Here is a 70,198-nt window from a genome sequence, read left to right as displayed (position 1 = left end):
CGTTCCCTTGGCATCCCAAACCAGCCCAGATGCAGGGTTACTGGGCTTCTGCCTGTCAATCCCTGGCCCCCAGGAGAGCGGCCAGCCTGAGCGACTTGGGGGGTGGGGGAGGGGCTCTGCCCGTCTGCAATGGGGCAAGTGTTCTGGCCTAGCAGGAAGGCTGGAAGGCTGTGCTGACGGTGGAGGAAAGCTGGTCCTGGCTAAGAGCCTCCCAACCCAAAGGGGAGCTGATCCCAGAATCAGAACCCTGGAAAATCTCTGACCCTCTGCTCTTGCCAGCCAAGAGCCTCCTAGCCTGCTCCATATCCTTCACCCAAGATACTCAATGAGCTTTACATCCTGAAAAACAAAGCCTAAAAAGGAGAAGGTGGTGAGGAGGTGGGCTCAGTGACAGGTGGAACCAAAATCAAGAATAAGAGACTTTTTGGTGCCACCTGGGAAACAGGAGGCAAGCCTGGCACCCGGGGAGACAAACACAGCTTGCTCCCCAATGCTGCTGAACCCCCTGGCTGACCCAACGTGCCAGGCCATCCGGCAAGGGCAGGGCGCCCCCAGCACCAGAGCCTGCCTTCCCCACACTTTCCTCCAGTTTGGAGAAGAGGGGAGAGGCGCAGGGCCTGCTTCCCCAGTCCGAGAAAGATGCGCAGCAGAAAGCTGTCCGCACAGGAGCGGAGGGCGTGGGGATCCGGCTGGCTTCTGCTGGGCAACTGCACCCTCTGGTGGTAGCACAGGAAAATGCAAGGGCATGCAGACAAAGGGCGAGCCAGATCTGTTTCTCCCTTTCCCAGAATCCCTCTATGCAGCCTCTGTAAAGCACTTACTGGCGGATGGCACTGGGCCCTGTGCAAAGACAAGTGGACAGACACCGCCCTCTTCTCGAGGGCTTCTAAACGAGACCCACGCAGGAGAGAGGCAAGCCGTCCTTGCACAGCTCTGGCCTAACAGGCCTTCCCTTCTGTGATGAAACCTACAGAGGCAAACCTGCTCTGCCCCCAGGTGAGATTCCTCGGCCATCATCTGGGCCACAGCACGCTTCTCTCCTCCTTCAAAACCCAGCTCCCAGTTCTCCTTGTCTGGGAAACCAACTCTGCCTAAGGGCCCTCAGCCTCCCCCACCCCACACTGAGGCTCCAAGGCAGCAGCTCTCAGAAGAGTCACTGTTTGATCGTTTCTGTCGACGTGCCAGTCTCTAGTGTCCTATCTCCGACTGCACCAGGAGCTTCCCAGCGACAGGAGACAACGGATAAAAGGCAACATTTCCTGGGAACGCATGTCACGGGGGCATCTTCTCATTGGAGCCTCCCGGCAGACCTGAGCTGGCAGAACCCAAAACAGTCCCTATTATAGACAGGAAACTCAGGCTCAGAGGGTCACAAGGCTTCCCCAGGAGCTACCATTTGTGAAACAACAGCCACTTCCCAAGGCTGGCGCCATGCTAGCTGTGTTATGTGGCTCATTCCGTACGCACACCAGCCCCACGAACTCCATGAAGTGCCCCCCATTCCGCAGACGAAGGCATTGAAAAGTATGCGCACTTTACACAAAGTCACGTAACTAAAACGTGGCAGAAGGACAAGAATCCTTATTCTTATCCTTTTCTGGACAGCCAGGCTTCCTCCTCCTTCCTGCCCCTCCAAGCCTCTCACACAGAGCTCCACAACCACCCCGGACACTGCCCAGCACAGACGGCTTCCTTTCCAAGACCCCGGAGGAGCCCTTTTATCCAGCTCCAGCAGATCCCAGACTCGACACATAGATGCGGCCTCCTGCTTCTCTTCATTCCCTCCCCGTCTCTTGAAACAAAAACCCTGTTTGACATTTCTCAGTATTATTACAGTAAAGGGACTGGATTCCAGCCAGCTAACGCCTGGGACGTCGTTATTTCTTCTTTCCAGTCTGAGTGGCACGGGCAAGGTGAGCTTCAGTTTATACCTACCTGAGAACTAGGAAGACCAGGAAACATGCCCTAGCATTGGATTACCAGCAGAGAAAAGATGCCAACGTGCAGGCTGTAGCCTAGTTGCCTGGAGGTGGCGGGGTGATGTCTGTCTTCGGTTCTCCCTCAGGCTGACCCAGGGGGACCTCTGAGACCACAGTCAGCTTTGCAAGTGATCTCCACATGGACAGCTAATAAAATCAAGGCCTACTGGGGGCCCCTTAAGTCACTGCACATGATTGGCCATGCGAGCATCAGGATGTGTCTGACTGCTGTCCCACGGGTGGGACTGGGAACCCCTGGAGAAGCAAACAGCCCAACTTTTGTCTTTCTCCCAAAACTACGATGCACTGTGTCACGCAAAGGGGAGCACAGCAGCTGAAATTGGCCCAGATTCCTCAGAAGGCGCCAGGATCTTGTGTGGAGTCCTAATCCTGTCCACCCTGGATGAATGACTGGAGTTTAAATGTGGTGTTTCAACATCACTATTGGCGGCATGGGAATGCAAAATAATCTCAACTTGACACGGAAGCAGAATGCTCTAGAGTTTCCTAACAGAAACGACAGTCTATTTTTATCTCAGGCCCCTCCAGCCATGAAGGGGGGCCCTGTGATCTGGCAGGATGGTGGAGGGCTGGGGAACCGACAGTCGGCCTCCTGGGTCCCTGCCCCGGGGACAAGTCTGCTGGTCTGAGCTTTTGCCACTGCAGAGACCTCAACAGAACTAAGTCTGTTTCTATAGGGGAAGATTAATGATCTTCTAGGGCTCTTCAAGGAGATGGCACTTGAGAACCTAACATGTTTTCAACGAAGGGGATGGGAGGACGACAGTGCTCTCTGCTGGCCAAGAGGGGGCAATTCTCCAGAAAGCGGGCCCCAGAGACCGGCCTAGAGTCTCCACAAGAGTGGGTAAGGGCAGCTCCTCACACCCGTGCTGGAAGCTGGGGCTAGAGAAAGGCTGGGTCTGGGAGGGCAGAGGTGAGGAGCGGGACATTTCTGACCCCCTGCCTTCAATGCCTTTGCAACCCGATGGCACTCGCGTCTCTGCCTTTCCTGCCCCCTCCAACAGTTAACATTCCCTCTTCTGACCTCCCACAGCCCTGAGCTGTCTCTGGTGCAATCATTGGCTTGCTTCCAGACCCGCTTTTATAAAGGAGCCTTCTGCTGCTTGTCTGAGCCCCTAGCTCAGCCCCAAACTCAGGCAAATGCTCAGTGAATGAATGAACCAACCGGTGAATGAATGAATGTGGCATTTCCAATCCTCCTCTCAACCTAAATTGAGAAATCCCAAGTCTCCCAGTCCCAATCCCTCCTGGGCCACTAAAGCCCCCACGGACCCCCCATTAACGGCACGGTGGTGCCCTTCCTCCAGCGCCCGGGAACCCATGGGGCTCCAGGATCCCCACCTGCCCTCTCCCTTCCCTGCACTCTCTTTCCGGAAACACCTTTTTCCTGCCTCCTCTGGCTGCTGTGTTTCCTGCATAGGAAGACAGGATTGGAGAATGCTATTTATAGCAGGCCCGCCTCCCAGGCCTGGCTGAGGTGAGGGTTGGCCTGGCCGGGTGTGGCGGCGGAGGTGGGGTTTGTTGCAGAGAGAAGATGCTCAGGACTTTCCAGTCCAAGCCACCAGGGCAAGGAAGCTGGGTACCCCAAAGATGGGCAGGCCCTAGTGGAAGCCTCTGCTGATACTCAGGCTGGTTCCCCCTCCTGACTTCCCCATAGTTGTTAATGACCTCACGGCTCCCCCGGATCCCAGACTTGAAAGCTCAGAACCTCAGAGGCAAAGACTTGCAGGATTTGGATGTGGACACCTTAAGAGACCAAATGTGATAAGGAAACCAAGACTCAGAAGGGCAAGAGACTTGACCTAGGGCACACAGGAAGTGAAAAGCAGGTCCCCTGGCTAAAATCACCCTGTTACATGCCTTGTGCCTCCCAGTGACAAAGGACTTCACATGCTTTGCCTCCTCGTTCAATGTCATCAGGCAGGTGGTATGTTACGGACTGAACTGTCACCAAAAAAGATGGCTGAAGTACTGACCATCAGCATCTCAGAATGTGACCTTATTTGGAGATGGGGCTGCTACAGATGTAACTGGTTACGATGAGGTCATTTCAGAGTAGGGCTGGCTTTCTAAGAGGGGATTTGGATGCAGACGCACACAACGGGCAGATGGTGGGAAGACCACAGGGGAGGAGATGGCCACATCACCACGAAGGCAGAGATGCAGGGTGACACGTCTCGGCCACGGAATGCCCAGGATTGCTGGCGGACACCAGAGGCTAGAGGAGGCAAGGAGGGGCACTCCGGAACAGGTTTCAGAGGGAGCATGGCCTGCCAATACCTTGGTTTTAGACTTCCAGCTTCCAGAACTGCGACAATATATTTCTGCTGTCTAAAACCACCCAGCTTGTGGGAACTCTGTTATAACAGTTTTGCCAAATGGCTACCTGGCATTAGACCTATTTGACAGATGAGCCACAGGGACCCAAAGTCAGGCCCTCTGGCTCTCAGTCCAGAGCTCTTCCAAAAAGACTGCATTTGTCTTTGATTCTCCTTTCTCTTGTGTCCTTTGGGTTTTCCTTTGTGAAAAATCCCACTCTCCCGCTCTTTCCCCAGCAGGGCTGCCCTCACTCAGGCCCTCCACGTCAGGGATGGGACAGTGGATTTGCTGGCCCAACGGCCCCTCTTGCAAACCACCAGGCCATTCCACACCTCCTTCTCAAAAGCCCCACTGTGTGCTAGTCTGTGCCAGGTGCTGAGGTCCTCTCATCGAACAAAGTGGATGTAGACCGTACACCTGTTAAAACACTGCTTCATCATGTCACCTCCCTGCTCTGGGCCTTGGATATCTTCCCACCACCTGTAGGCTAAAGTCCCCCATCCCCTGCCTCTCAGGACGCGCCAGCTTGATCCAGGTCGGAGAACCACCTTCTGCCTTATGGGGAGACCAGTGATCTGAACTTCAAGCTCTAGGGGGTAAGGATGGCTTCCAGATCACGAGGGAAAGAAAAGGTCCTGGGGCCTTTTCCAGGAAGCCAACAAAATGGGAAGTATTCTGGAGAAACAAAGGACACAGCAGACTTCAAAGACTTCCAGTTCATCTTCACTTTCAGAAACCTGGCTGATACCCCGCGGGTGCTCAGTAGATGGGGCTCCTTGGGCAACGGAAGCAATGGAAGCGCTCGGGCTCGCCCATAAACAAACTGTGGTGGTTCCTGCATCAGAAACTGAAAGGAAAAGACATCACTCAACACGGGTGAATCTCAAAAGTATTATGTTGAGCGGAAGATGCCAGACACAAAATAGATCATACCCCATGATTCCATTTACATGAAGTTCAAGAACAGGCACCAGTCATCTGTGATTAACAGAAATCAGCACAGTGACACGGTGGGCAGTGGGGGAGGGGAGGGGAGGGGTACTGACAGGAACAGACAGAAGATGGAAATGCTGTGTGTCTGGACTGGGATGTGGGTTATGAAGGTGTGTTCATCTGTCAAAAGAGCATCGGGGGCGGGGGGCGGGGGGGCTGGGTGGCTCAGTGGGTTAAAGCCTCTGCCTTCAGCTCAGGTCATGATCCCAGGGTCCTGGGATTGAGCCCCACATCGGGCTCTCTGCTCAGCAGGAGCCTGCTTCCCTTCCTCTCTCTCTGCCTGCCTTTCTGTCTACTTGTGATCTCTGTCTGTCAAATAAATAAATAATATTAAGAAGAAAAAAAAAAAAGGCATCAGGGGTGCCTGTGTGGCTCAGTGGGTTAAAGCCTCTGCCTTCGGCTCAGGTCTTGATCCTGGGGTCCCGGGGTCCTGGGATCAAGCCCCACATCGGGCTCCCTGCTCAGCACGGAGCCTGCTTGAGATTCTCTCTCCTTCTGTCGCTGCCTCTCCCTTCTGCTCATGCTCTCTCTCAAGTAAATAAAAATCTTTAAAAATTAAAAAAAAATTTTTTTTTTAAAAGCATCAAACTGGACCCTTAAAGATGTCTGCATTTCACGGTTTGTAAAGTGTATCTCAGTTCACAAGAGAATAGAATGAAATAAAAGAATCAGGGGTTCTCTCTTCTCTCTCTCTCGGCTGGGAGGAAAGGAGCCCCCAGTGCACACATGAGGGGACGGGGGTGTCGCTGAAGGTGAGGAAGCATTTGCTTTTATTTATCTCTGTAGACCTGGAATCCGGCTCAGGCTCTCACTCAATCCCCTGCCCGGGTTCAGGAAGTAGCGTGGGTCTCGCTACAAAGAGGCACATGGAAGCAAATAGAGTGGGCACCTTGGCCCATGGGCCACTGAGCACAGGCTTTTCTGGCTCCTAAGTCAGGCCTTCTGCCTCAAAGGCACCCAGGCTGAGCCCTCCCTGGTGTCCTACTGCCATGGAGATGGCCCCAGCCTGCATCCTGGCCCACAAAGGCTTGAGTTGATCATTTCCAATCTCCCACCTTCCCGTACCCTTCCCTCAAGCCACATCTGCGACCTCTCCTCCCTAAGCCTGTGCTATTTATAATGCCCTGGAAACACAGCCTGGGCCAGATAATAGGCGGGCTTTGCCAAACAAAACCCCAGGCCACTCCACTCCCCCACACCTCCCAGAGGCCTGCAGTCTGGAGCCCACTGGGGCCCGGAGGGACCATACATCTTAGAGCTGGGCTCTTAGAGCCGGCACCACTCCCACTCCGTCTGTCTGACCCTCAGACAGGGAAACATTTCCCCCTGTCTGGTATACAAACACCCCCTTGGGGGATAAATCCACCCAGAAAGAGAGTCTGTGGAGCTAGGGGGCTGAATGTTTGCGGCGTCCTTGGTGTTGGTCAGTCATGTTGTCTAGCCTGCGTTTACCCTCCCAGGACCAAGTGCAGGGAGCCACGGGGCAGCCAGATCTACGGCAATGACAAAGACTGACATTAGCTTTATGCTGGATGGTTTGTAACACCCTCGAGGAGGACCCTCACAACTCTGTGGGGTAGGCGTGATTGTCCCCACTGCACAGAGGAAGAAACTGAAGCTCGGGGAGGCTGCAAGTCAGGCTGACCCCAAAGACTGCATTTCCTCCCACGTTGTCCATGCAGAGGCCCCATGTCAGGAAGCAAGGACGTGGCCTCTAAACCAGCCAGGGAAATCCAGGACCAAGAGCACTTACATTCGTTCCTGCCTGTCCCTTAGCTTAAGAGCAAATGTGTCCCTTATCCTGGAAGTAATCAATGAGCAAATATTGCCTCTACTATGTGCCAGGACCCAAGTAAGCTACTGCCAGTTCTCAGTCCAGCTGAGCATGACTTTATGGGCCTGCCTCTGCCCTGGGTAGCCTCTCCCAGACTCTATCATCCCACCAACCCCCGCCGCCCCCATCCCCCGCCCTGACATCTGCCCCAGCCCTGCCATCCCAAACACAGAGGCCTTTGTCTGGGCCTGGATGTGGGTATGAGAGTGTCATGGTCTCTGCGACCAGCTCACAACGGCCCTTCCCACCTACTTCCCACAGCCACCCCAGCCCTGCGGTCACTTTCTGAATCTCCCTAGTGGCCTCTCATTTCTTTCTGGCCATGGCCAGCAAGAGGAAGTGGGGAGATGACTCAGAGGTGTGATGTGGCCTTAACAGATGTGTCTTTGTGATGACATTCTCTAAGGAGGTGGGCAGTGAGTGACAGAGACCTGGATATCACGGGAGGTGTGTAAACAGGGAAAGGCCAGGTTATTAGGGCCAGACCAGCTAAAAAGGAAAAGTCTTAATGGACTGCCAGCTTAAGGCAGCCCTAAATTCATGCACAATAGTTATTTTCAACTCTGAGGAGAAAATGAGAAACAGAACTCAAAATATAACACTTTTACATTATTCCTTTGGGTAAAATTAGCGAGAATGATAAAATTGGTGATGTACTGAAAGACAAATCTTAAGGACTTGTCAAAATAAATACAGTAACAAAATCAATTAAAAAAAAATGTGGGGTGCCTGGGTGGCTCAGTCATTAAGCGTCTGCCTTTGGCTCAGGTCATGATCTCAGGGTCCTGGGATCGAGCCCCTCATCGGGCTCCCTGCTCAGTGGGGGAACCTGCTTCTCCCTCTCCCTCTGGCGCTCCCCCCGCTCATGCTCTCTCTTTCTCCCTTTCAAATCTTTAAAACAAACAAAAAACCTCAATGTGACTTCTGCATTTGTGTAACAGATATATCGATTAAGGGCCGTTAAAGACGCTGCCCATTCTGCCTTATACCATGGGAGTATTGGCAAGGACAATGGTCAGGAATCAGAGTTCCCCACTTGACTCCCTAAAGCGATGTGGCCTTGAACAAGCTACCTAGCTTTTCTGAGTCCTGTTTTCCCCATGTGTATAAAGAGGAATGTTTATCTTACCATCTCATAGGATTGTCATGAAAAGGAAATGAGATGTTGGCTGTGACATCAGTCAAGGAAGTTGTCCCCTAAGCTCAAGGAACCTGTGCAGTGAAGGCCCCCAGTGGGAGGATCGGATTTGGGTCTTGTGACTTCCTGAGAGCTCACTACATGCTCAGGCTCGGGCCATGCATGTCCCCGAGTGGCGTGGGTCTCAAATACCCACAGATCCTTCAGGGCCCAGATACCCACACTCACCGCCCACCCCACCTGTGCCTAAGACAGAAGGTCTGTGACTGAGGAGCGTTTCAGAGTTCTGTGGAAAAAAATGTCATGGGTTCCAAAATACAAAAAATAAAACTGCAAAACTGAAATTAATAATGGTTTAATGAAACATCTATAAAATGAAACATGTCAGCTACATCGATATTTAAATGTACTTTTCGTAAAAATTCATATTTGAAAATAATTCATAGGTGACATTTTTCTCACTTCACAGTCATTTCTGCATCTGTTCAGGGTGACCCAGAAGTCGCCCATTTTAAATTATTAAGAAATGAGTCACCAGTGTCCAAATACCTTGAAAAGCAAAATTATAAATATCTTTGAATTGTGTTTAGAACAGAAGTATTAATACTTCCTGTGGGTTGGGGCGCCTGGGTGGCTCAGTGGGTTAAAGCCTCTGCCTTCGGCTCAGGTCATGATCCCGGGGTCCTAGGATCGAGCCCCACATCGGGCTCTCTGCTCAGCAGGGAGCCTGCTTCCTCCTCTCTCTCTGCCTGCCTCTCTGCCTACTTGTGATCTGTCAAATAAATAAAATCTTTAAAAAAAAAAAAAGAGAAAAAAAATTAAAAGAGGAAAAAAAATTTAAAAATAAAAAAAAATACTTCCTGTGGGTTGTGGGGTGTGGGTGCACCCTCTTGGGGATGCGGTATCCTGCCGGGGCTCTCTCCAGGTAAGGATGCCCAGAGTGATGGGGGTTTGGGGGCGCCTTCGTGGCTCATTCGGTTAAGCGTCTGCCTTCCGCTCAGGTTGTGATCCTGGAGTACCAGGATCGAGTCCCACATCGGGCTCCCTGCTCTGCCAGGAGTCTGCTCCCTCTGATCCTCCCCACTCTTGTGCTCTTTCTCTCAAATAAATAAATAAATAAAATCGCTTAAAGAAAGAAAAAAGGGGGGAACCTGGGTGGCTCAGTGGGTTAAAGCCTCTGCCTTCAGCTCAGGTCATGATCCCAGGGTCCTGGGATCGAGCCCCACATCGGGCTTTCTGCTCGGCGGGGAGCCTGCTTCCTCCTCTCTCTCTGCCTGCCTCTCTGCCTGCTTGTGATCTCTGTCTGTCAAATAAATAAATAAATAATCTTAAAAAAAAAAAAAAGAGAAGAAAGAAGGAAAAAAGAAAAACATGTTCAGTGGTCACCAAGGTCTTTGGAAGGCCCTCTTGGTTTTGGCTTAGCATTTCAGAGAAGCTTCTGCAGGAACAAGCCTGTCATCCTGTTCCTACTCTGAGCCAGGACGTCTGAATCCAAAGCCTGCCTTTCTCCATACTAATAGGGGTGATCACTGTCAAACTGGACAAAAGACCTTATGATAACAAGCTACAGCTTCCTGTTCCACCTCTTCCCAGCCCCACCCTGCTGCCCAAATAGTTTTCTGTTATTGGTTCTTGTGGTGGTTACACTCTAGATAATATACTAATAACCTGATTCCCTGTTTTGCCACTTTAGATAATATCAACCACTACCTAAAACAACCGTTGAAAACGATGGATAACATACACTAAACCCATCTCTCTCTCTCTCTCTTCTTCCTTCCAATATTTGATTTTAGCTCCTTTTTTGATTATTTTGCACATTTATTCGCAAAACTGGTTTCTTGTGGGTTTTGTTTTGTTTTGTTTTTAAGATTTTATTTATTTATTTGTCAGAGAGAGAGAGAACACAAGGAGGGGGAGCAACAGGCAGAGGGAGTAGCAAGCCGCCTGCTGAGCAAGGAGCCTGATGCGGGACTCGATCCCAGAAACTTGGGATCATGACCTGAGCCAAAGGCAGACATTAAACTGACCGAGCCACCCAGGCGTCCCTCTTATTGGTTTTTTTTAAATTATTTTTTTAAGTTTAATTTGTTTTGAGTTTTTTAAAGATTTTATTTATTTATTTGAGAGGGAGCGGGAGCAAGAACCGGGGAGAGGAGTGAGGGAGAGGGAGAAGTGGGCTCCCTGCTGAGCAGAGGGGCTTGATCCTAGGACCCCGGGGTCATGACCTGAGTCTGAGACAGATGCTTAACCACTTAACCCACCAAGCCTCCCAGAAGCCCCTAAGTTTTATTTTTTTAAGTAATCTCTACACCCAACGTGGGTCTTGAACTCCCGACCCCAAGATCAAGAGTGCGCTCTACTGACTGAGCCTGCCAGGCGCTCCTGGTTTCTTGCTTTCTAACTCTGACAGGCTCTCTCCAGTCCCCTCGGCATGAGACAGGAGCACCAGAGGAACTCCCCCTCTGCACCGCCCACCTTCAGTCAGACATGCTTTTATTCTGAATTACCACTTACAGTCTGTCCAGCAACTACACCCAACCACATGGAGCCTCCTCCAAGATTACCAACAAATGTCATTTATGTTACCTCGACGGTATAAATATAGCATACAGCCAGCCTCCGAGCGCTCGTTTTCACTCTCCTCATCTGTAAAATGGGGGCGGCAGAGCACATCCGAACACCTCCTAGCACTAGGTGAAGAGGGCAAGAAATGCGAAGGGCAAAAGACTTTCAGTAAATAAAAGATCTTCTTTTTCTGTAATTATTCCCTGGCACAGCATGGAGAGGTAATAACGGCTCATACTCTTTGGGCCACTGAGAAGACCTTCTGAACCTCAATTTCTTCACCAGTAAGATGGGGAGGATATTAGTACCTAGTTCACTCAGTGGTTGTAAAGTTTAACTGAGGGACACCTGGGTGGCTCAGTCGGTTAAGTGTCTGCTTTTGGCTCAGGTGATGGTCCCAGGGTCCTGGGATCAAGTCCCACGTCTGGCTCTCTACTCAGTGGGGAGCCTGCTTCTCCCTCTCCCTCTGCCTGCCGCTCCCCTTGCTTGTGCTCTCCCTCTGTCAAATAAATAAATAAAATCCTAAAAAAAAAAAAAAGATTGATTGAAATTGAAGTGCTTTGTCTTCAGCGCCTCACTATCCCGATTTAAGGGATCATGACTTCATTTCCGTCTTTCTGGGAGAGAAAACTGTAGTTCAGGCCCCCACACAGCAGGCTGTGGTTGGGAAAAATGCACAGCGCTCTGTAAAGGACATTTGGGGAACTGGAAAATATGAATACGGCCCACAGATTAAATAGTTCTGCTAAATCCAGTATCATTGGCTGTGATTATGGTACTTACTGTGGTTATGTAGGAGAAGGCCGTTGACCTTAGGAAATACATGCTGAAGTATTTAGGGCTTAAGTGTCACGATGTCAGTAAATTATATTCAAATAGCTCAGGAGAAAGAGAGAAGGAGACACAAAGAGCATAGCGTACCAAAATGTTAAGTCAGGGGTGCCTGGGTGGCTCAGTCGGTTAAGCCTCTGCCTTCAGCTCAGGTTATGATCCCAGGGTCCTGGGATCGAGCCCTGCATAGGGCTCTCTGCTTGGCAGGGAGCCTGCTTCCCCCTCTCTCTCTGCCTGCCTCTCTGCCTACTTGTGATCTCTGTCTGTCAAATAAATAAATAAAATCTTTAAAAAAAAAAAAAAAGTTAAGTCAGGGGCACCTGGGTGGCTCAGTCGGTTAAGCATTGACTTTGGCTCAAGGTCATGATCTTGGGGTCCTGGGATCCAGTCTTGCATTTGCACTGGGCTCCCCACTGAGCAGGAGTCTGCTTCTCCTTCTCCCTCTGCCCCTCCCCCCAGTTGTGCTCTCTGCCTAATAAATAAATAAATTTTTGTTAATTTAAAAATTTTTTTTAAAGTTTATTTAATAGACAGAGAGAGACAGCGAGAGCAAGAACACAAGCAGGGTGAGTGGGAGAGGGAGAAGCAGGCTTCCCGCTGCGCAGGGAGACTGATGAGGGCCTCGATCACAGGACCCTGGGATCACGACCTGAGTCGAAGGCAGATGCTTAACCACTGAGCCACCCAGGCACCCCGAATAAGGAAATTTTTTTTAAGATTTTATTTATTTATTTGACAGATAGACATCCCAAGTAGGCAGAGAGGCAGGCAGAGAGAGAGAGAGAGGAGGAAGCAGGCTCCCCGCTAAGCAGAGAGCCCAATGTGGGGCTCAATCCCAGAACCCCGAGATCATGACCTGAGCCAAAGGCAGACGCTTTAACCCACTGAGCCACCCAGGTGCCCCATAAAGAAATTCTTTTTTTTTTTTTTTAAGATTTTATTTATTTATTTGACAGACAGAGATCACAAGTAGGCAGAGAGGCAGGCAGAGAGAGAAAGGGAAGCAGGCTCCCTGCTGAGCAGAGAGCCCGATGTGGGACTCGATCCCAGGATCCTGAGATCATGACCTGAGCCGAAGGCAGAGGCTTAACCACTGAGCCACCCAGGTGCCCCCATAAAGAAATTCTTAAAAAAAAAAAACGTTAACGGGGTGCCTGGGTGACTCAGTTGGTTAAGCATCTGACTTCGACTCAGGTCTCCATCCTGGGGTTCTGGGATCAAGCTCCGCATGAGGCTCCCTGCTCAGCAGGGATTTGCTTCTCCCTCTCCCTCTGCCTGCTGCTCCACTTGCTTATGCTCTCTCTCCTTCTCTGTGTCAAATACGTAAATAAAATCTTAAAAAAAAAAACAAAAAACCTGTTAACAATCAGTGAATCCTGATATTAGTGGTCCTAACCTTTCACTTTCTCTACTGGTCTGACATTTTTCAGAGTAAAACCTCGTGCGTGGCGGGCAGGGCACTTTCGGCGTTGGAAAGCACCCTACAGGTCACGTAGCCCTTTTGCCTACTCTGGGGATTAGGTGTAGGCTCCGACACTGCAGCTCCCACGGTCACCTCCCGGTGAGGCGGGGGCAGCTTTGCTGACACCGGAAAGCCCTTGGGAAGCGGACCGTGCCCAGGACGTGATGGAGAGCTCCCAGCTTAGGGGGGCCAACGGTCAGCAGTCTGTGGTGCAGGGATGCCCCAGGGAACAGAGCCCTGCTCCTGAAGCTCTGGGGAGGGCTGGCTGAGGGACAGAATGGCCCCAGATGAGAGACCAGGCAGACAGCTGCCCCGCCTGTGTCCTGGCTGAGGCTCCTTCACCGGGTGTCTCATCAGCTGTCTCTCTTTTGTTAAAAGGAAAGCAGGAAGAGAACAGTTGGTGTCTTAGCACTACCCAGAACCCGGTTACTCCTTCCAGTCAACTCAATTATCTGCACCAATGAACTGGGAAAAGAGGCTCTGGGAATTGACTTTGTATTCTATGCTACCCTTGCCATCTACAAAAAAAAAAAAAAAAAAGGTAATACCAAAACAAAACGGATCAGTTCAACAACAAACAATATAAAGCAAAAGATGCAGTTGGACTCTCTCATTCCTTTATGCTGTCATGTTCCTGTCTTTTCCCTGACAGGCCAGCTCCCAGGTTTGCAGGGACAATCTACAAATTGGGGGGGGGGGGGGGTGCTTTGCCTAACTGATCATTGGGCGATCGGCCTGTGGGTAGTGTGTGCCACTAAGTATGTAACTAGAGGGCTGCATTTCACTCTGGGCACAACATACTCAAATGGCGGCAAACTGTCGCTGTTTTAAGGATGATTTAGTGGGGGGCCGGGGGAGCAATCTGGCATGAACTGAGCTCACACACTGCATGGCCCAGGGCCTGGGTCAGGGCTCAGTGGTGTCACTTAAACCACACAATCACCACCCCCCACCGCGCCTGTATCTCCCAAACTTGCCAGATCATAGGGATCACACTGTCTTCGGAGTAAGGCATTTTCTTTCAGTTTTTCTTGGGGAAGAAACTGAGGTCTCTAAGAGCTTCCCTGGCCAGCCTGAGGTCACACAGAGAGAGATGATGATGTCACTGCGGGTAATATGACCTCACTTGCTCATGTTTGCTGAGTACTCATCATGGGTTAAGGACCTCACACGCAAAGTCAAGATTTGAAGCCTGACTCCCAGTCCGGCTCATTTCATAATCTAAATTCTTGCTATTACCTCATACGTCTTCCCAGAAAATACTTGAGAACACATCCGGTGAAGAAGATCTGCAAAAAACAGGGCAGCCGAGGGCAGAGGGGAAAGGATGGGGCAGGCACATGGTAGCTGTTTCCAAATATTGAAAAGGTTGTCATTCTGCAGGTCAATTACACTTAGACCACATGTTTCATTTTGCATATGCCCTAATTTGGGGATACATTTTGGTGAAGCCCATTCACCTCTTGCTATCTTTCCCCAGTGGCTAGAAGTCCCCACCCATGACAGATTACTACAAGAAGAAACTCTGAGAGACCAAGCTGTCCAAATAGGGAATAAGATGTCTGCAACGCCCCACCACCACCTCTACCCCCCCCCACCCCGTGGCTGGGAGTTGCCCAGCAACAGAGGTGTCCAAGCTGGAGGACCCCCGGTGGGGAGATTTTAGGGGGGACCTGAGGTATCTGCAAAAGCAAAAAAAAGGGGGGGCTACATGACAGTTACGGTTCTTTGTAAGTTTGCAAGTTTAATTCTACAGAAGTTCACATTTATTCTATTTACACACCGGTTTTAAAATCAGGAGAGGGATGTAAAGTGGGTCAGTATTATTGTCCAGATGGGGAGGGAATTGTGTCACTGGAAGCTGTGAGCAGCCAAGGGTTCCAGGGAGTAAATCAGCTCAACCACTGAGTAGCTGAAACTGTGTGCACCATCAGTCACTGAGGGGGCTTTAGAAAATGACAGACACCAGGGTTTGCAATCCAGACGGAATGAAGCCGCATCCCCTGGGGGTGCCCAGGAATCAGTAATTTTTAAAGCAACCCAAGGTGATTCTAAGGTGCAGCGAAAAGGGAGAACCACTGAACTGGAGAAAATGAGGTTCACGCAGAGGCTGTTCTGGGCGCCCTCTAAGCCTCGTGATGACCAGGAATCCATTCGTCTCTCCATCTGGAACGACCATCTCTGACACGGGGGCGGTTGTTGAGGGACTGTTTGTAAGTCAAGAAGATCCAAATCAAAATCCCTCTAGCATGTTCCCTTGGAAGTCAGGTGAGGTCCTTTGATCCCTCAATTAAAGCCATGAAGTTCCTGACTTTTCAGGCTATTCATGGAGATTCATGGAGATAAAAGTCCTCACAGATTCATGGAGATGAAAAGTAGAACAGTGGTTGCCAGAAGCTGGGGGGCTAAGGGGGGCAGTAGAGAATGTGGAGTTAACTGTAACAGGCAGGGAGTTTCAGCTGGGGAGGATGAGAAAGTTCTGGGAATGGATGATGGTGACGGTTACATAACAAGGGGAATGCATTTAATGCTACTGAACTGTACACGTAAAAGTAGTTAAAATGGTCAATTTTATGTTATGTATATTTTACCACAATAAAAATATTATTTAACATTTCAAGTACAGTGACTGTACGAAAAATATAATGAATGTGCATTGACCGACCCAACTGCACAGTTAGCACCATGTCAAATTTTCTTCAGTCTTTTTAAGACTTAATTAATTAGGGGTGCCTGGGTGGCTCAGTGGGTTAAAGCCTCTGCCTTCAGCTCAGGTCAAGATCCCAAGGTCCTGGGATCGAGCCCCGCATCGGGCTCTCTGCTCAGCAGGGAGCCTGCTTCCTCCTCTCTCTCTACCTGCCTCTCTGCCTACTTGTGATCTCTGTATGTCAAATAAATAAATAAAATCTTAAAAAAAAAAAAAAAGACTTAATTAATTAATTTAGAGAGTCAGCAGGAGGGGGAGGGAGAGAGAATCTGAAGCAGACTCCGTGCTGAGCGCAGAGCCGCACACGGGGTTGGATCCCACAACCACGAGACCATGACCTGAGCTGAAACCGAGAGTCAGAGGCTTAACTGACTGAGCCCCCCAGACTCCCCATCTTCAGTCTTTTCAGATAAAACTTCACAAATTAAAAAACAAAAAAGCATTCAGAGGGGTTTATCCCGGCAATGGAAGGGTAATTCAACACAAGAAAAACGATCAATGTCATGTACCAAAACACATGATTATCTCATTTGGTGCAGAAAAAAGAATCTGACAAAATCCAACACCCTTTCATGATGAAAACACTTAGAAAACTGGGAAGAGAAAGGAATTTCCTCAACATGATACAGGACATTTATGAAAAACCCACAGCAAGCATCACACTCAATGGTGAGACTGAGAGCTTTTTTCTCTAAGATCAGCAGCAAGACAAGGATGTCCACCCTCCCCACTCCTACTCACCACAGTACTGGAAATTCTAGCCAGAGCGATTAGGAAAGATAAATAAATAAATAAATAAATGGTATCCACATTGGAAATGAAGTAGTACAACTATATTTACAGTTGATGTGATTCTACATATAGAAAATCCCAAAGAATTCACACACACTAAGGCTACGAAAGCAAATACACAAATACACAAACCCACAAATTTGGCCAAGTTTCAAGGGCACAAGATCAACACACAAAAATCAGCTGTGTTTCCAGATACCACCCTCCAGGAACAATCTGAAAAAGAAATAAGCAAACCATGCACAAAAGCTTCCAGAGCATCTAAGGTTTGGACATGGTAAGAGTCTCAGCGTCCTTTGAAGTGGAAACACGTTGTTATTAATGGTGTCCATAGGCACGTGCTTCGGCACCTTTAACTTTTTAAGCACATTAGCGCATCTCATATTAAAATGAAGCAGAGGGGCGCCTGGGTGGCTCAGTGGGTTAAAGCCTCTGCCTTCAGCTCAGGTCATGATCCCAACGTCCTGGGATCGAGCCCCACATCCCCACATCCCACATCCCCACATCGGGCTCTCTGCTCAGCAGGGAGCCTTCCCCCCCCACCCCCGCCTGCCTGTCTGCCTACTTGTGATCTCCATTTGTCGTCTGTCAAGTAAATAAAATCTCTAAATAAAATAAAATAAAATAAAATAAAATGAAGCAGAGCAGACAGATTTGATGGGGATGGCAGTACAGATTTGACGGGGATGGTAGTGTGGACTGCACAGGCCATGTAGGGGAAGCGGAGTCACATCCACAGGCACTTCCAAGAGGCCTGGGTCTTGGCCATCCTGCCTCCCCTCACGTCTCTCAAGACTCACAGGAAACTGGGAAGCAAAGTTCCAGGCCCCTCGGAGGAAATCAGGCCTGAGTCAGCCTTCCTGGGAGGTTGAGGGAACAGATTAGGCCCAGCAAACTGTTTACTGAGGAGGGTGTTTTTTACTTGAAAAGTTGGTTGGGGTTTTTTTTTTTTTTTTTTTTTTAAGTTGAAGAAGGAACTAAAAGTGTTTTTAATTATTGTTTTGTGACAAGGGGCCAGAAAGATGAAGGGTTTGCCAAGTATTGCCACATTCTTAGTTCTCCATGTTCCAGAGACTCTAAGGGCTGGTGGTTGGTTCCATCACCCAGACAGCTCTCCTTACCCCTTGTTTCTGTTCCTCTCTCACTGACAGCTAATGGGCATCTGCCAAGATCTATGGATGGAAACACTGGGCAGAGAAAAAGTCTGAGTGCAAGAAGGTGATCTGCTGAAAGGGATTAAGCCCTGGACGGGTGGCCAGAAGATCTGGGTTCTAGGCTGGCCTCTCTCGGCCCCCAGCTGTGTAGCTTTGAGTCCATCCCCCACCTTGATTCTTGTCCCTAAAGGGAAGAGGGGCAGGGCAGGGGTTGGGAGGGGCAGAGATCCTTTTGACTTTGACATTCAAGTTTTTCTAAAGGCCAAACCCTTTAAGAATTCAAAAGAACTTTAAAAGAAAGAGGAAGTGACATTGACTGACAAGAAAGATGGAAAGAGAGGCAAATTTTAAAGAATGGACAAGAGACGTTTCTACTCCAAGCCAGTCTCTTCTACTTGACCAAAGCTGAGCCAATGCCAGAGGCTTGGGTAGACTCCGGAGGGGAGCAGAGCTGGCAAGGGAAGCAAAAACAGCAATCCTGTTTTCAGTTGCCCCAGGCCAGGGCTCCCCAAGTAGATCTCACAAAAGGCCCAAATGGTCCTATGGGCAAATCAACCCCATTGTAGACCTGGTTTTTGTTGTTGTTGTTTTATTGTGTTTTTTTTTTAAGATTTTATTTATTTATTTGACAGACAGAAATCACAAGTAGGCGGAGAGGCAGGCAGAGAGAGAGAGGAGGAAGCAGGCTCCCCACTGAGCAAAGAGTCCGATGCGGGGCTTGATCCCAGGACCCTGGGATCATGACCTGAGCTGAAGGCAGAGGCCTTAACCCACTGAGCCACCCAGGCGCCCCTGTAGACCTGTTTTGAGAGGGAAAGATTTTTTCCAGTTGTACTATTCAGCAAACATCTAGAAAGTGCCTACTATGTGCTGGGTGTTGTGGGAAGTCAGCAGGGGTACCTGGCTAGCTGACATGCAGAGGGAGATGAGGCATGTGCACAAATCCCCAACGTCTAAAACACAAAGAAGAATGTGAAACCTGCCCTAAGGGAGTTTAGGGAAATCTCTGGAGTTCAGAGTGGGGGCTGTTCCCCCTTAACCTGGGAAGTTCCAGAAACAGGCTGTAAGGGATGAAGCACAGATCGGGGGAAAGCCTTGTCCTTCCAGGAGCAGCAACATGCCCCAGCTCCATTCTAAAGAAGTGAAAACCAAAACAGAAAGGCAAGTTCTTTGCTCTCTGATCATCCAGGTAGTCAGCAACCCAGGCTGATTAGGGAACTACAAACCGGTAACTTCCCCCAGGAATTAGCCATGGAAGATGAGATAAAGCTCATTTTCAGGGAGGAAATCCAGAGTCACAGCCTTCTTTCCCAGTTTAATCCCAAAGACGCACCGACCAAAATTCAAGACAGGATGAAAAAAATTCATAAGCAGGCTGAAGTCACATGTATTTTGGGTCTGAAGGGAGCCAAGGTCTCAGAAGCGGCAGCTCTGCCTCCTTGAGATGGGGTTCTTTGTGCCAAGTACAGCTGCCCCATTATAAGTGCGTTGCAGGGGACACCATGCATCCGGAACAAGACAGACAAAAAGACGAAAACCCAGGCAAGCCCTCTGCTTTTGCAGAGCGAACGTGGCCGCAGGCTTTTCAGCATTGAATTTGAACAAGCCAATGGCATCCCAATCATTGAAACAGGAAGCCAGATAAACAGCATGTTATCAAGGGGGGATGCGGGCGCTTCCCTTAAGCCGGCGCCAGCTGCGCCCCGTGGCCGTCCTAACAAAGTCCCATTGACTCACCAGCTGATTTTCCAGTGTTGGGCTCCGCGGGACAAGGAACCCTCTCTGCTGGGTGGATTTCACCCCTGCACACCGCCCCCTACCACTCACCACTCACGTCCTCCCCCGATCCTCCCTCCGCAGACTGGGCTGATTCTTTATGCTTTGACCAGGTTCTATCGGCTCTGAGAGTAGAAGGGACAAGAGCCCAAGCACCGAGCGCCCTCAGGTGAGCTCCTGGTGTTCACCCAACCTCCCCTTTCTCCTCCCTCCCGTGTCCCTCAGGAGGGCTTCCTCTAGGCTGGCGCCGAAGAGGGCAGCCTCAGGGAGTCTGGCGGGCGGACGCTTCGCCCCGCAACCTGGGAACCCAATGAACATTTTCCGAAACAGCCCAGCAAGGTCACCTGCGCCAGCTGCTCCCCTCGCTCCTCTGGGATAGGAGAAAATGTGGGTACAGTATGTGCGTGTGTGTGTAATACGCGGTACTTGGTGCTTCTGGTTATAGGATCTCAACACACTTTACGTTGCAGGTATTTCACAGAAAGGTAAACTGAGGCTCCGAAATGCTGGGGCTGGGTAGCCCCTAGTGAGTCGACTCCTGGAGCAGACGCGCAGTCCCCCAAGGACGTTTCGGCACACACCCTCCCGGCGCCTCCGCTGTTACTCCAGCGCCTCTCCCGAGCCCAGCCCGCAGCCTCCCCGGGGCACCAGGCTCACCTCCCCTCGGGGCTCGATCCCGGCCCCGCCGAGTGGGAAGCGGCGGCCCATCTCCGCCGCCGAGCGCAGCCCGGTCCCCGCCCCCGCGACCACCCCGCGCAGGCCACTCACCCGCGCGCCTGCCCGTTCCGGCTCTGGCTCCGGCTCCCGGTCCGCGCCGCCGCCGCGCACAGACGCGCATCCCCCGCGCGGCGCCGGGCCGGGCGCGCTCTCCTCGCGATAAGAAAGTTTCTCCGGGGTCCTCGGCCGGGTCCGCCCCTCGCACTGGGATCGCCGTCCGCCGCGCGCTCCGGTCGCGCGCTCGCACTAGGGCCGCCGGCGGCCCCGGCCCCACAATGAGCCGGGAGGCGGCATCCTGAACAAAGTGCGTCCCCCGGGGTCGGGCGGCCGGGGGCGGAGCCTCGTGACCCGCTGCCCCAGGCACACGCCTGCTGCCTCCGACGACGCGGGCCCCGGGAGGGGGTGCCCGGCGACAGGGGGGTACAGGGGGGGCGAAAGGGAGGGGAGTCTCTGCTTCTGGTCCCCCTCGCCTTCCTCCCCCCGCACTGTGCCAGTTTAATCCGCAGAGGGGCGGAGGCATGGGTCCCTTCCAGACTTTGTCATTGGAAAGCTATTCCCGTAACCCTTTCCTGCCTTCGCCTTCCCGTCCCGCCTCCCCGGCCGCAGAAAGGCGGCTGCTTGGTGGCTGGGCTGGGGCCGAGAGCTGGCAGGGCAGGAAACCTTTGCACAATTGAGCCTTTCCTTTGCCCGGGGACCCGTCACCCCCACCCACGTCCCGGGGCTGCTGCTGGTTCGGGCATTCTTTGGAAAGGGGCAGACGGATCCGCCAGCCTTTTCGCCCCGCTTCTGACTCCGCCCACCCTTCCTTCTTCCCTACCCGGGTCTGAGCTGGGACTCCGGGGAGCAGAGGAGGGGGAGGCCCCAGAAGTGCCCGGCAAATAGTAGGTGCTCAGTAAAGTAACGTGACTTCTTCCCGCTTTCCCGACTCTACCACTGCCTTTCCTCCTTCTAGGGCCGTGGGAGTGGGAGGAGGGGGCAGAAGACGGGCGAGGAAAGCACAAGAGCTGAAGACCGAGAATGGGAAGGAGGTTGTCAGCCAGAACCTCGTGCAAACTCTCAGCAGTGCAAGGATTCCACGCCCCCCATCCCTCCTACCCCCACGCCCGCCTCCTAGCCTGAGGGCTTCCAGACTGTGCAGGAAGAGTCCAGAAGGAAATCAGGTGGCCAGTGCCCCTGGAGCAAGCTCTGAGCTCTGTAAGTGAAAGGGAGTAGCTGTGGCCAAGGACCCAGCAGACTGGGACCAGAGATCTCACCAGCTTAAGAACTCATTTAAGGGGCGCCTGGGTGGCTCAGTGGGTTAAGCCGCTGCCTTCGGCTCAGGTCATGATCTCAGGGTCCTGGGATCGAGTCCCGCATCGGGCTCTCTGCTTGACGGGGAGCCTGCTTCCTCCTCTCTCTCTCTCTCTGCCTGCCTCTCTGTCTACTTGTGATCTCTCTCTGTCAAATAAATAAATAAAATCTTAAAAAAAAAAAAACTCATTTAATTCCCAGGTCTTGAGGGGTTGAGATAGAAAGAAAAAAAAAGAAAAAAAAAATGCCAACTCCCTGGGAGGTCTCCGAATGCTTCACCAGCAGTATCAACCAGTGGGGAGCAGAGTCACGGTGAGAGCCCCTGAGCCTTGCCTGAGCCCCTATCCAGCCAATCAGGTCACAGTACTCGTGGACATAAAGGGAGGGTCAAGGACCCCTAGACCGGACTAGCAGTGGCATTGAAGATGTTCCCATCTGATCAGGGGAGAAGATTTTTACATGGCATTTGTCCATGAAAGGAATGAATTGTCTTTTGAGGTGGGGAGGGGGGATGTCTCTGGGACGCCTGAGATGAGTCCGTGCCCTGCGTGTGTGTAATGGGTGAATGCATGGGCCCTTAAGGCAGATTGCCTGGATTCAAATTCCTGGATCTCCCACTTACTAGCCATAGGAATTTCCATGAATTCTTTCATCTCTGACCACCTCCATTTCTTCATCTGTATGTAAATGGGATAATAATTGCCGCTGTGTCCTAAGATTGTTGGGAGGATTAAGGGCAATGAACACAGGTGACACGCTTAGAAGAGTGCCTGGGAGCATTCTGTATGCATCATTGAGTCTGAGTCCTACAGCCCTGCTTCCATTTGGTATTTGGTGATGTGCTAACTGGAATTCTGTCCTGCTGTTCACAGTCCCCTCTGCCTGCAAAGGGGAGGCGTGGTCGTTTAAGAAGAAGCACGGTGTCTTCTTGAGGGCTCATAGAGTGGATTGTCTGAGCTCTTTGGCTCTCCCAGAGCCAGAGACCAGGATGACATAACAGTTATACAAACCAGTATCAGAAACTGAACCGCCCCAGATCCATCTTGAGGCTAGATAGGGAACTCTCACCCACATGGGTAGTGTTGGAATGATGCTGTTCCTTGGGTGCTACCAGAAAGGAAGAGAGGGCCAAAGCTATAATTTTGTAAGGGTTAAATTTCTTCCATCAGTGCATACAATTAATATTTCTCTCCCATTTATGAATGGCTGATCATACAAGTCCCCTCTGACCCTGCTCCAAACGTCCCCATCGTAAGCCTCCAACAGATGAACAATAGCATGGGGATGGCGGGGGGGGGGGGGGGGGGGGGGCGTAGAGAACAAACAGGCCTGCCTGGCCGGGGTCACAGGCAGCGGATGTGAAGCCCCCTGAAAGAGAAAGTGGCTGGGACAGAGCAGCGGAGAATCGAATCCAGAAGCAACTCTGGACAGAGCGCCTTTGGGGTGTAAGCAGGATCCCCGCCCATCCCAGAAGGGGCTACTGCCAAGTGCCTACTTTGTGAGTGATTTTTCCTCTGAACACAGTGATGACTCAGTTGCTCTGAATCAAGCAAATGGATTTTCCTTAAATATGAAAATCAATAAGAAGTGAAGGCAATGGCCTGGTTGTGGAGAGCAGAGGATGGAGAGAACAGCAGGGATGCTGGAGAGTCAGACGGTTGGTAATGGAAGGAGGTTCAGGCTCTCTGCTGGGGGCCCCTTGGCTCAGCGCGCGTTACCCTCCCCCTCTTGTGAAGAAGGTGGCCTCTAGGCCTTGCTGACCTTACTGAGTCTCCTTAAAACCCAAGAGCTTCCCCTTGCCCCTTCCCCTTCCACAGCTTTGAGCCAATCCTGCTTCAAGGCAAGAGATTGTTAACAAGAGGATTAATGTCAATGTGACAAACGAGTTTTAAAAAATCAGCCCAGGAGCCTGGTGTCACCCCCCTGGAGTCCCAGACCTGGCTCGAGTTGAGATGAGGGCTTTGGGAGCCCCAGGAGACAGAGCAAGTGACATTTCCAGACCCAGCCTGATTTCCTGGGGGGCTCTGCCTGTTTTCCTGCTGCCTTGAGGTCCGCGGACCCATGCTCATTTGTTTCCCCACTTGGGTTATCTGATGTGGGACCTTTGGGGATCTGAGCAGTCAGAGCTCCTGTGCTCCGTGGGACCCAGGGAGGGACTGCCTTTCCCTCTGGCTCTCTTGTTCAGGCCTTCCAGAGCCTTTGGTTAAGGCCCTCGGTGGGGATATGAAGACAGCACGTGGCTTTATTTTCTTGAGCATTTGATAAATGTCATGAGAGCCTCTGAGGTGGAGTCTGAGGGAGCCTCTGACTTCCTCCTCCTCAGCACAGTGGAAAATCACCGAGCATAGTGTCAGGAGACCTGAGTCCGAGCTTTGGTTAGGCAGCTGGCTCAAGGGCGTCACCTCAGTGTGCTCAGCAGTAAAAACCTAAAAATGGGTGTTGACCCCCCGGGGGACAACAACAATCACCAGCTAAGGCTTAGGTGAGTTTTCAGTGAGATAATGGAAGAGAAAGTGGTTTCTAAAGTGCTGTGCAAAATGTAAGCAGAAGCTTGACTATGAGACAGAAAGCACCAGTCCCTCCCCCCGGCTTCTTCCCCACCCCAGTCACATGCACTCTGCTTAGGGGCTCAGTGCTTGAAAACTCACTTTTAAATGGTAGACATCTGACTGTCCACTAGTAACCCTTGCCCTTTCTAGCTTGATTCATTAACCCTGGAGGGGCTACATGCCGATAGGACTGGGGGGAGGGGTAGGCAAAGCATCTGTCCTCATCTGTGGCCACTCAGACCTCAGGACTGGCTTCAGGGTCCCCTTTAAGAAGGGCCCTCTGTGCTGATGGCTTGAGCTTAGGAGGACCTGGGAGAAACAGTCTGTGGGAAAAGCTGGCATAATCATGAATGTTTTACGAGCCTGGGCGAGTCACTGCCTTATCGGGAAGATGATGATTCTCTCCCTTTCTTTTTCTTTCTTTCTTTCTTTCTTTCTTTCTTTCTTTCTTTCTTTCTTTCTTTCTTTCTTTCTTTTTTTTTTTTAAGATTTTATTTATTTATTTGACAGAAGGAGTGTGAGAGAGAGAGAGCACAAGCAGGGGGAGCAGGAGAGGGAGAATCAGGCTCCCCACTGAGCAGGGACACCCCCCCCCCCATGTGGGACTCCATCCCAGAGCCCTGGGATTATGACCTGAGCCAAAGACGGACACCCAACTGACTGAGCCACCCAGGAACCCCACTCCCTTTCTTTGTTACCAGGACATGAGATGTACTGAAAGTCTTCACAGTGTTTTTCCAAAGATGGCTTTTCAAGGCAGGTGTTTCTTTAATGGGCCTGGAGGGTAGGGGTGGGGTTGGCAAGGAGAAGGAGTCCCCTTGAGGAAGGCAGGCTCTGGCTATAGCCATCCTGGAAAGGAGAGTCGTAGTCCTTCCTTCTGGGTGGTATTGGGTATGGGCCAACTGCATTTCCAAACACTTCATATGCTTTCATCCATTTTATCCTCCCAATGACCCTTCGAAATAGGTATCATCTTTATTGTATTTTGTAAGTGAAGAAATTGAGGTATCTTGCATGGTTCCGACAGCTGGTAAGTGCCAGAGCCAGGATTTGAACGGGCAGTCTATCTCCCGAGGCCATGCTTTCACGTGCTATGTTGAGGCAGAGGAAGGAGTCTTTTGGTGGCAGTGTGGGGTAGTGGGAAAGGGCTCTAGCATTTTCTAGCTTCAGTACATTTCTTTATTTCTAGCTTCTTAACAGTTTTGAAATATACATTATGTATACGTCAATTCACCCTTTGTCATTATATGATAGTATGATTTCTAGTAAGTCTATAGAGCGGTGCAGCCATGCCTACGACCAAGTTCTAGGATGTTTCCGTCACTCCTCTTTTAGGATGTGTTTTCATCTGACTCTCAACTCCCTCATCCGTGAAATGGGAAGAACAGTGCCTGCCTCATAGGACTGTTGTCAGCATTAAATGAGCTTGCAAGTGGTATAGGATAAATGCTGAAGCAAACGTCGTTACCCTTATGGCCTCTTAGAGTCATTTAAATACACATTTTTAGAACTGAGTGTGGTCTTAAAGAAGATCTCATCCCAGCCTCTCCTGTAAGGAATAAAGAAACCGAGGTGCCAAGAAGTTGAGCAATTTACCCATTAAGAACACACAGCAAATTTAATGGCAAGGCTGGAACTGAAACCCAGGTCTCTTGGTGGAGCGTTGAGTGCTCTCTCATTTCTGGAGAGACTTTCTACCCCAGGCACAGGGATGTCATTGTTTTGCACCCTGCTCTTTGTGGGTGACCCCAGAACAATGCCGCCTGGCTGACTCGGACCCCAGGAGTTTGCTTGGGCTAGAGCTGGAATGCCCAACATGCTGGCCGCGGTGCAGAGAATGCGGCTGGGGGAGGCTGGGTGCAGAAGCAAGGGACAAGAGCTGATGTGGAGGCTGAGGCAGGAATGTCCATTTTCAGAACAGGGGATGCATTGACTCAAGGCAACTAAGAGACAGCCAGTCTCCTAGAGCCCATGGGTGGGCCAGCTTCATGGACATGTGACCTGTGCTGTCACATGGGACCCCATACTAGAAGGACCCCTGGTTTGGTTTGATGCTTTGCTGTTGCAATCTTTAAATTCCCAATAATTTTTTAAACAAAGGAGCCCACATTTTTTATTTTGCACTGGATCCCAGAAATGATGTAGCCAGCTTTGCCCATTGGACAGGGAATGGAGCCCAAGCTAGACTCTCTCTCTTTTAAAAGATTTTATTTATTTGAGAGAGAGAGAGAGACAGGAGCAGAGGGAGAAAGACAAGCAGACTCCACACTGAGCGCAGAGCCTTATGGGGGCTTGATCCCAGGACCCTAAGATCATGACCTGAGCCGAAATCAAGAGTCAGATGCTTAACTGACTAAGCTACCCAGGCATCCCTCTTATATCAATAAATATTATTAAAATACTAAGAAAAAAGTGTCTCGAGAGGGAAAAACGAGGGTAAAGTGGGGTCGCTGAAGAATGGTAGATAGAGGCAAAAGGGTTGCAGGCCCATGATGGAACCAAGGGAAGGAAATTGGGTGTGAGAAGCCATTGACAAGAGGGTGGGCACTGTGGCATCCACTTTGGTGGGTGGCAGTGGGGTGACCGGAGGTGTTGGAGAGTTGTGAGCTGCTGAATGGCCTCTCGATAAAGGTCGTGGAGGTGACTTTGGCTGCACTCAACAGAAATGGGTGAGTTGGGGATAGGCAGGGAATTACCTACATGAGGAAGAGGGATGGGGCCTAATGTGGGATTTCCCAGGGATGCGGAGGTTGTATGCAGTGTGTTTAGTGGATGGAGTACAAGCCTTGGAGTCTAGGCAGCAATCAGATGTCAGATTCACTGTTCTGTGTGGCCTTAACCTTGATTTCTCCCCCTATGAAACAGAAATGATCCTGACAACACATACCTGGTGCGTTTGGGGGAGGATTTGATGACGTGATACAGGTAAAGCATTGGATCCAGTGCCTGGCACAGACCCAGAGCTCCAGAATGTTCTCCCTTGAATTGATTCTGTGGTTGGAGGAACTACAGTGGCAAGAAATCATTTGCATATATAAAGAGCCATTCTTTCAAGCACTTCCCTCCCAGTTTTCCGGGAGAGCCACTAGGAGCCAGGATTCTGAGCTCCAGCCTGCAGAGGCCTTAGCTGAGCCAACCAGGAAGGGAGAGGAGCTGGCTGCAACCAAAGGACTGGGCAGCAAGACAGAGGAGGAGGACTCAAGGCTTTGACTCTCAAGCTGCCGCCAAGGAGGCTAACTCTGGGGCAAACCGGCAAGGGGTCCTACTTTGGGATCTCTAGGAAAGAAGTGGTCTGTGAATGCTTATCCCAGTTTTCCTGCATTTCTCTCCCTCCCTGGCCCTTTCTGCACATCCCCCTCAGTTTTGGGGAGTGTGGGAATGATTGACGAACCCTGCTGCGGCACCCCCCTCCCCCCATGGGTACAGATGTGCTGGGCAGCAGCTGTACCCTGCAACCTACACCTGTCGCCTAGATCAGCTGTCGTAACTCTACTCCTGGGAAAGTAGGCCAGGTGCCCCGGCTGGCAGAAGTCCTCCTTTTGGCAGGTGGAAAGTCACAGCCTCTGCCTATCACAGCAGCTAGCTCCCCGAGGCTACTTGGAAGGTGCCAGGGCCCTGGGAATCTCAGCTACAGACCGGAACCCCTTCCAGTCCAGAGCTGCTTCCAGCTGTATCCCTATCGCATAGCCCCTGGCTGGTTCTCAGACTACTCCCAGCGGTACCACATTAGGGTGTGGGAGACGGAGGAGGAAGGGGAGAGACAGACACCTCCATCCCTCTAGCTCTCCTGGAAGCTGAGCAGAATGTGGATCAGAGAAGTCAAAGAGAACTAGAGCTGGGGAGAAGACTGGCAGTGGGGCCAAGGAGGAAGAAGGGTCTGGAAACAAGAGCAGAACTTGCTCTTGTGTGGCTTGGGCCACGGAGACATTCGTTCCGGAGCCTGCAGCCCTGGAAGATTTCCATTCCACACTGAGCATGCGTGGAGGCGTAGACTGGGCAGGCACCGTGGGAGCGCCGCGCAGACGTTGGTCTAAGCCGTGGGAGAGCGAAGCGAACCGCCCGCCCGGAGTGCCTGGGTACGGAGCGAATCCAGAAATCCCAGGGAGCTGAGAAATTTTCAACAAAGCAAGCCCAAGACACACATCCTCCGACATCCAGCCACACAATGCATGGCACATGCCAATACACATAAAAGCCTGGTGGAAACCAGATGGTGACTTGGCAACAGATGGCTGGATGTGTGTGTACGCCCTCACCTGCTTCGGTCTTTGAATGAACGTACCTTCCATTTCCCCCTACTACTCCACACTCAGGGAAAGGACTTGACTGGCGATGCTCAGAGGGATGCCAAGGCCTTACCAGGAAGGTATTCTCCAGTTCCCCATCAACTCTGGCGGTGCCAAGAGAAACAGCCCATGTGGCAAGCGGCTCCAGGCCAGATGTGAGGCACTGCTGACCCCTGCTGGCAGATTTCTCTCTGCAGCAACCGGGGAAAGCCCCAGGGAGAGAGAATGGAGTATTGGAAAAAGCTTGCAATCCGTCTGGGATGGGTAGGGCACAGAGTCTCTTCATCTGGAGCTCCTCTGATGAGACCCAGAAAAAATTAGATTTAAACCCAGACAGAGTTTCTGGGAGGAGTGAGACAGACTAGTGCGTCCTTCCAGCCCCTGTGACTTGGAAAAACTCCCTGCTGCCGATCTCTGCAAACCTAAATTGGGAATTAGCAACACTCCATTAGCCAAATTCAACCACTCAACCACAAAAAAAAAAAAAAAAAAAAGAGAGAGAGCGAGCGAGAGAGACAGAGAAAGAGAAAGAGAGAGAGAAACCTCTCCCTCCCTCTCCTTTCTTATTCCAGTGCAGAGCCTTCCTGAACTTTTAAGTTAATTTATTGTGCATCTGACTTTCCGCCCTTAGACCTGGGGCTAGCATGTGATAATCATGGCTTTATGTCTTTCTTTCCATGGAAAGAGGTTGTTCTGACGCTCTTTGGGAAACCACAGTTAAGAAAGCTGACATCTAGGATATTTGCATCTGTGGTTAGTTATTTTAAAAATCTTTTTCTACACCTAAGAGATGAAATTCAAGTCTTCCAGAATCTTTATTGGAATAGGAGCAGGGACCAAAGGAGCACTGGCACTCTGATAATTCCAACAGAATTAGTATGGAAGCCCCAAGAAGTGAAGTCACTCATTGTTAAACCCCTTCCTCTACCCTGCATCCCTTTTTAGCCACAGACCTTGTGCTCTCCTTCGCTGTATAGGGTATGTGTACTCCTTGTCTCTCTACAACCCATTGCTGGCAGGCCTCCACTCTGAACACAGTGCCCGAACTGCTCTAGCAAAGGCAATCCTTGGCTTCAGAAGCCAAATCTAATATGCATTTTCTTTCTTCTTTTCCTTCTTCTTCTTCTTCTTCTTGAAGATTTATTTATTTGAGAGAGAGCTCGTGTGAGAAAAAACCCAAGTTGGGGGAGGGACGGGGGAGAGAATCCTCAAACAGACTCCCGGCTGATTAGTAGCTGGAGGTGGGGCTGGATCCCAGAGCCCATGAGAGCATCATCTGAAACCAAGAGTCAGACACTCAACCAACTGAGCCACCCAGACTCCCCTAATGTGTGTGTGTGTAAGATTTTATTTATTTATTTGACAGAGAGTCACACACACATGGCAGAGAGGAAGCACAATCAGGGGGAGTGGGAGAGGGAGAAGCAGGCTCCCGCTGAGCAGGGAAAGGAGGGCTTGATCCCAGGACCACCTGAACTGAAGGCAGACCCTTATTAAGGCAGACTCCTATCGACTGAGCCACCCAGGTGCTCCCATTTTCCACTTTTCACATCACTTGACCTCTGTAGCACCTGACATCTTAACAAACTCATTCATTATTTCTCTATTCAAAATTTTATTATGAAATATTTTAGACCTGCCAAAGGTATAAGAAATAATTTAACAAACATATCTGTTGTATTAGTCAAGGTTCTCCAGAGAAACAATAACAATAGAATATTTATGTATTTATTCATTCATTTATTATAAGGAACTGGCTCAGGCAGTTACGGAGCTGAAAAGTCCCAAGCTGGAGACCAGGGGAGCCAATGGCTTAGTTCCAATCTAAGTTTCAGGCCCAGAGAGCCAGGTGAACTGATGATATACAAGACCAGTAGGTTGGAAACCCGGGAAGAAGCTCATGTCCCAGTTCAAAGGCAATCAGGCAGGAAGAACGCTCTTTTATTCCGGGGAGCTTCAACTGATTGGATGAGGCCCACCTACATTAGGGAGGGCAATTGGATTTATGCAGTCCAACGACTGAAATGTTAATCTCATCCAAAAGCACCCTCTCAGAAACACTCAGAATAATTTGGGCCAAATATCTGGGCACCCCGTGGTCCAGTTGAATTGACATAAAAAAAGTAGCCATCACATCTATAAACACCATATAGTTTAAGAAATAAAGCAGTACGAATATAGTTTAAGCTCCTCCTCTCTCCTCCCGCAACAGAGGAAATATTATTCTGAATTTGCTGTTAATCATTCCTGTGCATATCTTTATACTTCTACTACACTGTACACTGTATACGCATTGCATATTTTAGCTATATGAATGGAATCATACTGCATATAAAATTCTTCTAGAACTTTCCTTTTGACTCACCATTCTATTTGTAGGGTTCATCTATGTTGATTCATGTAGCTTTAGTTTACTCATTTCCACTGCTATATAACATTTCATTTACAATTATATTACACCTCAGCGATTCTCTTGTTTCCAGTTTTTGCTACTATAACAGTCTTAACTACTATGGAAATTCTCCTATACATCCTATTGTACACATTTGAATTTCTTCAGGAATCTATCCTCATGGTTGATGGTCTGGATAACTTCTTTTTTTTTTTTTATATTTTATTTATTTATTTGACAGATCACAAGTAGGCAGAGAGGCAGGCAGAGAGTGAAAGGGGGAAGCAGGCTCCCTGCTGAGCAGAGAGCCCGATGTGGGGCTCGATCCCAGGACTCGGAGATCGTGACCTGAACTGAAGGCAGACGGTTTAACCCACTGAGCCACCCAGGCGCCCCAATGGTTTTTAGTAAATTTAAAGAGTTGCATAACTAGCACCGCAGTCCAGCTTTAGAACATTCCCAGAACCCAAAAGCAATTCCTCTAGCCCATGTACAATCAATCCCTGTTCCTTTTTGTAGCCACAGACTACCACTAATGTGCTTTCTGTCTCTATAGTTTTGCCCTTTCTGGACATTTCACATAAATGGAATCATATAATATATGGTCTTTCGCATCTGTGTCTTTTCACTTAAAATGTTTTTAAAGTTCATTCATGGGATGTCTGGGTGGCTCAGTTGGTGGAGTGTCTGACTTCGGCTCAGGTCATGATCCCAGGGTCCTGGGATTGAGCCCCATGTTGGGGGGGGGTCTCTGCTCAGTGGGGAGTCTGCTTCTCCCTCTCCCTCTGCTTCTCCCCCTGCTTGTGCTCTCTCTGTCTTGCTCTCCAAAAAAAATTTAAAAAATGTGTTTTAAAACATAAAGTTCATTCATATTCAGTATATGTCAGTAGTTCATTTCTTTTTCTGGTTGAATAATTGTTCATCGTATGAATATAGCATACTGTGTTTATCTACTGGTTAATGGAGATCTGGCTTAAATTCTATCTGATAAAAAACAGCTCTCATAATTATCATTGCTCCCACTGTCTAATGCATCTTTCCCCCCATTTATGGTTGTTTTTAAGATTTTTTTCTTTCTCTAGTTTTCAGTAATTTGATGGTGCCAAGTGTGTTTTCTTTGAATTTATCTTGCTTATACCTTGTTAAACCTCTTGGACCTGTGAATTCTTATTCTTTTTTTTTTTTTAAAGATTTTATTTTTATTTATTTGACAGACAGAGATCACAAGTAGGCAGAGAGGCAGGCGGGGGGGGGGGACAGGCTCCCCGCTGAGCAGAGAGCCCGATGTGGGGCTCAATCCCAGGGCCCTGGGATCATGACCTGAACCGAAGGCAGAGGCTTTAACCCACTGAGCCACCCAAGCGCCCCTGAATTGTTATTCTTTATCAAAATTTCATCTAATGTTTCTTTCTTTCTTTCTTTCTTTATTTTTTTAAAGATTTTATTTATTTATTTGTCAGAGAGAGAGAGGGAGAGAGAGCAAGCACAGGCAGACAGAATGGCAGGCAGAGGCAGAGGGAGAAGCAGGCTCCCTGATGAGCAAGGAGCCCGATGTGGGACTCGATCCCAGGACGCTGGGATCATGACCTGAGCCGAAGGCAGCTGCTTAACCAACTGAGCCACCCAGGCGTCCCTCTAATGTTTCTTTAAATATTTTCTTCTGCCCCACTGTTTCTTTCCTCTCTTTATGGAACTCTAATCCGATGTATATGAGACTACTGGTTATTGTCCTACAGCACGTGAATGCTCTCTTAATGATTTTCAAACATTTTTTTCTTACTTTGCTTTAATCTGGATAATTTCAATTGGCCTGTGTTGAAATCACCAATTTCTTCCTCTGCAGTGTCCAATTTGTTGTTAAGTCCCTCCAGGACATTTCTACTTTCAGATATTGTATTTCTCAATTCTAGTTTGCATTTAGCTCTTAATATTATTATTATTTTAATTAATAATTAATATATAATATATTAATATATATTATTAATATATAATATAATAATAAAATATATAATACATTTTAATTAATAATTAACATATAATGTATTATTTGCTCCAGGGTACAGGTCTGTGAATCACCAGGCTTACACATTTCACAGCACTCACCATAGGACATGCCCTCCCCCCAATGTCCATAACCCTGCATTTAGCTCTTTTTTTGGAATTTCTGTTTCTCTTGAAATAACCTAACTCTTGGCTCATTATATATATTTTTTTCCTTTAAAATTTTCAACACATGGATAATAGTCATTTTAAAGTCATTGTCTGCTAATTCCCATAACTAAATCACCTGAGGGCCTGGTTTTCTTATGGTTATGGGTCACGGTTTTCTCCTTCTTTATATGTTATATAAAATTTGACTGTACTCTGTAACTTTTGTATAAAATAGCAGTGGAAACTTAAACTTAACATTCTTTGTCTTGTTTTGTTCATTTTCCAAAGAGTGCAAACTCCTTCCTGTTTGGTGGTTAAGGTGTGCAAACATTTAGGGTCATCATATCCTCTCGCTGAAAGGATTCTTTTGTCTTTATGAAATGACTCTCTTTATCTCTGGTAATATTCTTTGCTCTGAAATCAATTTTGTCTGGTATTAATAGAGCCACTCTAACTTTATTTAATTAGTGTTAGCATAGTATATTCTTTCCTATTCTTTTATTTTTTTATTTTTTTTTTTAAGATTTTATTTATTTATTTGACAGAGAGAGATCACAAGCAGGCAGAGAGGCAGGCAGAGAGAGAGGAGGAAGCAGGCTCCCCGTCAAGCAGAGAGCCCGATGCGGGGCTCGATCCCAGGACTCTGAGATCATGACCCGAGCCGAAGGCAGCGGCTTAACCCACTGAGCCACCCAGGCGCCCCTCCTATTCTTTTATTAATGTTTTCATATTTAAAGTTGATTTCTTGGGCACCTGGGTGTCTCCTGGGTGTCGGTTAAACCTCTGCCTTCAGCTCAGGTCATGATGCCAGGGTCCTGGGATGCATCCCCATGTAGGGCTCCCTGCTCAGCAGGAAGCCTGCTTCTCCCTCTCCCCTTGCTTGTGTTTTGTCTCTTGCTGTCTCTCTCTCTCTGTCAAATAAATAAATAAAATCTTTAAAAAAATAAAAATAAGTCAAAAATTAAAAGATTTATTAATTTATTTGAGAGAGAGAGAGCAGGTCTGCATGCACAAGTGGGGTTGGGGGAGGGGGGAGAGGCAGAGGCAGAGGGAGACAAGCAGGCTCCCCACTGAGCAGGTAACCTGACCCTGGTGGTGGTGGGGGGTCCATCCCAGGAGTCTGAGATCATGACCTGAGTTGAAATCAAGAGTCAGATGCTTAATGTATGGAGCCACCCAGGGGACCCAATTGAGTATTACTTTTAAGAAATCCATAAAAAATCCAATCTTAGGCACCTGGGTGGCTCAGTCCGTTAAGCATCTGCATTCGGCTGGGGTCATGATCCCTGCTCAGCGGGAAGTCTGATTGTCCCTCTTTCTCTCTCTGTGTTGCTCCCCACCTTGTGCTCTCTCAGTGCTCGCTCTCTCAAAAAAATAATAAATAAAATCGTTAAAAAGTAATAAATGAGGTGTTCAACCATTTGGATTTAATGTGACTATTGACATGGTCAGCCAATGGAATATGCATAGAGACGGAAGCCAAGGTCTCCTTCTGCTTCAGGTCTCAGGGCCCAGAGACTGTGTCACTGGAAGGTCACTGCTGAGACATCCAGCAGCTGCTGAGCAAACCAATTCCCTACTTAGAACTTCCCTGCTTCTGGTTCCCAAGCCAGCCAAGCTTGAATCTCGCCATTCCTGGCTCATTCAGCCTTTAAACCAGGCTCACCCATCTTTCCCTATAAGGCTGGTGATTGACACAGAGGGTTCTGAGCATTTGGGCCCTACTCCCACCAAGGGCCTTGGGCCCTCAGGCTCTCCCGTGGTCCTTGATCTCACTCCTTATTCATCTCAGTGTCAAGTTGCTTTATAAGCAAATGCAGGGCTGTAATTTTTTTTTTAAAGATTTTATTTATTTATTTGACAGACAGAGATCACAAGTAGGCAGAGAGACAGGCAGAGAGAGAGAGGGGAAGCAGGCTTCCCACCGAGCAGAGAGCTGATGCGGGGCTCTATCCCAGGACCCTGGGATCACAACCTGAGCCGAAGGCGGAGGCCCAACCCGCTGAGCCACCCAGGCACCCCGAAGGGCTGTATTTTATCTCTGACCTAGCTCTTGTTCCTGTGTGAGGCCTGCCCCCTGCACCTATGTTACAACAAAACTGATAGCTCCCATGTAAATGTGTGCACATCTTATCTCTCCTGTGACACACAGCTGCTTATTAATTATTACTTCCCTGTTTGGGCCCAGCCCACCGCTGCTCTCAAAGCCTCGCCTGAGATACAGCCTCTGCGTATTCCTGGCCACTTGCTGTAGTGACACCAGACCATTCTCCCCCCTCTAAGAATCTGTCTTGGCAGAACCTCACAAGATGGGCTCCTCCGAGACCACGACTCCACTGTCTTGGTCACTTGGGGCTGGCCATCCATCTCAGCCTCCTGTCCCCCTCCTTGGGAGTTCAGTATGCATCTCCCCCTTTCTCAGAGTCTCCCCTTCAGAGAAATGAGTTTCAGAATTCTTAGTAAAGATGTTTCAGTGAATATTTCTAAAGTCTCGTGTTTTCGCTTAGCAATGCCCAGACGGAGAAATGGTCTGCTCTCTTAGAAAAAATGCATCTCCTAAGATACCATCAATGCTGGTAGCCACCCGGAATGACCTTCCTGCTTATGGCAAATTGTACTTCCCAAAAAAGGCTGCAGTAATATTTCTTATCCTACAAGCTCTTCCAGAACCTTGCCGCTCACACATCAAGAGGTGGGGTTCATGTCCCCTTTCCTTGAAAATGTGTGGGGCTTTGTGACCATCTCAATTAGTAGAGAACAGGGGAAGTTCTGCTCTGTGCCTTCTGAGGCTACATTACAGAAGGCAAGACAACTTCCTCCTGGCTCCCTCTTGAGATGCTTGCCTCCCCCTGCCCCAAATTTTATTTATGGGGCGTCTCTTAAAAAAAGAAAAATGTCTGTAATTTTTAAAAAATTTTATTTATTTATTTGAGAGAGAGAGCACAAGCAGAGGGGGAGGGAAGCAACTTCTTGCTGAGCGGGGACCCCGATGCAGGGCTTGATCCCAGGACCCTGGGATCATGACCTGAGCCAAAGGCAGATGCTTTACTGACTGAGCCACCTGGGCACCCTGGGATGCTTGCCTTTGTAACCCAGCTGCCATGCTGTGAGAGAATCTGGGCCTCCTGGATAGCCTACATGTAGGGGTTCTGGCTAACTGTTCTCCCAGCTGATAGTTAGCGTCAGCTGCCTGCCGTGTGAGTAAGGAAGTCTCCAGAATGACTGTAGCCAGCTATCATCTGATTGCAATCACATGAGAGATCCTGAGCAAGAACTATCTGGGATATAGCCTCGCTCAGTAAAACCCAGAGCCATGAGATATAAAAATGACTTGTTGTTTTAAGCTACCGAGTTTGGGGAGCTGTGCTACACAGCAATAGATAACTGGAACTCCACCCATCTCTACACCTCGAAAGCCTCACCACCCTTTATGGCCGAGCCCATCACTGTATGTTCAGCTCCTGTAAGCCTTCCCTGACTTCTGCAGTGGAGTGTCCCCTTCCTGGGCTCCCAGTGCTCTTTGCCAGTGCCAGTCTCCCATAATACATCCTCCTGTAAAGTCCTGGTTCATCTATTCCTGCATCAAGGCCAGCACTTGGCTTGCCGTGGGTGCTCACATCTCTGTCTGGATGGATAATGGGGAAGTGTATCTGGGAGAGTGAACGTTTGCCAATGGAGAGAAGTGTTCTAGTTGCAAAATAGCTTTACTGTACTTTCATAGGCCTTTTTCTCTGACTGGTGTCTCAGGATGGTTTGGGTTTCTCTACTAGGAACCCAGGATGTCTTGAGTGAGAGGCAGAAGAATTTAAGTATCCGGAGATCCTGGCGACAAAAGGATTATCTAAGTCAGGGTTTTGTTTTTGTTTTTGGTGAGTAGTAGCCTCCGTGCCCAACATGGGACTTGAACTCACAACCCTAAGATTAAGAGTCACATGCTCTGCCAACTAACCCAACCAGGCATCCTTAAGTTAGGAGTTTCATTTTTTAAAAAATTTTATTTATTAATTGACAGAGAGCTGCAAAAGAAAAGGGAAAAGCAGACTCCCCGCTGAGCAGGGAGCCTGATGTAGGACTTGATCCCAGGATGCTGGGATCACAACCAGAGCAGAAAGCAGACACTTAATGGACTGAGCCACTCAGACACCCATGTGGGGAGCCTTCTCAAGGTTACTGAGTAAAGGGACACTTAGGCTATCAGCGCTCCGGAGACATGTCTTTCACAAATTCACCAGCAGATGGCAGCCTTGCCCCTGGCTCTTACCTTGCAAACCACGAAGTGAATTTATTGCATTCATAAAATATTAATGAAGCATTTGCTCCCTGTAGGGCCCTGTGTGAGCTGCAAAGGAGAGTAAGCTGCAATCCCTTCCCTCTGAGACCTTCCTGTCTAGTCTTCAGCTTTGTTTTTAGATCGATTACTCCAAAAGTCAGCTAACCCTTTCTTTTCCAAGGCTAATTTCATACAATCGGCCCGGATGGAACAGAGGGGTCAAAGGTATTGCCTAAAGTCTGGTTATTTCCACTCTACTTCACTGCCTTAAAACATTGCCGTCTGGCCAGATGGTCACAGAGAAGGCTGGAGGTGCAAAGGTGGTGTCCTAGACCGGAAACAGTGAAAACAGATTTTATTTTTTATCTTTTTTAAAGATTTATTTATTTGAGAGAGAGAGAAAAAAAAAAAGAGCATGAGCAGGGGAGAGGCAAGTGGAGAGGGAGAAGCAGACTGCTGAGCAGGGAGCCAGATATGGAGCTCAGTCCCGGGACCCTGGGATCACGAGCTGAGCTGAAGGCAGACACTTAGCCCACTGAGCCACCCAGGGGCCCCTGAAAACACGTTTTTGTTTTAAGATTTTATTTATTTATTTGACAGAGATCACAGGTAGGCAGAGAGGCAGGCAGAGAGAGACAGAGGAAGAAGCAGGCTCCCTGCCTGTGGGACTCGATCCCAGGACACTGGGATCATGACCCGAGCTGAAGGCAGAGGCTTTAACCCTCTGAGCCACCCAGGCGCCCCTGAGAACACGTTTTAAAGCAAAGGGAAACAAACTCGATCAGGAGCAAAGGGCAGCTGGAGTGACTGGAAATCCCCATTCCATGGTAAACTCTAGATGTTTCAGAGAAAGTTCTGAGCCTTCAGCCCAGGCCTTGGCTATACTTCTCCCTCCAGCCTGTTAGGCTCAGAACAGCAGCAGCCTGCCCAGACAGCTGCGGGGGAGGGGGGAGCCCCCTTTCCCTTTTCCCTCCCAGCCCCTCCTGTTTGTGCCTGCCCGCACTCGGCTCAGAGCCCCCCACAAGCCAGCAGGGCCTGCGGAGGGAGCAGGAGCTGAAGTGGCCCAGCAGAGCTATCAGGCCGAGGGGATGGGAAAGGGAAGTGGTCATTTTTATAAAGTTGTTCAGCCTGTTCCACATACTCTCTTGAGGACCCGACCCTGAGCCTCCCCTGAAGGAGTTTCTGAATCACCTTTCAAGCTCCCTTTGGAACATTCTTTGTGTTTCACGGTGCTAATGTCAGCCTGAAAATCAGAACAAATTTCCTAATCCAGAGCCCTTTGTAGTATCCCCTCTGACTCTTTCCAGATGGATTTCCTTTTTTCTTGCCTCCAAGTATCTTATCTTCATGACATTCACTTGCAGATATTTTGGTCTTTCTTTTGCCTTTGGCCAATCAGGCTCATTTCTCCTGAAAACCCTGAGGGAGGGATTCTCAGGGTTCCTCCTTGGGAAATGTGACTACAGAGACCAAGAGCCCAGCTCAGGAGAGCTGGGCCCCGTTCCATAGCACACCACCCCCTCCCTCCTTTTTAAGTAATCGCTATGCCCAATGTGGGGCTCGAACTCATGACCCCAAGATCAAGAGTCACAAGCTCTATAGACTGAGCCAGCCAGGTGCCCCCTGGACCATATCAGGTGCCCCACCACAACCGCACCCCCCCACCTTTGACTTGCCTTATCACAGCCTCAGAAATGGAGAGCCAGATCCAACAAGATCCAGGGAGATCCAGAGCTGCAAAGCGCCTGAGAGATGATCCATTCCCTGTACTGGGTCCCCTCAAAGTCCCAGGGGTCCATACTGGGCTGCCAGGGGCTCCTGAAGCTCTACAGTGAGAATGACACACTTCCCAAGGACTCTCCCTTTCTCTCAACTCTCATTCATTTTCAGCATTATCATTTAATTAAAACAAACGGGGCGGGGGCGGGGTGGGGGGAGGCGGGCCTGGGTGGCCCAGTTGGTTAAGCATCTGACTGCTCAGGTCTTGATGTCAGGGTCATGAGTTCAAGCCCTATGTTGGGCTCTAAAATAAGTAAGAAAGTAAATAAACAAAATGAACACAGATGTAAATAAACTTTTATGAGAAAACCTCAGACTTCAGAGATGTAGGAGGGGGCTGGGGCTGCCACCGTCCTCAGTTCCTCCAGAGGGACCTGTCCACCCCTCTCTGCTCTCAGGGGGACTTTCGGGGGAAACTTCGGAGAGCATATGGGATAGTGTGACCTCTCATGTCACACGGGAAGAAAACTGGTCTAGGTTATAGTCACAGCCCCTTAACTTAGTTGCGGCTCTGAGCCTTGGTTACCTCGCATGCAAAAGAGGAGCTAAAAATAGTCCTCATGTCTTCAGTTCCTGTGACGATTAATGGAGAGGATGGTGTCAAGTGTCTGACATGTAGTTAGTGCTCAATAATTAGTTATTAAGATTCATTTTAATGATCGGAGGCAGAGCTGAGATTCAAACTGAAAGGGTAGTCCTGGATCCTCTAAATTATAGTGTTCTAAGCAGACTTGCTTTTCTCTGGGCTCCACTGTAACCAGGAAATGGCTCTGAAGTCCCCCTGGGAAGAATGAAAGGCAACGACTGTTGAAAACTATTTTAATCTGTGCCGTGAATTCTTTACTCCTTGAGCCTTCCTAGTCCCCAAATTCATTTCTTTAGCAATGCACAGAATTCTCAGCCCCTCCAAGAAGGACTCGAGGGAACCAGTCACACATTTTCTGGGGTATGGAGAAGCGGATGGAGTACTAAAACTTCAGCCTACCTGGCCTTTCTTGAAACCTTTCTCCATTTTCTCCTCCAGGTGTTTCCTCGCCTCTCTGGTCTCCCCTGGCCTCACAGAAAGGAGGCCCAGCCTGGGCATATCATGGCGCCCTCCTCCTTGAAACTCTCACCCTACATCTCTGATTATTCCTTTTCGGAATGATGTTCTTTGTGGGCTGTCAGTCACCATCAAATGTGGGTGTCCCTGAGGTCCCGAACCTGCTCTTGTTCTCAAGCTCTCTCTAGACTGAAGACCCTCCCTTCGCCATCTCCAACCCTCGTCTCTCTTCTGCTCTTGGTGTCCAGCTGCCTTCTGGATACTTCTGCTTGGATGCTCCTCAGGTAACTCAAATCCAACCAATTTGAAATGGAATTCACTACCTCTCCCTGCCCCTCACCCCGCAGCTCCTCCTGAATTAATTATCCTAGTGAGTCCTCCAACCCAGAAGCCAAGAGACACCCGTGACTCCTCCCTCCCTTTCCGCTGCACTCTGGACCCCACCTCCAGAAGCCAACTGGTCATCAGGGCTGGCAGATTCTGTGTCCTCAACAACTCTGAAATCCATCATCTACTTTTCAGCCCCACGGCTACTGCCTGCCACCATCTCTTTCCTGGACTACTGGGATCATCGCCTAATGGGCCCCTTGGCTCATTTCTCACCTCCTTCTCGTCTAGCCTTCACAGGGACTCAGCATCTTCTGAAACACTTTTGAACTGTCCATGTCATTTCCCTATTTAAGATCCTTTAAGGCTCCCATTGCCCTCAGGACAGTCCACGCTCCTTCAAATGGATGGAATGGCTGCCACGCTCCTTTGGTCCCTGCATGCCTGCCAGCCTCACCTCTCACAGGACTTGGTCTTTCATCCCAGGTGTCAGCTCTGCTCATGAACTTGTAGTTCCCCGGTTAACAACACTCTTCCAGGAGCTTGTCCCTTCTCCTTACTTCTTGGCCAACTCTCAACTCATCTTTCAAGACCCCATTCCTACCTCACTTTTTTAAAAAATATTTTTTTAATGTTTTTTACTTATTTGACAGATAGAGATCACAAGCAGGCAGAGAGGCAGGCAGAGAGAGAAGGGGAAGCAGGCTCCCTGCTGAGCAGAGAGCCCAATGTGGGGCTTGATCCCAGAACCCCGGGATCATGACCTGAGCTGAAGGCAGAGGCTTTAACCCACTGAGCCACCCAGGCGCCCCCCCCATCTCACTTTCTCTAAGAAAACTTTCTTGACCCTGTACCCTTTTCCATGAAAAGAGAATTAAGTTTTCATTCTTTGTCTGCTCACTGTCCTCTATACCCCTTCTCTCATGCCTCTGAAAGACACAGGGGCCCTGATATTGGTTTACCCATTAGATTATAAACTCCTTGAGGTCAGGATCCAAGTCATACTCTTTCCCATATTCCCAGATCCTATAGTACATAACCTGCACAGAGTAGGAACTTAATAAATGTCTGCTGAAGAGTGGATGGATGTATAGACAGATGGATGGCGGGATGGATGGACAAACGAGAGCTCTGTTCCCAGTTTGGATCTCCAAGCTCTCTGGGTTGAGGGGCAGAGCTAATCCAACCACATTCCCTCACTTTCAGCCTCTGTCTCACACTCATGCCCTCCTCACTTGAGATCAATGAGAAAAAGAAGTAGTTTGCAGCAAGAAGGGAGAGAGAAGACATGACATCAGGACGCAGATGAGGGAGGAAAGAGAAGTTGTCAGAGAAGGCAGAAGACGAATTTGGAACTTCGAGGTGCCTTCCTGCTTGCCCATAGTCCGCCCTACTTCATCCCCCATGGCTAGGTTCCAATCCGGAGACACTGGAGGCAGGGGTGTACAGAGAGGAGGGGAGGATACAGAAACATTTAGACATTTTTGAGAGTTCAGAGAAGCAACCAAGCCCCTGTGTGTGCCAGATCTCCTTCTAGAAGCCCCAGCAGAGAATCTCTCAGTGATGAGCTCCGACCATGTATCTCTGCAGAGGTGGACGGAACCAGCCAGGGCACAGTTTTGTAACTGAGGTCAGCCAGAACGCGTATCTCTGCCCTAAGAATTTCAGCATGTGGGATGTCCCCAGTGTTGATGGTGTTTGCTGGTCTTTTGTGTGATTTCAACATCGGACTGTGCCTGTTTGCATGGTAGATGACCCCAGCACACTCCTGATTCACCTCAGTCCCAAAGTCCTGCCTGATCCCCTGCAAATGAGCAATCCAAGACCAAGCCCAGATGATCGGCAACAACCAAGCAAAGTGAGGTTCTGGAAAAGCAGCAGAAGGGTCAGGGCCTACTCAGCTTCCTTTATCTCTAGCTCTGCCTCAACAGCTCCTAAGACATGTGCCCTGATGCAGTCTGTGGGTGGACATGCAGGGTGACCAGATATCCTGATTTGCCTGGGACAATTCTATCTCCTTATGGCAATTATGAAGACCAACACTATACTGTTCACGATCAAAAGCATTCCAGTTTGGACAACACACTATTAGCCACTCCATTTACCAGGTGCTTTGAGATCCTCTGGAAGAAACCCAAGTGTGACTGTTGTTACCACTGTCCCTTCCTGGATCTTCCCTAAGTCCACCGCACGGCCGGGGTTGGCATGTCGTTACTGGGGAAATCCACCAACGGTCCCACAGCTCCGGGAAGGACAAACCCAGGCCGAGGAAGGAAACGCAGGAGTTTGCCCTTTTGTAAAATCTTGGGCATGAATTCAAAGCTCATCTTTCTGAGATCTTGGGAACTGAAGGGAGAGAGAATAATCCCGTGAGACTGCCACGTGTGGGTGGCAAACCCATGGTCTCTGAGGCTCACCGAAGCGCTACAATTTAACGTATCTGCCCATCAATTGCTTGCTCGGTGCAGGAACGGCCAGTGATTCTTCTGGTTTCTCCTCCTACATCTTGGTTGAGTCAGATGAGGATGGCCTGGTCGGGTGCTTGTTGACCTCCCAATCCTGGAGGGCCCTGGCTGTATGAAGGGCCTGGCCAAAAGGAAGATGTTTCTTATGGGAGAAGGTAAGAAAAACCTAGAGAAATCCTTCATTTTCGGGGTAATAAGATGCTTGATTTTATTCCTAGATAAGAGTGGATTCAGCAACCCTAGGACTTGAAATGAAGCCTGCGAGGGTCTGAGCACCTGACACCTGTCTAGTCATCCTTGCATGGATGACTTAGGGTGAGGGGTGCCCAGCTGCCCAGCAAACCCTCCAGGACCTGCCACTAATTCACTGCTAGGGGCAGAAGGAGGCCGTAGTACTTCCGGGTCGGGGAACACTCTAGAGTCCAAGAGAGAGGTAGAAAGTTACACACAGGCACATCCGCCAAGCAAACACAACCACAGTGAAATGTATACCTAGTATCTGAGTATAGTTCATTTCTCAGTGCGAATAATGTCCATCAGCCCTGGAGATAACACCGGCCCTCAGTTCCCCTTTGACTCAGAAATACAGCGAAGGAGCTACAGGAAACCACAAACTAGAAGATTTTATCTCCCTGAGGCTCTCTAGTCTTTGTTGCTCTTCACATTCCTGGGAATGCCAGCCTCTGGGGTTCTCCATGTTCCTCCAAACCCAAGACCATAAGTCCCTAACAGAGGGCAGTGCTCCTTGCTCGGGGCAAGGAAGGGCCACATGGGGGTTGGAAATGGCTCGAGAGCTTGATTCTGCTCCCTACCCTGGGCCTGGGGCCCCTGGGGAGCTCCTTCTCTGTTTGGAGCATTGGGTTTCTGATCTGCTCCTCAGTCTGAGAAAGAGGTGACCAGGTCTACCCTGGTTGAAGCAGCAGTTGGGCAAGGTGTGAGCCTCTGTTCCCCCTGCCATGCCTGTCACAGGCAGGCGGGAAGGGCTGGGAACTGGGTGAAGGTACCATACCCATGGCTAACTGTTCCAGGGGCAGCTCTGAGGGCCCTGAGCCTGTGTCTGTCATACTGAAGCTTGGAGGCCCAGAGAAAAGCCTCAGAGGAGGACCCACTTTTCAGAACTGCTGCTTTCTGGGGATGGGGCACTCTCCTTTGGGTAGTAGGAAAGATGTGGGAAAGCTAAGGGGATAGGGCTGTTGGAGGAAGGAGTTATATATGGTGGGACACTGCTGAGAGCTTACAGGTCCTGTAGGATCTCATTTTACCCCCTACAACATCCCTGTAGATTGTACGCCTTTTACAGACGCGGAGCCTGAAGCCCATAAGGTCTAGGTGTCTAGGTCAAGGCTTCAGCTACTAAGTGGAAGGGGCAAGATCAGAGCTCAGGCCTGTCTTACTCTGGCGCCCAAATGTGTCCAGTACACCTTGCCACCAGCACATGCGCATGTAAGACTCCACCCCTCCCCCCCAGTCATGCCCCCACCCTTTTACTCACGGCACAAGTTTACCAGGAGTCTTATCTCTCAGCTCATATCTGCAACCTCGCATCTGGCCGACAGGAAAACCCCCGACAGGTCCAAGCACGTGCCCCAGGCGCTTCCGCAGCAGCAGCGGAGGGGCGCACAGTGGGTCCGCGTGGGTGCACAGTGGGTCCGCAGGGGCAGAGCTGGCGTCTCCTGCCCACGCGGTCTGGCCGCCCCGGGTCTGGCGGGGGCAGCGCCGCGGGGCTTCGCGCCATGACATCAGCCCTGGTGTGGTGCAGTGTGCAAAGCCCACTGGTTGGCGTGGCCCGGGACACGCCTTCCCCGGAGCGGAACAAAACGGGGCGCGGGCCGGGCGCACCCAGTCGCCGCTTCCGAAGAGCGTTCCCGCCCGCGCGCCGCGCAGCCAGTTACCAGGTGAGTGCGCTCCGGGGTCACGCGTCCCCGGTCCCCACTGCGCCCCCGGCCCGGCGCGCTACCCCCGCGGCGCCTGCCGGACTTCCCCCGCCGCCGGGCTCGGCTGGGGCGCAGAGAGGCGCGAGAAGGAAAAGTGGTGCGGCCAGGCGGCCGTCCCGGGGCTGTGGGAGTAGGACAAGCGGTCGCACTTAACCAGAGCAGCGCGTCCCTTTCCGGGAGGCTCTAGGGACCTCCCGGCTCGGGGCGTCCTTGTACAAAGGGCTCCTGCGTGTGCCTGACCCGGGGTGGCCCGGCTCCCCCACCGCCTGCAGGTCTGGCCGCAGAACAATCAGCGATTCTGCGCGCCACTGACGCTCATTGTACCGCAGGGGGATGAGGGCATCCGTGCCACCCCCTCCCTCATCCTCCTGCTCGGGAAGAGAACGTGCCCGCGGGCGGGGTGGGGAAACATCTGGCTTCACGGTCCAGCCTGGGGCATCTGTGCCCTGAGCGCAGGTGTCAGTTTTCCCTCTTCCCCGGGATCCAGATGGAAGCGGCAACATTTCACCTGTCCCCGCCCCCAGTCTTGGTGCTAGCTGGAGACAATTATGCGCCCCCCCACCCCGTCAGTGTTTTGTGGCCTCCGTCCTTGAAGGCTGGGGAACAAGAAACGAACTGGTGTTGGGCAAATTTAAAGCAAGTTGCCATAGGTTACTCCACGAGGGATTTCTGAAGCAGGTGCTGTAGCCACTTGCATAGGCTGGGGAGCATCCTGCAGCCTCTGAGCCCCTGTGCCATTGTAAGCTATCCAGTTCGCGGGTCTAGGCAGGGGACAGTAGCCTGGGCTTGGCGCCTCCCTCCCCAGCCGCCGGGGCTCCAGCCATCCACCCGCCTGCTCCGTGGGGCTGAGGGAGCCGGCTGGGCCTTCGCTCCCTGGAAGGGCTCTGCGCCGGGATCCAGCTACAGTGGCGCCAAGGAAATCCACTGGGCTCCCGCAGAAAACGTGTCATGAAGAGGCAGCTGGGATCTCCGTGAGAGATTGCTTGGAAGGGCAACCTGGCTCAGTCTTGACAGTTGGGTCTGCTGCTTAACAGACTGGTGACCTTGGGCGTGCGAAGTAACTTCCCAGTGCTCAGTTTCCTTTGGACGTGGTGCTTTGGGGATGGGCTGCAGATGCAGAGCACCACTGTGGTCTCTCTTGTCCTCCCCCATCCTTCCCCAAGCCGAGGAGGCTGCGGTGTCTCAGTCATCTCAGAGTGCAGCTTGTGGGTTCCTCCTGGGATCTGGGGACAGGGGTGCTGAGCTTCCCTAGCTCTCACTTGGTGGGTGCCTGCTGATGCCTCCTGCAAGAACGACCATCCTCAGCCCTCAGTGGCTCTCACCCTGTCCTTGCTGAAGCCAGCCTCATGCTGCTTTGCTCGTGTTACTTTTCTTTGCTTCCCAGGGAATGACCCTTAGCCTCAGGGAGGATATCCGGGGTGGGGACAGTTAGACCAGGAAGGAAGTTTCTCCCGCAGAGGCATTGGTGTGGTCCACCCGAGGGGGAGGGGACACTGCCCAGTACAGAGGGTCTGGGGGGGGAATGGAATACAGGGGAGAAGCTCAAGATAGGGCTTAGGCCCTCCAGCTCTGCAACCAGGCTAATGAAGTATGGAAAACAGGGGTGTCACAGTCTCTGGCCTCTGGTCTGACTCAGGACCTCTCTTCCTGGCTCGGGTGTTTCCTTTTTGAATGTAACCATCTGCCCCTGGAGCCCGCCAGTGCTCCCTGGAGCCACATGGCAGCCTGGGGGTATAGGGGGAGGATTGTGGGCAAACACTGGGTGAGTGAAAGGAGTGGATACAGGCTTTTAGCTGAGTGGCCCTGCTGGACACTCCTAAGCCTCAAAAATGGTTTTTCCCTGTGATTAGTACTGAGAACCAGGTGAGCGGGTAGAAAAGACAGTCTGGTCAGTTGTGGAGGCAGCCTTCAAACACAGGCAGACTCCTTCCAAACCCATGTTCAGTCGCTGTGTTGTTACTTTTCTTTGCTCGTGTACATTTCCGATTTCTAGATCAGTTAGTAAGGAACTACCTGCCATTTGTGCAACGCACTTTACAAAGGGCTTTGCTGTGGCTTATAAAGTACTTCAGGAAGATAGGGCCTTGCCTCTGTGAATGTGGATGGAGGCGGGGTTACAACTCGTGACCTCTAGGCTCCCACTCTGCTGGATGGCCAGGGAGAAGAGGACATCCCTGGATGTTAGGTTCCAGATCCTAGTGGATATGCTTTCACCAGGTCTGATGCAAGCTTGAATTTGCAGGCCAGGTTTGCAGGAAAGAAAAGAAGCCTGGAAAAGAGCCTGCTTGAGAAAAAGACACACACACACACACACACACACACACACACACACACACACACATGCACGCGCGCGCGCACACACACGCACACAGAGCAGCTAGCTGGGGGTAGGGAGGTTGGGGAGAGGGGGTGCTGGGTACCAGAGCCCTTGCCTGTGGTTTCCAGTTGTCAGGAATTTCTCTGGCAATGACGTGGCTGGCCTACACAGCGCCTCAGGAATTTGTCTGACGTCGGCATTGAGTAATTGCCATGTATGGTAAAGTGTGTAAATATGGAGGCAGTTAGCATTTCCAGACTCTGGCATTTCCAGGTTTCCCCAGGGCCAGAAGGCAGCGTCTGACTCCTCAGCAGTGACAAAGGAGGAAGGAATAGAAGGTTTGCAGCTGGAGCACAGGCTCAGCCCTGGCCAGGCAACCAGACCCTACACTCCAGTGTGCTGGCCGGGGGTTCTTTACGCAGGGATCGCGGGGGCTGGAGCTTCCTGTGAAGTCAGCTGCAAACAACCTGTTTGTATAAGGTCTAAATGCTCATTTGTTTTTGCTTTTTAAAAATCAATCCAGGAAACATCAGTCAAACCCTTTAGCATGGGACCACGAGTGGTTACCTCTGGACATTGACATCATTCCAGAAAAAAACCAAAGAAACTTGATCTGTTGAGTAGCCTGTGAGACCTATTCTAATATAGGGTTTCTTGTAGCAGTTTTGAAATATTTTTTAAAAAATCGCAGACCCTCCATCCTTTCTCCCTTGGTTGACCTTCAGATGTCTGAACTCCCAGAGGTGGAGAGCTCTGCCGTAAAAGGCATTAAGAGACAAGCAGGAGGAGACAGAGCACTGTACTTGTCAGCTTACTATCACGCAAGAGCCATGGACATGATGTGGAAAAGGAACACTCCTGCTGGGGCACCTGGATGGCTCAGTGGGTTAAGCCTCTGCCTTTGGCTCAGGTCATGATCCCAGGGTCCTGGGATCGAGTCCCACATCGGGCTCTCTGCTCAGCAGGGAGCCTGCTTCCCCTCCCCCTCTCTGCCTGCCTCTCTGCCTACTTGTGATTTCTCTCTGTGTCAAATAAATAAATAAAATCTTTAAAAAAACCAAAACACTGCTGCCACAGAGAGATAGCTGAGCTGGAGCGACGGTCAAGTTCCAGGGTACCATGGGGCCTAGAGTGATCATAGCGCAAGGAGGCCACTTAGCTTCTCAGAGAGGCCAGCCATGGTCAGGATTGTGAAGGAATCATCTAGTGGGCTGTGTGAAGCTGGGGACAAACTGGCATTTCTTTATCGACCATTCATCCCCCTCCCAGTGACCATTACTTTCAGGAGAGTCTGTTTCCTGGGTTTTCAGGTATCACTCGAAGGCATGGGTCCTGAACCCTGATCAGCAGGGAGCCCCTCCTTCCCTCTGTCTCCTTGGCTCCTCTCTTGACGTGGGGGCATGGAGGAAGAGGCTGAGCAGCAGGGTTGGATGGGATCACAGCTCTCCTGTGTGCCTGGCCAAGTACTACACAGCTCAGGTAATGTGAGCCGTGCATTTCTAACTAGACAAACACCTGACAGGTCTCTACCAGACCAAGTGGGTGGGAACCTGAGCCCTGTGCCCAGAAGTCACTTTTTGACCCTAGGGAATAAGAGATTTTGGAATGGGAGAGATGGGATTTTTCCACTGGAGAAATAAAGACATGGAAGGGTTTGTCAAATAAGTGGTTTGAGGAGGCTCCTTCAGGCGCTTGTGGTGAAGGATTATGCATCTCTGAAATGGCTCCTTGGACTTGAAACATGACCACACTGAACCCATCACCTTGTCCTGACTTTCATGACATTTGTGAACAGGAGGGCCTGTGCCTTTCTCTCCTGCTATGTGAGCCGCCATCTTGAACCCCTCTTCTCAAGACCGAGGAACTGAATATAGTTCCTAATGGGACAACTAGATAGGAAGGTATGGACAGCTTATCAGAAGAAGCCAAACCTTCCAGCCAACCCTAAGGATCCTGACTTAAAAAAATATATATATTTAATTAAGTAATTAATTAATTAATCAATTTTAGTGGGTGGGGAGGGAGAGGGATGGACTCTTAAGCAGATTCTTGCGGGGCTCGATCTCACAACACTGAGACCATGACCTGAGCCGAAACCAAGAGTCCAGTGCTTACCTGACTGAGGCACCCCGGATCCTGACATTTGAGGTGAATAGCTGACCAGCTGTTTCTAGCCATTCAGCAGAAAACTCAAGCCCTGTTCTCTCTTGAGATTAGCAACACGGTGAAGTAGGTCAAACCAGAACACAGACAGCAATGGCCCGGGAACGGGAGTCTCTGAAACCCACCAGGTAGATGATGTGATTACAGAGGATAGCAACGCTTCTAGAACACCATGAACAATACACACAAGAGCTTGGTGTTAAAGACACAAGCCTCTGCTTGTATCTCAAGTCGCCAGGGGGGATCTAAATCCCAAAGAAGGGCAAGTCACTCGTCTCGTTCGCGGGGCTGACAGATGAGTCAGGAATTCTTGGTCCCTATTTGGCTTGTTATTGTGCCAGCCTTGCTGCTTCCAGAGGTGGACTAGCTGGGAAGGACGGCTGACATCTGGCCCCACAGCTGGTGTGAAGCTTACCGGGGCCAGCCCTGTCAGCGGTGCGCCTGGCCCCGAGCTATCACTTCTGCGCCCTCTCATTGCCTCCTCAGAGTGGCAGTCTTAGGGAGCCAGTGTGTGGGCCAACTTAGAGACTAGAAAATTGAAACTCAGAGAGAAAAGGACGTTGCCCAAGGTCATTCATCCAGGAATGGATGAGTCCAGACCCACTTTCCTCACCTGAACTCTCCCACCTGAACTCAGACCTGGGGAACTTTCCTCCTCAGAGTCTCCCACAGGGCATCGGAAGCCAGACCTTGAGAGGAAGCCCCTGCCCCTTGTAGGGAAGGAGGTGGCTAGGGCTCCCTCCAGCTGAGACTCTTCCCTGTAGGCGGGTCCCCTGGGGAGGTCCTCCTGGGGACAGAGGGAATGGAGAGCCCACCCACAGCGGGAGCCTGGGACCCTTCCAGTCAGTGAACAGTCATTGTTGTTGTTGTTGTTTTTCCCAAGGTGCTAGAGCCCTTGTCCCTTCAGCGGGCTCCTGAGAGGAGACCCCCCCCCCCAACATCATGGCCAGGCTTGAAGGAATGGGGCAGCCCAGAGGCACCCCAGGCAGATTGTCCTCACTGGCTGGTCCTTGGGTTTCACCCATTCTCCGCCCATGTTCCTGATTCCCTGGGGCCCGGCTGGATGTGGGCCCCTGACATGGAGCCAGGGAGAACAAGGAGAGGCCTGTATGGAGCTCTGGGTCTCCCCCAGAGGGAGAAGGGCTTTGTATCTGGGAACAAAACACTGCTTGGGACTGGCTCCCAACCACACGGTCAGGGGAACTTTCCTCCCCTAGGGGTATTCCTAGGGCCACGGAGTGTGTCCCCTGCTAGTTCAGAGGGTTGGCAAGGGAGGAGAGAGCCAAGCGTTGGTGTACTGTGTGCCTACTGTGGGCGGCTGCTCTTACATAGGATGGGGTGACAGCCTGACAATTGGGGTGACAGGGGCCCCAGAAGGGGCTAAACTCACTTAGGAATCCAGTTCTGTTCTTTGAGCCTTGTTTTCCCTATCTGTAGGGTGGGCGTGTATTCCCCAACTCCAGGTGGGAAGGAAGGGATTGTAGATGTAACCTGGTGATTAGCAGGCATGCAGTCAGTGGTAGCCTGTCGTTTGGGGAGCTCTGGCTGTGGGAGTTCCGGGGGTGATGCCTAGTTACCTCCTTAGAGGCAGAGGAGAACTTGTGTGGCTCCAGATGGACACACCTGTTTTTCCAGAAGCTTCCCAAACAGAGCTCCCCTCACACGTCACAGCCTGTCCTTAAAGCCACCCCCGCAGGGAAAAGGGATGGCCATGGTGGGCCCCTAGGGCTGCGTGTGGGAATGTGTCCCCAGGGTCACTTAGTGGAGGGTGGCTGCCTGAGTAGAACTGGGGTTCCTGCTGCACGAAGGGGGAAGGGTTGACGCTGAGGCAGACAGTAACACACATGGCTCTTCTCACCGAACTGCCACACACATCCTAGGGTTTGACAGCCCTGAGCTCTTGCTCGAAAAGGCAGCTGGCCCCTGGCATCCTCGGGGCGGAGTGGAGCAAGGGACTGAGTGGTGTGGCATCAGAGGCTGGGGCTGGGGACTGTCCTCCAGGATCTGGGAGCTCAGGCCCTGTGGGGGTTATCTGAGGAAGGCAGAGAGAGGTTATGTGCTGTCAGAGAAAGCCTACCTGCGGGCTGCATCAGTGATGTGCGTAAGCCTGAGGGGCTGTGGAAGGGCCTTCTACAGTGATCCGTGGCCCATGTAGACCCGTGTGGGAGAGAACAGTCGGCCCTAGCCTCAGCTCTCCACCTGCTCACAGCCCCTGCCAGGTATTCTGGGGGCGAACACAGCGATTCAGTCACTCACCCCGATAATGGGTGAGGTGTGGTGACAGGAGCCGCAGAAAAGGAAGTGGAGACTGTGCAGGCGAGAGTCAGGGTAAGGGGTGTGATTATTCTCCAGCAGCAGGGAGTCACTGATGGTTCTGAGCAGGGGGGCCTTCCACAGAAAAGATCTGGTGGCTGCCTGGGCATGGAATAGGGAGGAGATTCCAGAAGCAGCACAACCATAATTGCTGTCTCTCTAGGGATGCATTCGGTTGTAAAGTAATGGGCTTAAAACGAAGAGGGAATTTATTGGTTTGTTTAACTGGAAAATTCAGAGATAGACTGACCTTTAGGTTTGGCTGACTTTGGTGGCTTAATGATGGCACTGCAGAGTCAGTTTCTTTTGTCCCTCAGCTCTGTCTTCCCTGCTGTCAGCTTCACCCCAGGAGTGCCTGTCTCTCTGGGGACAACAACCTCAGAGCTCTCACTGGGGGAAGAGGGACTTGCTTCCAGGAAGTTCTCTCGAAGGAATGGAATGCTTTTTCTTCCAGAGCCCCCCAGAACTGCCTTCTCCTATTTTATTGGTCTGAAATGGATAGTTGGCCCATCTTTGAGCCAATAACCTTGGTGGCTTAGGTTAGGTCCCCGCCATGTGCCATGGCCGAAAATCAGGGTAGTTGCCAAGGAACAGGTGTATATGGTGTAGTGTCCTCTTCAAGGGGCTGCACGAGGGAGAGGTGAAGGCTGGGTTAGGGTGGTGGGAAGAAGAATGGAGAGGAGAGAGTCTCAGCACTGGTTTCGGGGGTGAGTGGGTAAAGGGGAACACACAGTGGCTTGCAGCTATGGGAGGGGGAAAGCCCATCAACATTCTCAGGAAAGGGATAATTCCTCTGTAATGGAGAGAATGGTTGTGGTACCATGAGCAAAAATGGAAAAGTCGAGAAAAAGAACAAGTCTGAGGAACGGCAATGAGTTCAGGTCCCTCACGTTGAAACGGAGGCACTGGTGGGCCATCCCGGTGGAGATGCTCACCTGAGATTAGATGTGTGAGCCTGGGCTCAGAGGAGAGGCCGAGGCCAGAGGGGTATGGAGGTTCTTGACAGAAGGGGGCCAGGATGGGACCCAAGGGAGCCCCAGCTTTTTGGATATGGGAGGACGAAGCAGAGGGCGTGAAAATGTGCCTGACAAAACCTTGCTGAAAATCCCTGTGATTGTTGTGCTATTCGAGCCCCAGTGACCGTGATGAGCCAGCACCGCCGTGTCAGCCTGCACACAGTGACTGAGCGCCTCTGCTGGGTCCCAGCCCCTGCGGAGATGCCCTGCCATAGAGAACTTGTCTCTGGCTCTGGTGTTCAGTATCAGAGCGTCCCTCCCTCATTCCTCAGCTACTCCCTGGACGCCTGTAGGAACACCTGTCCCAGGTGCTGTGTGGGGTGTGCAGACTCCATCGTGAACACGAGCTAGACCTTGAGCTGAGGCCTGTGTCCACAGTCAGATGGGACGCTCTCCAGCAGTGAAAACCATGTCTCCCTCTGTCCTTGACATTGATTCTAGCTGCTACTACCAGGAGGGTGGGCTCTGGATAACGTAGCCCTGTTTTCAACATTTCCTGATACAGACAACTGGTGAGTTTTGTCCATGGGCTCTTTTGTGTCCTGAGCCAACAGCCAACTCTGGCACCGTCCCCCTTCCTTCCCAGCACCCCGTGTCATTCTAAACTTGCCACATCCGGGCTACTTCATCCCCCCAGTCCTGCACCTGTGGCTACTTGTACCTTGCTCGGGACCCCGCCTTCCATGAACTAATGTCATCTTCCGCCTTCAGTCACATGTCTGTTGGATGGATGAGTGAAACGGAAGGAGAGACGCTGACCCCATCAGTCTGGGGGGTCTCTGCTCTCCCAGTTTCCATGGTGTGCGCCTGCTCTGCCACTCTCTGGCGCATCAGGACCAACCTGGAGCATGGCCTCTCCTGTAGTCTTGGGCTCCTGTGTTAATAGTAATTCATAAGGGTGCCTGGGTGGCTCCATCTTTAAGCATCTGCCTTCAGCTCAGGTCATGATCCTGGGGTCCTGTGATGGAGCTGCGTCAAGCTACCCACTCAGCGGGAAGTCTGCTTATCCTTCTGCCTCTTCCCCCACCCACAAGTGTTTTCTCTTTCTTAAATAAATAAATAAAATATTTAATACATACATAAATAAAATCTTAAAAAAATAATAATAATAATAATTAGCGAACACTATAGACCAGGCACTGTACCATGCCTTTGACATGCCAGACCTCATTTCATCCCCAGAAAGAATCTGTGAAGTAGCTATTGCTTTTATCCTGGTTTTACGGATGCAAAATCAAGGTTCAGAAAGACCAGTTACCTTGCGCAAGGTACACAGAGCCAGCGTGTGGGGTTCAGAATTGGACCCAGCCTGACTGGTATCAGGACCTCAACTCAGAACCAATACCTAGAGCATCTCAAAGTTTGTCTCAGCATGGCTGCTTTGGACTCACCTGGGGTGCTTATTGAAAATCCAGACTCCTGGGGCGCCTGGGTGGTTCCGTCGGTTAAGCGTCTGCCTTGGGCTCAGATCATGATCCCAGCATCCTGGGATTGAGTCCCTGGGATCCCTGCTCAGCAGGGAGCCTGCTTCTCCTTCTATCTTTGCATGCTACTCCCCCTGCTTGTGCTCTTTCTGTCAAACAAAATAAATAAAATCTTTTTTTTTAAGATTTTATTTATTTATTTCATAGAGAGGGGCACCTGGGTGGCTCAGTGGGTTAAAGCCTCTGCCTTCGGCTCAGATCATGATCCCAGGGTCCTGGGATCGATCCCCGCATCGGGCTCTCTGCTCAGCAGGGAGCCTGCTTCCTCCTCTCTCTCTCTCTGCCTGCCTCTCTGCCTACTTGTGATCTCTGTCTGTCAAATAAATAAATAAAATCTTTAAAAAAAAAGACTTAAAAAATTAATCTTTATTTATTTCACAGAGAGAGAGAGATCACAAGCAGGCAGAGAGGCAGGCAGAGGGAGAGGGGGGAAGCAGGCTCTCCGCTGAGCAGAGAGCCCGATGCAGGGCTCGATCCCAGGACCCTGGGATTATGACCTGAGCCAAAGGCAGCAGCTCAACCGTCTGAGCCACCCAGGCGTCCTCTAATGCCTGCTTCTATTGGACTCTAAGGCTCGAGAACTGTGCCCCGTGTGCTTACCCACCCTCCTGCTTAAAAAAATTTCTGGTTTTATTGGTGAGCTTTTTCTTACATATAAAGGAGTATATAATATCGTCATGTGTGGTTCAAAGGATAATTGCAAAGTGAGCCCGCATGGACAACCACCCAAGTTAAAAAAAAATCAGCGCCTTAGCAACCCCTCTGGAGACCCTCCCTGCACCCCACCCCCACCCCCACAGCGGTGGGCCTTTCCCTGTCTTACAGGTAACAAGTCTAAGAGAATAGTTAGTGATCATCTTCCCTTGCTTTTTCTTTATAACTTCTTCCCTAAGGGTTCATCCCTTGACAATGAGAATTTTGTCTGTGAACCTTCCATAAACCATCTGTGTTTTGTGAATTCTAGTGCATCTGCTCCTTTGGCTCCAACGAGCCTCGGTGAGATCCATCCCTGTTGATACGTGTAGTGGAGGGTTCCATGTCTTGCTTCCACAGTGTCCTTTGAAGAGCCAGTATTTTATGCTTGTTTATACCATCGAGAGTTCCCTGCCTGGGGTTGGAAACACAGCAGTGGCTCAGTGACTGTCTATTGTCAGCACTGGGGCAGGAAGCCCCCGAGTGGCAGTGCGAGAAGGATGTGGAGAGCCCTCAGGAGGAAGTGCCCTGCCAGGGCAGGGGTGGGGGAGACCCCACAGGTGCTCTGCCTCCCCTCTTGCCATCCTCTGTCTGCCTGTGGCTCTTCCGGCATGGGCAGTCTGGGTCTCCAGCTCCCTAGAAAACTAATTCTCATGTCTGGGTCCAGTTTCAGGATGCCGAACTGGGGAGGAGGCAAGAAATGTGGGGTGTGCCAGAAGACGGTTTACTTTGCGGAAGAGGTTCAGTGCGAAGGCAGCAGCTTCCATAAATCCTGCTTCCTGTGCAGTGAGTATGCGCCCAAGGCCCAGCTGCTGTTGCCATGGGAATGGGGACAGGGGCCTGTCCCCACAGGCTGGGCCTGTCAACACCCCAGGGGAAGGGCCCCATGGGATGTAAACAGCTTGACATTTGGCTGCAGCACAGCTGGGGCGGGAAACACTTACAGGCCTCTTTGTTCCGCTCAGAAGCTGCTTTCTAAGGGGAGGAACTGGCCAGAGCTGGTGGGGGTGGCAGCCGCTCCAGGGTGGCCAGGAGCCAAACTTCCAGACTTGCTTAGGGAAACTTTCCACTCCCCTTTCTCTTTCTCTCCCTGCCACAATGCCATCATTTAAGAGGAAGCCACTTTGGGTCCCGAGTTTTACCAAATTTGGACCCAAATGATCCCTTGTTGAAGGGTGACAGAGGCTATTACTTTAACGGGACACGGAGCCCAGAGAAGGAGCGGGGTTCTCTCTTCTTTCGCCCTATGGGCCAGCCTGGTCACTTCCCTCACCTCCCCTTTTGCTCCAGCAGCCTGGGATAAGAGGAAGATGAGCAAGCAAAGCTTTGACATCCCCCCCAGTAACCCGGAGCAGGAGTGGCTCGAAACACAAGCCCAGACAGTAGGAAACGGGGCAACAGACAGCAAGCAGCTGGGAGTCGTCAGGTGGTTCCGGGGGTCCTTGACCTGGACAGTGTTTTCAGAGCCCCCAGGAAGCGGTGCCTCCAGGAGGATCCTCTCCCCCATTTCTAAATGATCTGATGCACTGTGGTCAGAGCGGAGGGTTCTGGTCAGAGGAAGAGTTTTCCGTGAGGGCGGGCAGAGTGGGAGGCAGGGGGATGTCTCAGTGAAGACCTGGGTTTCTGGATCCAGTGGGTCAGGGTTTGAATCTGAATTCGGGTTTGGGGATCTGCATGCTGATGGGCAAATTACTTGGTTTCTTTCTTTCTTTCTTTTTTTTTTAGATTTTATTTACTTATTTGATAGATAGAGATCACATCTAGGCAGAGAGGAGGAAGCAGGCTCCCTGCTGAGCAGAGAGCCCGATGCGGGGATCGATTCCAGGACCCTGGGATCATGACCTGAGCCGAAGGCAGAGGCTTTAACCCACTGAGCCACCCAGGCGCCCCAAGTTACTTGGTTTCTCCCTGGTTGAGTTTTCTCACGATTACAGGGGAGTTAGTAATACTCACTTCATAGGGTGTTGTGAGAATGAGCAGAAAGAAGCTTGGAAAATGAAGTACTTAAAACTCAATTCTGAATGTCCGATAAATGATAGACACCGCCCTGGACACACATGCGTGCACGTGCACACACATATGCGCGCGCACACACGCACAGATACACACGAAGGCACAAGCTGCTGAGGGAGCTGCAGGCCACACGGTGCCGTGACATGAAGGAGGCCTCCTAGCCCATCTGAGAGATCCAGAAAACGGGGTCCCGTCCATCCCATGTCACATGAAGCAGAGTTGGGAGTGTCCGTGGCCGCTTTGTTCCCCGGTGATTTGTGGTCCTGAGTAGGAACAGATGGACCAAGGGTTACCTGGTCCCTGGATGTTCCCCACAGCTCCACCTGCTGCAGGGCCACCCAGCTGGGAGCCACCCAGCACAGGGCAGCAGGGCCCCCCCTCCCCGCCCCGGCCTTGCACCCTGAGCAGCCAGCCGGAGTGGCCACCCAGGGGCTGCATCTGGTGAACAGGAGTGAGTGAGCCCCAGCGGGGCCTTGTTGGCCTGTAGCCCACAGAGGAGGCCGCCGACAGCAGCCTCTTGTTATCAGCAGTTAACTGCACTTAGGAATTTTCCAGCCGTTTATTTTTTCAAAGGGCTCAGCATTGGCTAGGAAGAGGGTCCGGGCTGCTGGGGTCCATAGGGCTTCTGCCTTTGCTCTCCCATGTTGCTTAATCACTACAAGGGGCCGCAGCTGAGAGGCCTCAGTCATGCTTGAGGAGGAGTGGCGGTTGGTCGTGGTTGGGGGAAGGCAGGAATTCAGGGGGTGGCATAGGAAGAAGGGAGCAGGCCTGGGGCAGGGTGTGAGGGGGTGTGGAGGATTAGAAACACTTGTGGAAAGTCAGGCCGGGGAGCAGGGCCAGGGTGGGGGGAGGTGTTACGAAAGTAACAGCCATAGGGAAGGGTCTCGAGTCTCCCTGGGGGCTCTAGGCCAGTACGGTTCCTGGGTGTCCGAGCTCAGACATGTCCCCGCAACCAGGTGTCTCCACAACTGGCTGATTCCTGGTGTCAGAGGCTCTGAGCACACAGCCGGCTGTTGCTGATTTGTTTACGAATGGAGGGAACATCCTTTCCCTATTTCAGAGGAGTGGGTGGTAACTGTCCAGCTTGAATTTAAAAATTCAGAATGAGGGCACCTGGGTGGCTCAGTGGGTTAAGCCTCTGCCTTTGGCTCAGGTCATGATCTCAGGATCCTGGGATCGAGTCCCACATCGGGCTCCCTGCTCAGCAGGGAGCCTGCTTTCCCCTTCCCCCTCTCCCTCTGCTGCTCCCCCCACTTGTGCTCTCTCTCCTTCTCTCACTCTCTGTCAAATAAATAAATTCTTTAAAAAAAAAAAAATTCAGAATGACCCTGATAATCAAAGGACGTTCCTTCCTAAGTTTCTTCGGAAGGCTCTTCCCTTCCTAAGGCTCGCAGAGAATGGGCCTGGGCGGCATTCCGGCCCTAGTCCCTTTGCTGGCTGGGCCTCTTACCATTCGGGTCCTTGGCTCTGGCTTCTCGTCAGCAGGGACCTACATTCCCTTTCCTGAGTGACTGGCACAGACAGGTGAAGACGGGATGAGGTAACCCAGTCAGGGAGAATGGCCTCTGCCCTGGGCTTGGCCTTCGACCTGGAATCGGGAACAGAGAGGTCCTGCAGTCCAGTCCCGTGGTCTCAGCAGGGGCGGCCAGCTCCTGATGGAAAGGTAGATGCGCTGTTTTCCAGAACCTCAGAGTGCAGGGGAAGCTCAGAGAAGCCCTGCACGCCCTCTGACCCCAGCATCTCCTCACCCACAGGCTCAAGTTTGCTGTCAGTTTTTCACCCTCTTTGCCCCACAGGCTTGGTCTACCTGAAAGGGACCTTGGGCCGGCAGAAAACAACCAGGTCTGGGAATCACGCTTGGTTCTGACCTGGCCCAATTCTGTGAGCTTGAACTTTTTTGTGGGGCTCGCTTTTCCTTCCAGAGGAATCCCTCTCTGTTTTGGGGTGGGGTGAGGGGGCTCCGACCTCTCGCCTGGGACTGCCTCTTGCCCATATTTCAAAATAACATCAGAAGGCCTCACCAAGCCTGTGGCGTCTAGAAGGACATTTGTCCAACAAATGCATAACTAACCATACCTAAGACCTTTTTTTTTTTTTTTTAATCTTAACATTATTTGGTAGCAGTTTATTTAGGACTTCATTCAAAATTCCCCTCAGTCGGGTCTTCAGTAGAACCTCCAGGTGACCAGACTACATTACCTGGACGGAGGTGGAAGGGCGGCGGGCCTGGGGAAGGTGTTGAAGGGGGGCCGTGGTGGGCAGGAGGGCCTGGGGGAGGCCAGAAGCTGACAGGGTGGTCTGGACATGGGATCTGGAAGTCAGGGCTCGGTTGGCACTGTCAGGAGCCATCTGGAGGTTAATGACTTGTAGGCCCTGCTGTCTCTTCTGGGCCAAGCTCCTGGGTCTCCAAAAGAGACCTCTGTTTCCCCAACTCCTCTTGTCGCTGCTTTCTGCCTTCCCTCTGGTTTTGGAATTTCCAGTTCAACTTGGGCCTTATGGGAAGCAATTCCAGGCCAACTCCTGACTTCCCGCCCTAGAAGGGAATGTTGGAGCCCTTGGCCTGTTGTTCCCTCTCCCTCCTTCCCGGGAGCCAAGCCCCAGGGGAGGTGGTGGGAAGTTCCATATTTGGGCTGCCCAGAACACTGGAATGAGGTGAGGATCTCAAGGGCAGGACTAGAGGGTCCTTATTTAGTCTGAAGTCTGCAACCTGGGGCTCAGGGTGAGAGGAGCTGGCAGAGGGCCCGACCCATTAAAGGCAAGAGGATGGCTAGTTGCAAAGAGCTGAGCTGAGAGCCTTCTCAGGGGGAGGTGCGAGGCGTGGCTTCTCTAGTGGTTTCTCGAGGGGTCCCTCTTCAGAAGGACATGTTTGAGGATGTGGTCCAGTTGGGCACCCCCTATCTCCATATGGAAGGAATATCATAGAACCAAATTGGGATTCTAGGATAAGACATAAGCAGGTAGAGTGAGGACGAGTCTCGAGAGAAGTAGGTGGGGGCTGGGAGCATATGATCTTTTGAGGCCTGGGCCTGTTCTTCCTCCTTCCTTGTGTCCTCGAGATACTAACTTTACATAATGCTAATAAGAGTGGCCAACATTTATTATGCATCTACTGTGTGCAGGGTATTGTGCTAAGTACTTTACATGTAAGATCTTATTTAGTTCTCCCAACCACTTTTTGGGGTAGATATTATTGTCTGCATTTACAAAAGGGGAGACACGGAGGGGCGCCTGGCTGGCTCAGTTGGTAGAGCATGCAACGCTTGATCTTGGGGTTGTGAGTTCGAGCCCCATGCTGGGTGTAGAGATTGCTTAAAAAAAAAAAAAATTAAAAACAAAACAAAAAAACCCAAAAAGGACCAAATGGAGACGTGGAGGCTAGAAAGGCAAAATAACTTACCCATCACACAGAAGTCACATAGCTGGAAAGAAAGAGTTGAGATTTGATTCTGAGCAGTCTCACTGCACGTGACTCCAGGCTCCAAACCATTTCACTCTGGATGGCTGGGCATAGGCCCCCGGACAAGCCCAGGAAGGTATATGGGACTCACAGGCTTTCCAAAGCTCATCCCCTCCTAGCTGCTCATCCCCCAGGAGTCAGGAATTCTTCTGAGTCTGGCCTCGGTTCTTCCTATGGCGAGCTGGTTCGGAGATCAGAGCCTCCAGATCTTGGTGTAATTAGCATGAACTGCATCTCATTTCAAGGCCCATCGTGCTGGGTACTTGATAAATATGCAACTTTTCTTTTCTTCTGCGTGCATCGCTTCACCTGCCACCCGACCCCATCGGTCCTGCACTCCCCCCCACCCTCCCACCGGCACGCAGGGATTGTTTCTTCAGGATTCCATTGTCAGAGGCAGGAAATCCCGGCCCTTCTTCTTTCCGTTGTTTTTCTTCTCTCCTATTGGACACGTGGTCTCTGTTGAGCAGAGCCAAAGGCCTCAGTAGGTTTCCCGTGGCTTAGGATCAGCTAGTCTGTCACCTCAGATGAACTGTGGGGCGCACTACAGCCTGGCGAGGTGTGAGGGTGGAGGGGACGGAGGAAGGCGAGTGTGGGCTCTTGTGAGAGGTGGCTCGGCCGGCATTCCTAGAATGGGGCCACGCAAACCCCCTCCCTCCCTCTTCCCAGCTCCTTGGCCATCTGACTTCCATTTCCATGCTGCTCCTGGAAGACCGGGGTCTGGAGAGTTTCAGCCGTGGGGGGCTTGGGGGACAAGCAGCTCACCCCGATGTCAGCTCACTGTCCTCCCTTCCCTCCCCAGTGGTCTGCAAGAAGAATCTGGACAGCACCACTGTGGCTGTGCACGGCGAGGAGATCTACTGCAAGTCTTGTTACGGCAAGAAGTACGGCCCCAAAGGCTACGGCTACGGGCAGGGCGCCGGCACACTGAGCACCGACAAGGGGGAGTCTCTGGGCATTAAGCACGAGGAGTGAGTACAAGACTCTTGCTGCCCCCTTCTCGAGGTCTGTCCTCCCACCCCAGTGTCACACACATTTGCAACCACTTTTGGTTCAGCCATTGAAAGACTCAGAAAGCCATTGATTTCCAGGGAAGTCCTATAGTGGCCCACTGGGTGTCGGGCCAACGAGAGGAGCCGAGGGTCCACTGGGGAATAAAACAGGTGTGGTTCCTCCCCGTGTGGAGAGTGCAGCCCATGTTTTCATAGGGGTTAGAGCCTAGAGGGGCCCCAAGAATCACTCGGTCCAATGAGATGAGAATCCCCAGCCCAGGCTCAGTGGCTTGACTGGGGATTTCATGGGTGCTGAGCTGGGCTCAGCAGTAGCAGCACTGGCCCACCCGCCTCTTTCTCTCGCCATCTCTCACCCCTGCACTATGGGGCAGCCATCTCCCTTCCTTGGAAATATAGCAGGGTTTCACTGGCACTCACTAACCTCTGACCTGTTGAAAGAGTGGCTTTTGGCAGTCTGCCTGGCCAGCATCTTGACCTTGGGGAGAATGGGCAGAAATGACAGATGAGTGAGCACATTTTAGCCAAGGTCATTGCCCGAGAGGGAATGATTTGTCAGCAGATTTCTCCTGGAAAGAATCTAACAGGCCGGCTGCAGGAACGGGAAACAGAGGAGGGCAATTCTTAGCAAATGAGCTGCTCACTGATGCCCGTGTTTTAACTCCGTGGCAGGAGGCAGTAGATTGCTTCGGGGAAATCAGCATTTTGCTGAGCCGGGGTCTGTCCATCTGTAAAATGGGAGAGGACCCTGGAGGCTCTGGCTGGGAGAGTCGCCCCCTAGTGGGCATGAGATGAAGGCGGGGTTGTGCCCACACAGGGCCAGCCCCACTCGACCCCCTCCATGAAAGTGGGCTCACGGCATGTCGTTGCCCATGCAGGGCCCCTGGCCACAGGCCCACCACCAACCCCAATGCCTCCAAGTTTGCGCAGAAGATTGGCAGCTCCGAGAGGTGCCCTCGATGCAGCCAGGCAGTCTATGCGGCTGAGAAGGTGATCGGTGCCGGGAAGGTAAGGTGGCTTCTGGGGAGATGGGCTCAGGGGAGAAGGGCTGGAGAAACACCTTCTTGAAATGTGGGTTCCAGGACTTTGTATGTTGGGCCCTGGATCTGATCAAGGGAGACTGAGCACTGGGCTTTAACTCCCTCCCTTCTAGGGAAGGAGTAACCCTTTGTCCCCATGGGCTGCTTGTACCTCTGGCTTCCTGTCTGCAAGGACTGAAGAAGTCACACATGGGCTCCGGGGACAGGTGGCTTGGCCAACATTCTTCATGAGGATAACAGGCCCGCCGTTGATGAAACTGATTATTAAATGCTTAAATGCGATTTATAGGGTGTTGTAAAGATCAATCTGTTGGGTTTCAAAGGAGCCACAAAATTTTGTGGGAACATGTCTCTTTCTGGGAAGAAGATCAACAGTTTTCATCAGATTTTCAAAAGGATTTGTGATCCCCCAAATGTTGAGAGCCACTGGAAAATCCACATACATTCCATATTGTAAGACCTGGTCTGTGGGAAACCCATCCATGTACCCCTAGGGCAGAGGTTTTTTAAGATTCAGGGCAGATCAGAGCCTCCCAGGAAGCTTTTGCAAACTATTTGTGACTGCCAAGTATGCCTTTCCCCTGTGGACCCCCAACCCCAGAGCACAGTAAGAGTCACAGTACCAAGCCCCCGTCCCGGTGAAACCCTGCCTCCCAGAGAGGCTGCAGTGGAGAAGAAGCAGGAGAAATGGCAGTCCCAGACTAGCGGTCAGAGAATCATGGAAGAAGCATCCTCAGTCTGTGGCCGGAGAGACCCAGACGGAGGAGTGACTCGGCTAAAGTCACATAGCAAGCATCAGGAACAGCTGGGCCAGGAACCTGTCTGCAGCTCTTCTGGCTTTGGGTGACGGCTTTCAAGTCTTCTCCACCTTGAGGAAGGGGCCCACGACCAATGGACGGGGAATTGACACTTAAGCCAGATCATCTAGACCATAGCAAGCTCTTATTGTAGTCTTTACAGTCATGGTTGGAGTAGGTACTATTATCCCCATTTTACAGGTGAGGAAGCTGAGTGTCAGAGGCATTAACTTAATTTGCCCAGATCTTCCAGCTAGGCAGTGGCTAGGCTAGGAGTCAAGCCCAGGTCCCTCTAACTTGGAAGCCTGTGCTCTTACCACTCTTAACTCTGCTTCAGGCCTCTTAACCTCTTTGAACCCATTTCCACAGCTGTACAATGGGAAATGAGAACCCATTTCCATAGCTTCATGAATCCTGGAACCATGACTAAGACCGTGGACCCTAGGGGTGCCTGGGTGGCTCAGTCAGTTAGGTGTCTGACTCTTGGTTTTGGGTCAGGTCATGGTTTAAGGGTCATGCGATCAGCCTACATCGGTCCCCGCACTCAGTGGAAGTCTGCTTAGGATTCTCTCTCTCTCCTTCTGCCCGTCCCCCTGCTTACGCTCTGTTTCAAATACATAAGATCTTCAAAAGACTATAAAAAAAAAAAAAAAGACCTTGGACCCTAGAGAACCCTTAGTTTTGCCACTTACTAGTTGTGTGGCTTTGGGGGCAAATCACTGAACCTTTCTAAACCTTCCATCTGCGTCTGTAAAGTGAAGCAAATGGCCATCCCATCAGACAAAGCTGTTTTGCGGAAGAAAGGAGAGACTGTTCTGGGGTCCCCAGGGCAGCTCCCCCCGGGGTGTGCTTAGGACACTTTGCCATTGCTGTTACTGTTGGTGCTATTATTACTGTTACTGTGTACTTTGGGGAATTCTTGTGAGGTCAAAATGATGGTCCTTGCCATGAATTAAGTGATATGAAAGCGGGAGATACTAATCTTACTTTGCAGTTGGTATCTTTTGTGCTCATTGTGTCTCACTAGGAGATCCGAAAGTTATAAAAAATAGCTGAGTATCCCTGTGTCCATTACCCAGACAGGGTCTAAGTTAAGCCTGTAACTCCTGAGGGGTGGGGATAAGAGAATTTTGTATTCAAGTGGAAAAGGTCGGGAGAAGCTCCCACCTCTCTTTGGCCTTGGCCAGGAAAGAAATATCGAGGAACGAGGTGCTTTTGGGTGCTGAATGAGTGAGCAAAGGGATCCAGGGTGTGTGGAGGGACGGCAAGGCCCCGTGAGGCGTGGGTGGGGGCCCGCGTGCACTTCAGCCCTGCCCCAGCCTGGAGAGCTGGTGTAGCAGCTCCTGCTCCACAGAGGAGGAGGCGAAGACTGGGACAGAGACGGAGATCTGGCCCCCCGCCACCTCAGCTCTCCAGACCCCACTGTCCCTGAGGCCTGGGAGGAGGAGCCAGCGTGCATGGGTCAGGCGGCCAGGAAGTCTGAGGGGATGCAACTTCCTTTCTCATTCTCCAGCCCGGCAATGCTGAGGGAGTCTCTTTGACCTTAAAAGGCCTTGTTTTGTCTGGCCTGCGTGCTGCCTGCCCCTGGCTTTCTTGGTTTTGCAGAGCTGTCCGTACAGCAGCGGCGTAGCCGGCTCAGTGTTGCTAATGGGAGCGGCGTGCTGAGAATTCTTCATGTCTGGGCTGGCTCCCGTCACTGTGGGCAAACCCGGGCCCGCTCCTTCCCCAGCAGGGTCTCAGCCCTGTGTTGCTTCCAGGCTCGTCTTAGAACCCCAAAGGGCCTTCTGTGGCCCCTGGAGAAGCTGCACTCCTCAGGCCTTCCCCTGCTGGGTTCAGTGCCCTTCACAGAGCCCTTCTCCTTCCAGAGTAATATTCCACACGATGGCCTCAGGGCCTCCTCTGGGCCCCGGCCTGTGCCGGGCTTCTTAACCTGCCAGAGCTGCCTAATACCAGCAGACCACTCTGTGAGAGGGAGTGGCTTCCGGGCAAACAAGGAGCCCAGTTCTGGAACAAATCCCAGTTACAACAGCCCTCGCCGTGCCCTGGCACTGTCCGCGTGTATATGCGCATCTCGGGCCCATCATGCGAGGTGGGCACAGGGGTCTCCCAGAGGAGGAAATGGTGGAGGCTCTGCGGGTAGTAGTTAGCCGTGCCAGGACGAGTCCGAATCCCATGCCCACACCTCCGATCCACAGGCAGGATGGGCCTGGAGAAGGCCTGTGCCAGCCTGTGGGGGGACAGCTACCACGGTGGCCGTGCCACCCCCTCGCCTGCCCTTTGTGGCAGAGCTGGTGCCATTAACCATCCAGCCATAGCGACACGTGTTTGGAGATGGTATGAGGTCTTGCGTGGTCTGTGACCTACTTCCTCCACTGCCTGACCCCACGGGCCACGTCCTCCCACAGTACCAGCTGAGCAGACTTCGGAAGTGTCTCGAACCCTTCCACTGTTCTTACGTCAAGGGGAATGGGGCTGTGGGGTCAGGGATGCCCTCGTCCCTGGTGGCAGCCTTAACTGTTCCCTTCCCACCACAGTCCTGGCATAAGTCCTGCTTCCGGTGTGCCAAGTGCGGCAAAGGCCTCGAGTCCACCACCCTGGCCGACAAGGATGGCGAGATTTACTGCAAAGGTGGGTGGTGTCACCTCTAATGCGAGGGTTGAGCAGTCTGAGGGGGTAGAGGGCTAACTAGTTATGCCCTTGCTTAATGTAAACTGATTCCTGCCCTTGGGGTCAATGCCAGAGCTTCTAGTGTGACCCTTCACTTTACAGATGGGGAGACAAGCCCGGAGGGGAAAGATGCCTTGGCCAGAATCATAGGGCAGATACGGGCAGGATGGGGCCAGAGCCTGGGTTCCCAACTCCTCGCCGGATGCCTTGACGGCAGATAGGGCTTCTCCTGTAATTTCAGCAGCAGGGAAGTGGATATAAGGATATAATGTGGAGCCAAGGACCTCCTCACTACTGGGGACTGGGGTGCTACAGAGGTTACGGGCGCCGAGTGGATTTTGCTGCCCTGAAGGCCTGGCCAGGTGCCCAGGGTGGAGGATCTTCGGTGGGAGGGCACTGGGAGGTGTGGCCTGGGGGAGAAGGAACTGGGACTCACCCCTTCTCTCTTCGCAGGATGCTACGCGAAAAACTTCGGACCCAAGGGCTTTGGCTTTGGGCAAGGAGCTGGGGCTTTGGTCCACTCTGAGTGAGGCTGCCGCCATCCACCACACACTGCCCACTCCCGTGCTTCTCATCGCCGTTCCTTTCCCAGCAGCCTTGGCAACCTCCTGGATTCCTCCTCCCTCTCAGCCCCGCCACGCATCACTAATGACTTGAACTTGGGTGTTTGGCTCCCTTTGGTTTGGAGTCTGCCTGAGATCCCACTCCTCTAAAGGGCTCCCTCTGCCTGGGACGTGACACCATCACCAGCAGGAGACCTCAGTGTTTTAGTGCAGGTGGGACTGGGCCCATCTCCCCACACCCTGCCCCACAGTCTTCTGTTCTTAGCCTGTTAGGCTGAGTGTCCATCATCAACTTGCCAAGATCCGTGAGCCCACGTCTCGGATCCCAGAGGAGCAGTAGTCCCGGGGGAGAGGGAAGCAGGACCAAGATGGGGCAGAGGAAGCTGGTGGTTCATTAGACCTGAGATTCTCTTTTGCGGGTAAGAGGGTAGGCTTCTTGGTGTCCCTCAGGATAGGCCTGGGGAGTTCCAGTTGGGGAGTCTCTGTGGATGCAGAGGGCACACAGACAGGGCCATGGACTGTAGAGGCCACTTGCCTCTCTGGGCCTCTTCCCTTTGAGGTTCTAGGGACCTGGTGTCCTTCCCCTCGGGGTGAGGAAAACAGCCCAGGTCTGAGGACCCAAAGTCAGGGTGTGGTCTGACCTCCCCAGGCGTCAAGTTCCTTGTTTGGCGGGGGCCCCAGTGAAACACATCCCAACACACTTTCATATAACAGTGGCCCAAACCTGAGGGTAAATAGCTCTGCCCCTAACCCCGGTCCCGGGGCTGTGGTGGCAGCTCCTCCCCGTCCCAGCACAGACCAGGCCAGTGCTCTGTTCCTGCCACTCCTGCTTGACCCTTAAGAGTTGGAGGGAGGCACACACGGCCTCAGTCTTCATCTGGACACTGCTTGCCTATGTGCCCGGTCCTCAGGACCTGCCTGCCCACTCGGGACCTTACCCTGGCCACTCTGCCCTTCTCTGGCCACATCACCCCCCAACCCTTCCAGGCCCCAGGTGAGGAGCAGCAGGAGGAAGGGGAGGGGCTGGGCCTCGCTGCTGCCAGTGACTGAAAGGACTACCGTATGCGGAGGAGTCACCTGGAAGGGCTGCAGGCACGAGCTGTGTTCAAGCTGACTTCTCACCTGGTCAATAAAAGTCTTAGAACAGAACTCTGGTGTCTGGATCCCGTGTCTGTGAGAGTACAGCTAACCACCCGGCTGGGAGGGAGCTTTCCTGGAGCCATCAAATTAGCAGAAGTTCAGGTGGAAATTGATACGATTTGTTCCTGTTTTTCTAAGCGCTGCTTACATTCTAGATCCGTTCTAACCTAACCATGCTGCCCCGAATGACGACTTGACCAGCCCAATCCCACTGCTTTGCTGGCAGTGGCAGCAAGCCGACTGCTGGCAGTCCCGACTCCTACATCTGGGTGTGAAAACTATGTGAATTTTGGGATTTGAGGGGCTCAGCGAGGCCCCAAAGCTGTGCTCAGAACGTCTCCCAGCTTGGAAAACCCCAGAGTGGGAGGGAAACTCAGCCAGAGGAACTTCCATGTCACACCTAGAAAGTTTACTTCTGTCCAGGAGGGATGGAGTGGAGGGGCCCAGCTCAGCATGCTGCGTGGTCCCGGCCCTGGCTGAGTCTATCCTGACTGCTCTAACAATACCATGGACTGGTGGCTTATAAACAACAGAGACATATTTCTCATTGTTCTGGAGGCTCGGAAGTCCACAATCATAATGCTGGCAGATTTGGTGTCTGGTAAGGGCCTGCTTTCGTAGTTTATAGCCAGCCACCTTGCTGCTGTGTCCTCACATGGCAGAAGAGACAAAGGAGCTCCCAGGAGCCTCTTTTATGAAAGCACCAATTCCATTCTTGAGGTCTTTTGTCCTTATGGCTTCATCAGCTCCCAGAAATCCTTCCTCCTAATGCCATCACATTGGGGATAGGTTTCACCAGATACATTTGTGGGGGGGGGGCACAAAATTCAGTCTATAGCATTCTGCCCCTGAACCCCCAAATTCATGTCCTTTTCACATGCAAAATACATCCATTCCATCCCAATCACCCGAAAGCCTCATCTCGTTCCAGCATCAACTTCAAGTCTAAGCCCAAAACCTCACTGAGTTTCATCTACAGCAGATACAGGGGAAGACTCCAAGTACGAGTTATTACAGGCCAATTTCCTCCCCAGCCATGAACTTGGGAAAAAACACATTCTGTGCTTCTCAAATACAATGGTGGTGTTAGAGGATTTTTTTCCCTTTATTGCCCACAGGTCTTGGTCACACTGCTTTGAAACACAAAGAGGTAGACCAGAGGAAGAGTGGTGGGCAGCAAAGCAGGTTTATTGCGTGACGGTACAGAGCTCCCAAAGAGGGAGGGGACCTTGAGAGGGTTGCCGATTTGGCCTTTAGGTCTAGGGGTTTTTACAGCTTGTGGGCAGACTGTTAATCTGATTACTCATTCTTGCGCCTGTCACCCAATCAGGTTTGTATCCTCTACCTATCATGTGGGAAAGGGCGGAGGGCTCCTTCCACGCGGTGTAAAATCCTTTTAAGGGTGGTTTCCTCTTAGGGCAGGAGCCCCTTGTCCCTGCCTATCCTCCATTAGTGGGACACACTAAACAGTGGAACACACGTAGGATAAACAGTTCCTTTTTTTTTAAGTTTTGTTTTGTTTTGTTTTAAAGTAATCTCTACACCCAACGTGGGGCGTGAATTTACAACCCAAGGTCAAGAGTTGCATGTTCAATGGACTGAGCCAGCCAGGCACCTCAGATAGACATTAAAAAAAAATTTTTTTTTTTTTAAAAAGGGGTGCCTGGGTGGCTCAGTGGGTTAAGTCTCTGCCTTTGGCTCAGGTCATGATCTCAGGGTCCTGGTATCGAGCCCCGCATTGGGCTCTCAGGGAGCCTGCTTTCCCCCACCCTCTGCCTGCTTCTCTGCCTACTTGTGATTTCTGTCTATCAAATAAATAAAATCTTTTTAAAAAAAATTTTTTTTAAAAAAGATTTTATTTATTTACTTGAGACAGAGTGAGAAAGAGAGAGCATGAGAGGGGAGAGGGTCAGAGGGAGAAGCGGACTCTCCGCTGAGCAGGGAGCATGATTCGGGACTCGATCCCGAGACTCCAGGATCATGACCTGAGCCGAAGGCAGTCGTTCCACAAACTGAGCCACCCAGGCGCCCTCAGACATTTTAGACATTTTAGACATTTCCAGTCTAAAAGGGAGAAATAGGAGAGAAGAGAGGAGTGATGGGCCCCAAGCAAAACCTAATGAGGCAAATTCTATTAGACCTTAAAGCTTGAGAAGAATCCCCGGTCTTCTGGACCCACTGGGACACCAACATCACTGCCATGGCCCAGCAGGGTGCTGCCTACGCCCAACTCTGCCAGGGCCCTACCCTGTGCCAGCTCCTGGTGGCCCCATTGTTTACCTAGGTGGAAGAAGCCATGGCCCCCAAGCCCCTGTACTCGGGGGTCTGTGATGGAAACGGCAGCCTTAATCATCCCTGGATCACCTTCTGGGGCATTCTTCCATTGTCTCCAATAGCACTTGGCTTCCGTTGACATGGCTGACATGTACTAACCTTATCACAAAGTCACTTGGCCACACCCTTGATGTTTTCATTTTTTGCAGTATGGATAGGCTGAGAATTTCCCAAACCTTTAAGTTATGCTTCCGTTTTGCTTAACAATTCCAAGCTTTAGGTCATTTCTTTCTTCCTACATTCCACTGTAAGCCCTCAGAAGGAGCCAAGCACACCTTCACCACTTTGCTTAGACATCACCTCAGCTAGATACCCAGCTTCGTCGTTCATGAGTTCTGCCTTCCACAAAACATTAGAATATGAACACACGGAGCCAAGTTCATTGGCACTTTGTAACGAGGATCACTTTTTGCCC

General features: G+C 51.3%; 1 protein-coding gene across 2 annotated transcripts; it reads left to right on the top strand.

Moving 5' to 3' along the window:
• The first annotated feature begins 44,622 nt into the window (after positions 1–44,622).
• LOC111151094 (cysteine and glycine rich protein 1) lies at positions 44,623–67,458 on the top strand. 2 transcript variants are annotated; one of them, XM_022508863.1, is made up of 6 exons: positions 44,623–44,737; positions 55,430–55,548; positions 61,035–61,203; positions 62,121–62,250; positions 65,614–65,707; positions 66,200–67,458. In XM_022508863.1, exons 2-6 carry the CDS (start codon positions 55,437–55,439, stop codon positions 66,274–66,276), a joined length of 582 nt encoding a protein of 193 aa, XP_022364571.1. In that variant the 5' UTR covers positions 44,623–44,737; positions 55,430–55,436; the 3' UTR covers positions 66,277–67,458. The 2 variants fall into 2 exon arrangements, with proteins under 2 accessions (XP_022364571.1, XP_022364572.1); XM_022508864.1 differs by having other exon boundaries at positions 44,694–44,729; positions 55,436–55,548.
• Positions 67,459–70,198: the final 2,740 nt, after the last annotated feature.

The sequence above is a fragment of the Enhydra lutris genome, unplaced genomic scaffold, assembly GCF_002288905.1.
Source record: "Enhydra lutris kenyoni isolate GAN:26980312 unplaced genomic scaffold, ASM228890v2 scaffoldscaffold25, whole genome shotgun sequence".
Classification (NCBI taxonomy): Eukaryota; Metazoa; Chordata; class Mammalia; order Carnivora; family Mustelidae; genus Enhydra; species Enhydra lutris.
Note: the sequence above shows the minus strand (reverse complement) of the source record. Positions and strands in the feature narration are given on the sequence as shown.

What these genes read in the sequence shown, in the direction of transcription:
- LOC111151094 (XM_022508863.1), top strand. Translation starts at nt 55,437, where the DNA reads ATGCCGAACTGGGGAGGAGGCAAGAAATGTGGGGTGTGCCAGAAGACG. An exon ending in TAAATCCTGCTTCCTGTGCA is followed by an intron (nt 55,549 to 61,034) that starts GTGAGTATGCGC and finishes TTCCCTCCCCAG; the next exon opens with TGGTCTGCAAGAAGAATCTG. An exon ending in CTGGGCATTAAGCACGAGGA is followed by an intron (nt 61,204 to 62,120) that starts GTGAGTACAAGA and finishes TTGCCCATGCAG; the next exon opens with GGCCCCTGGCCACAGGCCCA.